This window comes from Gopherus evgoodei, chromosome 15 (assembly GCF_007399415.2).
Source record: "Gopherus evgoodei ecotype Sinaloan lineage chromosome 15, rGopEvg1_v1.p, whole genome shotgun sequence".
NCBI lineage: Eukaryota > Metazoa > Chordata > Testudines > Testudinidae > Gopherus > Gopherus evgoodei.
Genome location: NC_044336.1, coordinates 24275525 through 24347613, shown reverse-complemented (window position 1 = coordinate 24347613; position 72089 = coordinate 24275525). Strand labels below are relative to the sequence as shown.

Genomic DNA, 72089 nt, shown 5'->3' with positions numbered 1-72089 from the left:
CAAACATTTATTATTTAAGCTTCACAACAGTCGTGTGGGGTAAATAAATATTTTTATACCCATTTTACAAACAGGTTAAGTGACTTGCCCGAAATCAAACAGTGAACAAGTCAGTGGCCAAACCAGCAATAGAATTCAGGAAGGTTCCTGAGACCCAGACCTTTGTTCTAGCCAAGGGACAACACTCCTCTTCCCATTCCCATTCGGAACACAGTAACAGTCACTACAATATGATGGACAGGGTATTCAGTGGGCTTTCAGCTGCATTTGTCTCCTTCCATTGCAGCTTAAAAATGCCACCTATTGCACCATCTCCCTCTTGGTTTTCTGAACATACTGTGAAACTGAGCTTCCAAACTCTCTTCCTCTGTGCTACGTTTCCTGAGAACTATTGCCTTGCATGTGTGCAACAATCCAATTTGTTGTGCTGAGCTTGTGCAGTCTTGTATGGTTTCAAAGGAGTTTGCATGCTGTAAATACTAGTATTCGTTGATCATCTGACTGCCAGATTCTACAAAGGGGAGTAATAAAATGCAAAGTACATAACTCACATCTACATAGCATGGTCTGGATGCTTGCCCTTTTGCCTCTAAATTGCTTTTTGAATCCATGCCCTGACCAATACAAGTTATATTATTCTGATTATACAGCTTGAAAGAGTCCCCAGTGGCAGGCTGGATTCTGATCATTTCCTAATTTGCTGCAAAACAATCTCAGACAATACCAGGGGTTATTAGGTCTCATAAGCTCTGGGGATGACTTGAAAACCTTTTCTCTTCCCAGAGTCTGGGACAATTTGAGGGCATGTCACCAAATAAAGATAAAGAACCCATTGTTGCTCCACCTAATTTACATGTAAAATACATTTCTAGTTACTTTATCTTCATCTCAGAGCTACATCCTTCGGAAAAACAAATTTAATCTTTTGTTTATTCCATTTTCAGATGCAGGATAAATTCCCTAGGTTGTGCCTGTCAACATAGTTTATTGAGATGGACCTAAACCAAACCCCAGAACCAAAAGACCCTCATCTTCCACTCAAGCTGAGATGTGGATTCATCTGGAACCTCTCTGGACAATGAGGCGACCCAGAGTTCCAAACCCCAAACTCTCTCAAAGTTTGGATCTGGATCTGCCTCATTTCTAATTGTTTATAATAGGACTTACAGTAGAGTACACACTTCCAGCATAGAGTGAGATAAAATGCAGATATTATGACCTGGATGTTCTTCAACAAATCTTTTTCTTAAAAGCTTTTGCAACAGATTCCGTTCTGTCACCACTACGTTTTAAAAGCAGCAATCTAAAAACAGACACAAGAAAAAGAGAATCAGCCCATCGGGTCTGATATTCTGCATCTCATGGTGAGCAACCCCAGAAGCTTCATATTAAGACAGCCTTCCAGACCCAACAAAATATCATACACTTGCCAATAGTGCAATGGTATATACAGTGGAAAATTTCCTTCCTGGCCTCCCTGAAGGTGACCAACTTATGCCCTGAAGCATGAGATTTGTTCTCTTTGTTTTAGTGTGTACTGTATAATTACAACTACTGTATTTTTGGTCGTTAAATTATCCCGTCCTATATTAAATGTGGCTGTAGTTAAAGCTAGCTGGAAAAGGAGAGAAAAAACCCAAGAGATTTCAAAAATATTTCAAAAGTTAGAAAAATATTGACCAGTTTCAACAATCCACCAAAGAAATGGAGGGGGGAGTTGATTTGTCAAACATTTTCCCAACTTATTCTAATATTTAAAATTTTGAATATTGGGCTATCACCAGAATTTTGAGATTTGAGAAATGACAAGCTCAACCCAAAGCACTGGATATTATAACCTCCTGCGGTAGACAATGCCACAAATTGACTCTGACCTAAAACCATGATTTAATTTATTTTTTCCACATTTATTGGCCATTAGTTACATGGAGTGCATCTAATATGAGACAGCATAGAAAAGGAAGGACTAGCTGAGTTTAACTACACCACCAATATCAGAAATATCAAGATGAATATACCCCACCGCACGCACACACACCTCCATCTGTTGCACATGAAAGGCTTATTGGGCCTTCAGGAATTGTCCTAGCAATTATTATTACTGACAGTGAAGAAAAACGACATGACATGTTTTGTGGTTTAGGGAAATTTGCTTAAAACTCCTCCTGCTTTTAATTATTTTTTTTAAAAAATTTTGCATACCCCTCCATTTCTAGTTTAAGGATGGATCTAGAAACCGAACAACTGAAATTTGGCTTAGGGGAGTTCATTCTCCCATGTTTGGAACCCACTTGAATCCCAGATTTAGCAGAGAACGCTAAACCTTTCAGGGGCAGGTTCCATTTGGCTCTGGAAAACCTGAGTTTTTGGCTGTTCCATGTGTGTTTAGATGTAATCCTTCCTAGCCATCCTGAAGGAGGAATAGTCATTATTTAAACAGAGCCAGATCCTCAGCTGCTGGAAATCAGATGAGTTAGTGGAGCTCCACTGCTTCATATCAATTGGAGCTTTTCAATCAAGAATCTTTATTGATTGCATATCACAAGGTTTGAGTTAATCAAAAATAATTAAAACAAAAAATTAAAGGTGCTTTAAAATTAGAGTTGGGCAGGAACCGGTTTTCCAATCACATGAGAGTTTGGGGGATTTAGAAGCCTTTTCCCATCTCAATATGGGACGAGAAGTTAATCTAAAAAAAAAAAATTATGAACTGATCATATGAACAAACATTCAGATTGGGTCACTCAAAATGTTTCCTTTTGATTTCAACTTTTTGAATTTTAACCATATTTTAGTATAAACTAACTAAAATTTTTGAATGAATCATCATTTTGAACTGAAAAATGAACCTGTTCATTTAGAAAATGTCAAAACTGGGTGTTTCAATTTTGAAATATTTTTCTAAACATTTTTCCAATCTGGACATTCACCAAAACCAACCATTTCTCATGAAGTTTCACTTTTACCATATTGGCATTTTCTGAGGGAAAAGCATTTCATTTGACAATTCCTGACCAGCTCTCTTTAAAACACAATAGTTTAAACTGGGAGGAGGAGAAGGGAGAATGATTCAAATAGCAAAATAATCTACAACCCCCAAAATAGTTTTAGACATTTTTCAAAGTCTCAAAATCCCGCTGAACTCTCCCATACAGCAGAAGTGCCAGCTGTCACAGAGTTAAAATCTGGCCACTTTGAAGTCAACGGCAAAACTGTTGTTGTTTTCACTAGGGTCAGGATTTTACCTGTGATGTTTTCAGCCCAACTAGAAACAAAGAACCAGAAGTCCTGCAAACAGTTTCCTCATGATATTTCCATCTGGTGTGTACAGACTTTAGGTAGTTCAGATATGATCTGGCTAAAGCTCTGGGGCTGATGTAACTGGAATAGGTTCTTTGACTTGGAGATTGAGACATGCACATGGTGGGTGGGAGAAAGATATGATAATGCTGCACTGGAGATCCTAGAGGGTCTTCACTTGGGCATCCAGAATTACCCCAGTTAAAGAATTGGCCCCTGAACTGTGTGGTATTTTTCTGAATTGAATTGCTGCTCTGAACTATTTGAAGTTAATCCCTCATTACTCTAAATCTCCCATCAGCTTTTTTAATCCTGTCTCTGGGTTGGTCAGTTCCAGAACCTATCTTCTTTTAATAGGCAGGTTCTCTTTTTCTGGCCTCCTGTATCAAAAGGCAACGGTCAGGGGCACATAAGAACGGCCATACTGGATCAGACCAAAGGTCCATCTATCCCAGTATCCTGTCTTCCGACAGTGGCCCATGCCAGGTGCCCCAGAGGGAGTGAACAGAACAGGTAATCATCCAGTGATCCGTCCCCTATTGCCCATTCCCAGCTTCTGGCAAACAGAGGCTAGGGCCATCATCCTTACACATCCTGGCTAATAGCCCTTGATGGATCTATCATCCATGAATCTATCTAGTTCTTTTTTGAACCCTGTTATAGTCTTGGCCTTCACAACATCCGTTGGCAAGGAGTTCCACAGGTTGACTGTGCATTGTGTGAAAATATACTTCCTTTTATTTGTTTTAAACCTGCTGCCTATTAATTTTTTTTTGTGACCCCTAGTTTGTGTGTTAGGAGAAGAAGTAAATAACACTTCCTTATTTACTTTCTCCACATCTCAAAGATTTCATAGTAATTGCTTCTCTAAGCCACTTTGTGGAGGAAACGGACAAGTGAAACACCTGGTAAAATGGTCTTTTGTGGGATCAGAAAAAAGTTAGAGAGGGTAGTGAAAGCTAGTGGATAGAGCGCTGAACTGAGAGTAAGTGGAGCTGGATTCTAAACGTAGCTTTGCCACTGACATTGGACAGCCTTGTATGACCATGAAGTACAGCTCACTATCCCTGTTTCCCCATCTGTCCTGTCTACTTAGATTGCAAACTGTCTCACTCTGTATTTGTACTGTTCCTGACAAAATGGGTGCCCAATCTTGGTTGCAGCCTCTACTACGCACTGCCACACAACCAGTAATGACAGAAACAACTCCAGAGCACAAAATCTGAAACCAGAGCACTTCTCTGAACACCATTAAATCTTCTGAGCCCGGGAATCCATCACAGACGTATTTAGATTGTTAGCAATGTTGAGTAAAGTGCTCGGAAATTTAGGATTTTTTTTCTTAAATTAAACTTGAACCAAATATTTTTGTGAACTTGTCTCCTTTACAATAAATGTTCCCCCCCCCCAAAATTATAGAATAGTCTGTTTCTTTTCAAACTGCATCTTAGTCCCAGGAATCAGGAAGAGCAATGGGTTTTTAATGTGGAAACTTCACGCACAGGTTCTTTTGTCCTTTAAGCCAAATCCCATTTTATGTTTCTTAAAGATGAATTTATTGATGCTTTTTTGGCCCATTAGATTAGTTGCATAACCAGATATCAGATGGGATGTAACTGCCAGTTTGAAAATCTTTTACTTTGTAGCTCAGAGCAGTCAATGAAGCTTTCTCATTACCACATTGATTTACTTACCATATATCATGATTTACTACGGTGTTCAGTTTATGCTTGGGATTTTGTGTGCGTGTGTGTGTGCGGCTTTTTCGAAAAGTTGACAAATTTTATCTGCACTGATTTTTTGTTCTACCTTAAATCATGTATCCATCAAAAAAACAAAATTTTAAAGGAACAATCAATTAGAAGAAAAAAGAAGGAATCTTATTTTCTTCATGTCTGCTGCCCATATGGTTTGAACTGGTTTAAAAAGAAAACAATTCAGAAATCTCTCCCAAAAATTAAAGGGGGAAAAACAAAACAAAACTTGTCCATCTTGAATTTTTCCCACTTATAAAACTCTTTGTAACTTCTGAAAAGTCTGATTAACTTTGAGCTTTCAAAGTCTGGCTGGAAATCTCAAGAGATTTATAGTCCTAGTTATTTCTGTCACTTCCAAACTTCCAGTCCTGGCTAGAATTCATAACCTCAAAGGAACTCAGAGCAATAAAAAAAAAAAAAGTTAAACTTTGAATATTTTGGAAAAAACATCTGAATCAAACTTCTGATACCACTATAATTGATCAATGTGAATTAGCAAGTTTTGCAGCTTTATCATGTTAGAAGATATAGCATAGGAATATATACGGATATGTATTTGATTTTCTACAGAATTTCTATCATGATGATAGCACCAACCGGGCCCAGCCCCATTGTGCAAGGGGCTGCAAATATAAGAGTAACAGATGTTCCCTACCTGGAAGAGCTTACAGTCTAAATACCCTGACCACACTCTTGTGAATTTCCATTTTACGGATGGTAAATGGAGACCTGTGTTTAAATTGACTTAACCCATAATTGTGGCAGAGCCAAGAACAGAAAAGAGAGCTCTTAAGTCCTACACCAATGCCTTAACCACAAGACCACTCTTCTTCTCTTTACTCTGAGGGGAAATCATCTAGTTCAGGAGCCTGGGGTCCAATTTTCAAAGGTGACTAGACATGTAGATGGATGCCAAACTAGGCACCTAAAGCACCCAGATGCTTTTGAAAATCCCACTAGGGCAGTGTTTCCCAAACTTGGGATGTTGCTTGTGTAGGGAAAGCTCCTGGCGGGGTGGGCCGGGCCGGGCCGGTTTGTTTACCTGCCCTGTCCTCAGGTCCGGTTGATCTCGGCTCCCACTGGCCACTGGTTCACTGCTCCAGGCCAATGGGAGCTGCTTAAATTGTCGTGGGCTGAGGGACTTACTGTCCGCTGCTTCCAGCAGCTCCCATATGGGCCTACTTACATTTGAAAAGCTAGGCTCTTTTCCCTATGCAGAGATTACTGCGTCCTCTAGGTTGGGGCAGAAGTCTAGATCCCTTTCAGCAGTCCCACTGTTGTTACTCCCCCATCCTCCAGCCCAGGCCTACTAGAATTTCACCATTGGCAGACACTGATGCCAAAATCTTTTTGAGCAAAGGTGCTACAACTCCTCCTAGTACAATTTTAGCCTTTTCTCAACTGAGTGGCGCCATGGAGGGGCTCCCATTTGTCCAAATTACAAAGACATAAACATGATGCAGACCACACTGGGTCTGAATCTCAACCAGTGAAGCAAAATCCTGAAGTCCAATGAATTACTTCATGTTCACTAAACTTCCATTAAATATGATTAATATGCCTGCTCTTTAATTGTAGTCTGATACACCCCAAATCATGTGAATTACATTTTAGTGCTCACAAAAGTTGATGAGTTCTTGGGATACATATATATAACCCCAAAGCAAAATTATCTTTTTCCTTTTTGTTTTGGAAGCACAGATTAGAATTAGTTTACAAATAGAGCATATTTATTTATTGGCTTTGTTTTCTTGCAGCTAAAATTATTTTATTCTGAAAACATCTGGCTTCGCTCTTGAATTCAATATTGGACACAAATCTCTCAGAAGGAGATCACAAGATACCTGAATCCTGTCCCAGGCATAATCTCAGTCTGAAATCAGGTCTGACCACTACCTCATTGATCCATTTCTACCGCCAATAGAACAACCCATCAGCTGCGAGATGTCTCTAAACTGATTGAAATAGGACGTTTAGATTGTTTTTGCTACCTTGCTTCCTGGTAAACTATAGCAATGGCCTTTGGGGAAACAATGTTCTCTAATTCTTCCACCTTGCTACAGATGATCAATTAAAACCAGGAAAAGAACTGATAAAAGTGATTGTGATAGTGCTGAATGCTATAAAATCCTTGCATTGATTTTTGTTGTTTGGAGGCTCTTTGTTTGTTTTTATACTTTATATTGATTGTCATATCCTAATGACATTTATAAGGTAATTGCTTCCTCTATAAATACACTCAAAACCTAATACCTCTAAACTTTAATAGCACTAAATTAGTGCTATAAATGTATTTGATTATTGCAGAGACAAAGAAAGGCTTCACCAGAAATATGTCTGCTTTCCTGCATATATCTGAGACACAAATAAATTAGCATTTAGTTGATGTATCACCTCACGGGATTTTAGGATTGAGAACTCTCCAGAGGAAACCTGGCAGAAGGAAACTCCAAGAATTGGCCCTGCCCCCAAATCTCGCTGATCCCCCAAGATCCACCAGCGTCAAAGGGCCTGGGGCTGTATTATCTATTGCACAGATGGAGCTTGGAAGGGTATAATAAATGTCCTTCCATCCTGGCCCTGACCTTAGCTGTCTCTATCTCACCTCTCCTCTATAGACATTGGCCCCATCTTAGGCAGGCGGGTGGGACGGCAGTGATGAGAATGCCACTGACTCATCCTTCAGAATAAGTCTGGGTGAAAATGGAGGGAGCAACCAAAACCAAAAGGGTGATGATGAAAAAGGCCTCAAGAGGCAGCACTTACGAGTGTGTCCTGGAACACAATATGGTCTAGTTGTAGAATGCCACTGCTTCTGGTGAGCACCAAATAGCTCCAAGTCTGCTTGCAGGCATGTTCGGGATCCTACCAGCTAGCCACGTGTGACCATCAGTGGTTCAGTCTGCACTGGCCATTAGCAGCATGTGTCAGTAACAAGCTTCCCCACATAGCCATCGCTATCTTTTAAGGCACTCATTCAGCCCTCTCCGTTTCTAGCACAGTGCCTCAAAATAGGTCCTGTGGTTATAAACTACAGTCCCCGCTTCCCCATTATAAGGAAATATTGCTCTTAACAACGCCCTTTGCTTTCCCGCATAATTGTGCACATCAGTTCTAGTCTCTGGAGAGAAACCCTTGAATCACAAACTACTTCGAACTAGTGTGTTAAAAAGATACATTACGGCCCACATGTGTTTCTCATGTTAATATTCCTGAACTAGAAATCCACTCAATGTTTTGCCACTCCGAGCATTCGGTTTTCTTTCAAGGGAGAATGGTTCCCCCCTCCACCTCTTATAGATGGTGCAAATTCTGTCTGTCAACCGTGACAGGAACATAACTCTGCAGGAATAGAATTCAAACATCCTAAATTGGATTTTTTTGAAGGGTGACTAAGGACCTGAAGTTCCGTGACAGGTTCTGGTTCAGAAAGTAGATGCATTTGTTTTGTATCTGCCAAACCCCACAAGCACATTCTGAAACGCTTCCTGGATTTGCTGCTCAAGAGGATTCTGCCTAAGATTCAGCTGCATAAGCAGTGAATGAGGGACTAACAGGCATCCACATTAAGGGAAACAAGTTTCAGCCTAGGAATCAGTGGTGCTCACATGTAATTCCTATTATCAATTAATTAATGGCAATAGTGTTCCTACTATCACACCCATGCACAACAATTTGCTGGTGTTCCTTAATATGTACAGAATGTACGACCGAACAATTAACTGCTTTGCCCAGCCAATCAAATGTTATTGCATGTAGCAACAAAGAAATATGCAATTAGGGCACATTTAGTTTAAATGAACAACAAGATGAAGTACAACTTTTATGAGCAAGAACAAAAATCTCCACCTATAGTGAGATCTAGTTAAGTCTGCAAAATATGCAGTCTACCCAGACTGTTATTTAATGTAATTTATTCTTATTGAAACGAGATCTCAGGTTATAAAGCACTATATAGGTGCTGAGCTTTATGACCTGGGAGGGGCATAGTTTATTTTTGTTACTGTCACTCTCTTCTTTCCTCCATGCACACTGGAAGGAAGTCATGCACACTGTGTGAAAGTAATTAATGTTAGAAGGACATGTTAACTGGGTTTAGATGGATACTTACAGGCTGATCTTCATTACAGGTTAATGATATCAAGTATCAATTGTATCAAATGTTTTGTATTTGTATATGCCCCTCTATTTTAATTAGGGAGTGCAGAACATTCCACTGGTGTCCAGCTCCAGTTTCATGAAACGGAAGACCCTGAAAAAAAGCTACATGTGATCAGCACAGATTGGAAGAAAGAGACAACATCTCTAGAAGCATCATTGTCTTTCAATGCCCTAGATTGTCCTGAATAATAAAGAACTCATTGAGTGTGTAATGGGGTTCCAGCCACCACAACTGCATCTCCTCTTGGCCAGGCATGGTGTAGCAGCTTTCTTCCCATAAGCTACCTCCAGTCATTGGTCATTCCATCACTGCTGTGGTCTCTCTTACCATAATCCACAGCGCACTCTCCCATATAACCTTGACTCCACTGGTTACAGTACTTGCCAGTTCAGTTCCCCCTGCCCCAAGCTGATGAGAAGAAGGGATCTGAAGAGGAGTTTCCTGCCTCTCAGGTGAGTGCCCTAACCATTGGAAGATGTAGGTCTCAGCAAGAAGAGATGGGGAATTGAACCAGTGTCTGCTACATCCTGAGTGAGTACCCTATATAATGGGCTAAAAGTAATAAAAGGAGTCCCTGCCTCTGCCACACAAGACCATTTTGCGTGGAGTTAGGTATACGCTGAACACACCCACAGGTTTGGTGAGACAGGCAGGGCAGGGGCTATGCCGCAGGTGAAAGGAGGTGGGGGGGGCTGCAGCTGGCCATTGTAATCTACAGCAGCTTTGATGCAATGGTTATCTGTACAGGGGCTGGTGCAGAGCCAGCCTGTGAATCCAGCAATCTCAACTGGATCCTTGGCTGTGCCCAGGGGATAATGAACGCAGCAAAGAATCTAGGCAGGTACATAAATGTAGATGGGAAAGGTGCTACCTGTGTCTGGATGAGACTTTGCTCCTGGCAAGACACTAGTTGCAGTGAATCCATTACCCAGATCCACAGAGCCATCAGCCCACCTTAGCATTTAGCTGTGAAGTCCTCCGCAGGGGCTCTGCCATACATGTCAATTTGTCATGCTGCTAATCCTGAGCCGTCTGTAGGCAGAAAGGATTGACAAGCTGCGCTGTGCTGGATTCTATCTGAATCACATCGCAGATGTGTTGACTGTGTGCATGTAATTCCATGCTCTTTCCATATCTACGGTGGCATCAGCTGCAACTTGAATTCTAATGCTTGACTCCTATCTCAGGGAGAAAAGCCAAGTAAATAAATAAATAAAACATGCGGCTGACTGTGAAGTACACCTGAAGGTTACAGCTAATTTGTCTTATCTCTCAGGCCTGGTCCACACTACAGCATTAAATCAATTTAAACAGCGTTAAATCGATTTAACGCTGTACTCATCCACACTACAAGGCACTTTAAATCGATTTTAAGGGCTCTTAAAATAAATTTCTGTACTCCTCCCTAACGAGAGGAGTAACCCTAAAATCGATATTACTATATCGATTTAGGGTTAGTGTGGACGGAAATCGAAGTTATTGCTCTCATTCTTTTAATGAGCTACCCAGAGTGCACCTCTCCGGAAATCGATGGTAGTCTAGGACCATGGATGCACACCACCGAATTAATGTGCCCTAGTGTGGACTCATAAAATCGATTTTATAAAACCAGTTTTATAAAACCGGTTTTAATAATTTCAGTTTTATGCTGTAGTGTAGACGTGGCCACAGTGAAAGGATCTCCTGATTGCCTAGCCTGATGTGGTACATGAAATGGAATCTTTTTTTTTCCTTCCTTGGCCGGTGTTTGAGAATTTAAGTTAATTGGGGTTGTCTTTCCTTTCTTACTCTGCTCCTCATTCATTTTTATTCCTGTTTGTTTTGCTCCCTTGTTATGGGCCTCATTTAAAAATCAAGCCAGGATGCTCCTCTTTCATGCAGCCCAATACAAGATATATCCATTATGATCAGAGCTGAATAGCAACCACCTTTACCAATACAATGTGGTATAGTGACTAGGGAACCAGGGAACCTGGGGCCTATGCCTGCCTCTGTCACTGATCTGCTATGTGACCTTCAGTAAGTCATTTTACCCTTCAGTGCCTTTATTTCCCTTCCCAGTCTTTGGCTGCTTAGATCGTACATTCTCTACGTATTTGACCTGATCTTGGTTGGGACTCTAGATGCTGCAATGGTATGAATAATAATAATAAAACTCTTTCATTCTTTCATTTACAGTTGATCATCTATTTAATAAACTTTCAAGTGAAACATAAAACATAAAAGCAACATAAACATAAAACCAAGGCCCTGATCGTGAAAGACCACATGGCTCTTTTCTATAATAAAAGAATGCTTATCTCAGTGTTCTGCCCATATTCCAAACTCTAATTCGGCAGACCTAAAATGTCTCTAGTATAAGGGTGTTGTTGCTTCTGGTTTTTGTCCTGAAGTGTTGTGTGCTGTTAAACGTGTGCTACCCTCCTCAATCTACCACTGATGGCAAATGAAAGGAGCCCTAGCCCCAGATGACTGGGTTATCGTTATGATGTGACAGTCCTTCAAAGGAACTGATTGTGACGTCGCAAGCAGAGGATGAGATGTGAAGGTTTGGGGGGAAAGGAGCAGAGGCATCATCTGCTTTCATTGGATTCTCCTTTTGCTCTCACTTCCCCCCCAAAAGTAGTTAATATATTAATTAACTGAAGTGCTTTGAAAAGGAAACATAATGTAATTGCAAAGTGTTATTCTGATGAGGAGACGTTATTTTTTTTCCAGGGATAAGAATATATCTAACAGGCGCTTCTTTACATTAATGGAAATTCTTAAGGGCCACAGAACCAAGAAAAAGGACACAACTCACGAAAGCAGGGTTTGTTAGAATCACGCCCACTCATCCCAGGCTCTGTTCCTCCCAGCTGGACAACATTTCAGCCATGAACATCCATGGGGCGAAGATCATCAGTGGGGAACAATGACTGCCAGGGTGTTACTCAGAAATCCTTAGCACGCTGGCTTGCCCATCTTTGATTTGGGGTGGGGTTAGGACTGACATTAAGAGAAAATGGTTTCCCATTTATGTTTTCTGGGTACAACTGTGTTGAGTGAGAAGACGTTGCAGCCAGGATAAGTCTTGGAGACTGCTAACAGATTGCCACACATACAGGATTTATGGTTGTTAAACCTGTCTGTAAGCTCTTGAAAGCTGTTGATTAAAGTCAAGGGTATTTTTCTCATCTTACAGGCATCCTGTGTCTGTGGGATCTAACATACCAGAGAGGACTTATATTTGCCTGATCCTTAGATTCTGTGTCAAAGCAAGATACCGTAGGTGTATGACCTTTCTCAGGTTGCGCAAAAAACTAATTTAGCCCAAGAGGTTTATAAAGAGGGGATAAGATACTTGCAAGATGCACTGCAATTGACTTCCATAGAGATCATCTCTGAAGTCTTGAGGAGGAACCAGGCACAACATGAGTCCAGTGTTTAAAGTCTGCTATCATGGTTGTTTGTATGTTTGTTCCAGGAAGCGACTGAATGCATGCTAATGTGTATGCATTGCTGCTTCAGTGGAGATTTCAGCGATTGATTTTTCTTGCACCCAGCTGCATTTGGGATTTTCAGTAGCATTTGCAGGGCAGAGGGCAAAGCAATACTTAAATTTCCCAGGATTTTGGCAGTGAAGTGCAGCAGATGGAACCTTCCATCCAAGTGGGCTGGAGTCTCTAAAATAGCTAGGTTAAGATGCAAGCTGGGCAGTAAGAGCTGGCATTTTATTATGAGAGCATTAACAGGTTTCTAAAAGCCTAAAATTTCTTAGGTAGAAGTGCGTGCTGCTGATGCATTTGAGGATTTTCAGATAGCAGCACTAAGTTGTATTTTATTATAATGGCTACACTTGGGACTTTCTTGTGTCTCAGGTGTCTTTTTTTAAATAGACTCAAATGCAACATAAATTGAAAGAAAATGCACACGTGTATACACGCATGCACACACACACACACACACCTCTATGCATCTATCCAAGAAAACAAATGGAAGAGCTACAGTCCTGTGAGTTTCTAAGTGCTTAAAAGTTAGGCGTTGCAACACCTGAATGTGAAGCCAAGCCAGGTTGGATCCTGGATTCGGAGTTACCAAGCCATAATGAAATAGGAATAGCAGATAATAGTTTAAAATAGCCAAATAAATATAAGAGAAGCGGTATCATTGCTAAGTGGCTGTTTCATCCTGGAGATGGAGTCTGCAATGCAATGCCTCTCCTCTTTAGACACAGACACCCATTGGAGGAACATGTCACCACCAGTATCCCAGTATTTGGGGTAAGGAGATAAGTTTTCCCAGTTCAGTGGCAGCCTAAGCGATGGCCTACAAACAATGTGCTTCTTATTCCTGCACTCATCTTTGTTCAGAATACAGGTCAGGCATATTTCTTCTAACAAATGGCTTTTGGTGACCACAGCGAAATTGGATGCAGATTTAGCCAGCTATATACCTAATTTTTTCACTGTTCCATTTACCATGAAGGAAGGAAGTGGTAAGAAAGTGTGTCCAGCATATTCCTCTGTGCCCAGCCACACAGTCCCAATGGTTTTACAGCATTCTCTATCTTGAGCGGATTCTTGGCAGACAGCTGTGTGTCAAGCCACTGCTGGTGGCAGTCCCACTGCTAAGTGCTTTGATTACAGTCAAACCCTTCATCGTATGGTAGATTGCATATTGTTTGTGGATACTCTGGCCTCTTTGATGCAATGTCTGACTGCAAAATTGACCGGCACATTATTATAACTATATAATCCTCCTCAACAGTTAAACTCTCCATGGGGATGTGAATCCAGTGCTCTCTGGCTCTTCCATGTCATGCATGGCCAGACCTCAAAGTGACCTTAAGTAACAACTCTTTGTTTGTCTTCCTCCTTCACGTCCCTTTCCAACAACAACAATAATAATAATTTTGGGACTGATTCCTGACTCCATTTCACTAGTTCCATGCCAGTATAAATCTGGTGCAGTGGAGGGGAGGACCAGATCCTCTGCTTATTAATAGTGCCCCACTGAAGTGGCCATATGTGCTCAGAATGGGTTTTCAGTACATCTGGGTCTACATCTATTTTATTTTTAATCAGAGAGCCAGATTTTTAAAAGAAAGCAAATTCCATGCCCCGGAATCGCTCCATCACCCACTGACTAGCACCTTGCCAATTTGTTTCATTGTATTTTGAAGCCATTCACACATCATGTGTTTGAAAGTTGGATGCTCCCAGGTCACTGAGGGGCTGTTGAAAATCCCACCCTCCACCATTATCTGCTTATTGCATTCTCTGAAAAACAGGTGAGAGAACTCGTAGAATGGGGAATGTGCATAGAGATGTTGGAGAATAAAGGAGCAGAATGTGAGAAGGAGAATTTCCAGTGAAAAGATAAACAGTGTCTTTAACATACAGAGAGTTCCCACAGCTCAAACTAGCTTTAACTCCACGACATTCAGCTAAGCCTACTGCTAATCTAATGTGCCATGATAGGATTCTCCAAGGGGGTGATCAGGTACGCTCTAGAATGAGGCTCCAGGAAAATAGATCCCTTTCCACTAAGGGCTGAATTATATGATGAATGCATAGCTCCATGTTGCAGGTGGAGTGGAAGTATGCCTTCCCCATTCCCCAGGAACAGTTTTACAAGGGATTGTCTCCTGGACCTGGAGGAGATAGCAGTATGCCAAAACATTTGCAGGTGACACACAAATTGGTGGAATGGTAAGTACTGGTGAGGACAGGGCAGTTAGACTGAGCAATCTGGATCAGTTGGGAAGCTGGGCCCATTCAAACAAAATGCATTTTAATATGCAAAATCATACAGCAAAATGCAAAATCATAAGCTAGGAACAAGGGTTCTTCATAGCTTGATGCCTTGAAATCAAGACTGCCTTTCTGGAAGTTATGTTTTAGCCAAATACAAGTTTTGGACTCAATACAGGAGTATCTGGGTGAAATGCAATGTCCTGTGCTATACAGGAGATCAGACTAAATAATTGAATGGTCCCTTCTGGCTCTAAACTCTGTGAATTTGTGACTCTATGAAAACTTTCTGATTCCTATGGACCTTTAAACCCGTAAATCCCAGGCACCACTTTATCGGCAGCCAGCCTGTAAAGAATGCAGGGTAAGCATAGTGTGATCATGAGAATACATTTCAGTGAAGAGACATGCTTCTGCGCTGTACACAAGCGCTAGTCCTGGTCTGCTGGGAGAACTGCAGATAAGAGAGTGAAGCTTTGTGTTTCATTCAGCTCTTCCTGTCCAATTCAGTGCCTTATTCTTCACTTCCCCATAGGAATAAACATGAAAGAAGTTGGGTTATAAGCAGAGATGGGGAAGTGGCAAAAGTCAGATCAAGAAAATACAGATTTTGACCCCTTGCCCACCTCCCATCATATTACTCCTCAATATTTCAGAAGACTTGTGGTCTGGGCCTGACTCACAGCTGGTACACCAACATAACACTAGTGACATCAGTGGAACGAGAATGGAGACAATGAAAGATGCATTCAGCTCATGGGCTGCTGGTCGTTAGCCAAGATCACTAGCTTTGTTGCTTCAACAATAGAAGAGGAAGCAAAATAAAACGACTTTGCTATGATTTCAAGAGATAAATACTACATAAAACCATAAGAACAGCCATACTGGGTCAGATCAATGGTCCATCTAGCTCAGTATCTCATCTATTGACAATGGCCAGTGCCAGATACTTCTCAGGGAATGAATAGAACAGGGCATTTATTGAGTGATCCACCTCCTGTGGTCCAGTCCCAGCTTCTGGCAATCAGGGGTTTAGGGACACCTAGAGCACTGGGTTGCTTCCCTGACCATCTTGGCTAATAGTCCCTGATGGAACTATCCTCCATGACTTTATCTAATTCTTTTTTGAACCCAGGTATACTTTTGGACTTCAGACATCCCCTGGCAATGAGTTCCACAGGTTGACTATAAGTTGCATGAAGAACTACTTCCTTATATATTTTTTAAACCTGCTGCCTATTAATATCATTAAGTGACCCTTGTTTTTTTTTTTTACGTGAAGGGGTAAATAACTCTTCCTTATTCACTTTCTCCACACCACGTACTATTGATTAATGCAGGCAGCCTGGCAGGGGAAAAAGAACACACAGATCTGCAATCTTCAAATTTCAGGGCAGGTTTACAAGGGTAAAATGGAGAGTGCTCAGGCTCTGCTACCTTATCTGGTATGTGGATTTAATTTTTAATATTTTTTTATTGATCCTATTGACAAGTGTTGCTCTGCATGCATTCTCAGTGCAAATTAAAAATGGGCAAGATCTGACTAGTCATCGAGTCCCCCCTCCTCACCCTCCTTACTCTGGCAGAATGTGAGATAGTCCCTCCAGTTGATTATTTGCAATAGTTTTGAGTGGAGAGGTGGATGTCAGCTGTCACACTTACTGGATTAACTGCCCCTGGCCCCTCCTGGACTCCGTCTCAGGTTTCAGGCCTCCCCATCACCTGTCTCAGAGTGGAATCATGTGATTCACCCAATCTCAGACCAAACCCAGGCAGCAGTCCCCTGTGATCAACCATGATTACCTCAGCAGGCCTGACTTGTCTTCAATGCCTCCAATTCTGTTCCCTCTAGGAGCAATGACACTGGTATCCAGCAGCCAGACAGCCTTCTTCAAGCAAAAGCATTTAAGAGAAAACAGATCTTAAAAACAATAAGCCGGTCTATACACACATCTCTCTATCTAGAGCTTACCACCCCTCAGTGTTAGTTTGGGAGGTCCAATTTCTTTAGTGTTCTCTGCAGAGCGTCTCTTTGTGTCACTCTGTCTCCCTGGACAGCCCCTGCTGACATCCCCTCCTTTCCTTAGCTGTTTAGTCTCCTTAGAACCTAGTGTTGGCAACAGAGCAGTGTCACTTCAGCCGGGGGCCTGCATGTAAGCCATTGTCTTGTAATTGCCTCCCCAGTGTTTGCTGGGAGGTTGCTTACCTATAAGTATTGAGTCGCTTCTCTTCTTGTTTTTCCCACAGTTCCCTATTAAGTTAGATCAACACAGTCATGCAGGAAGGACTTACAGGCCAATATACAATAACTTCACTTCATTGACCAGGTCACATATAATGTTCATAAAATTATTACCCCTCAATATTCTTAGATTATGTCTACACTCTGAGCTACGCGGCTGATTCCCAGCTCACGCGGACATACATGTGCTTTCTCCCATCTGAACCGGAATGCTAAAAACAGTAGTGCAGCTGCAGTGCCCTGGGCAGCATCACTAGCTATCCCAAGTAGAAACCCGGCTGAGTCTCATGGGTACGTACTCCGGGCTGCTGGCAGGTGCTTCTACTGTCCGCATTAGCATGGCTCCACTACTCTTTTTAGCACAAGCCAGCTTGTAGTGTAGATGTAGCCTTGGTTATTACATATCTCCTCCACGGCTTTTGCAAAAGCCACAAAACTGGGATTTAGATATTGTGCTTCTCCCCCCGGCCTGCCCCTGTGTTTGGAAGTATTTGAAATTGAGGTTTTAGTTTGGATCCATCTGGATTCCAGAAATTCAGAGCAAAACTCAGCTTGAACTCTAGAGTTTGGTTTGGTGTCACATAGAAACCCTGCAGTAGCACCAGTTTTACATGTTTTCCATTCAATCCCTATAAATCAGTCCATGTTCTGTTGAAACTCAGCCCAGTTTTGCCATGCAGCTCATAAACCATGGCTGTGAATGAGGCTGTGAATCCAAGTTTCATCACAAAAGAGTCACACAGTTCTAGCCAGGACTCCTACTTGCAATGTCTGGCTCTGCTACTGACTTGCTGCATGTTCCTGTCAAGTTGCTTAATCTCACTTTGTCTCAAATTAGTCATCATTCATGTGGCTATAAAAAAATCTTGCTTAACTCTCTGGGGTGTTTTGAAATCTAATTTATGTTTATAAAGCTTGGCATTCTCAAGTCAAAGGTGCCATATAGCTGCAAAGGACAGAATCATTCATATTCTTTGCACCAATCTGAGCCATCCTTTCCTCCTTGTATTATTTTAGCGTCTGTCCTGGGAAAATGTGGATTGGGTGATAATGCAGCATGCACCACATACCCAATGCTTGGGGAGAGTCATGGCAAAAATAAAAGCTGAGAGAAGGAAGAATTTAGGAAGCACTAAATACCACACAAGCCATGGGCCAAACTCCGGTGCAGCTCCATGAGCTCTGATGATGTTATACCACCAGAGATAATACTCAACATCTCCTCTAATTGTCAGCAGGTAATCTGTCAGCAGTTACAGTTAATAAGCGATGGGGTTTTTTTTCTATTCACAGCACTCCAATGAGTATGATTACACATTCCCCAAAGGAATATACTGAAATAACACAACACTTCAGCGATGAGGGTAATTAACCATTGGAGCTATTTACCAAGGTTTGTGGTGGATAATCACTGGCAATTTTTAAATCAAGACTGAATGTTTGCTCTACAAGATCTGTTCTAATTCAAACAGGAATTAATTCAGGGAATTCCTACGGCCTGCGTTATACAGGTCAGACTAGATGGTCTCTGTGGACTCTTTGGGGCTCATGATCTGTGAATCTATGAATAAAGAACTCATCCCAGCTGACCCTACAAAGAAAGTTTTGGCTCTCTTGACAATCATTGGTCAGCAAGTGTGCACTTATCAGAGCCCTTGCAGAATTCCCTGCTGATGTTCATCTTTGTCTTGCATTGGTTACCCACAAGAATTTCCACACAGATGAACGTACAGTATTATACCTGGTATATGATGCTGTTTTTTCCACAGCTCTGTTCCACAGACACATGACACTGTGTATGTATGCCAGTATTGTAAAGCCTTAAATTCATCCAGCTACTCTGGATCTAGGGATCGGTAATTACCCATTGTCTGGGGAGCAAATTCAAAATTTACTCTAAATCTGTGGAGCTGTAATTACACTATAGACTGACTAACTGATTAATACCAGGTTTGTTTGGGTTCTCTTTCATTCAGAAGGTGTAATGTAATCCTCACTGCCACTGAATGTTTGGCTATGTCAGGAAGCGGCTGTGATGATTTTGGGGCTGGACATCAGTCAGTTGCGGTAACTTCAGGTAGTGCAAGAGAGACTAGGCCAAATTCTCTGCTGGAGTAAATTAGCGGAGCTCTATTGACTACAGTGAAGCTGAGACAGTTTATACTAGAAGAGAATTTGGCCAATTTTCTTTAGGCAAAATTGAGTACAGGAGAGAGAGTTTCAAACAGCCGTCACTCTTGCAACCACAATGCCCAGATTCACTTCCTTTTCTCCAACTAATCTCTCATATTAAGTATGGAGTGTATCATAGAAGAGAGAAGGCTCCAGCACAAAGTGTATTGTTTCCCTCCACAGACTGAGGGATTTTTGCAGATTTGGGGTGACTTTCTTTTCTGATGGTAGGTCCCAGATTCCATGGTAGGGACCAAATTTTTGGACTAACCCACAGCAAAGCCCAACAACTACGGGTGTTACTCTGCAGCCTCAACCCTGTCTAAAAAAGAAATGCAGCAGAGGTGGAAGGATAAGCAGGCTTACAACCAGCACTAGTGCAAGAAACTTTCCGAGGAGAGAAAATAATTTATCCTGATTTAACTGAATGCCACAGCACTTAAGCAAAATAGATGCAATTTTTAGCGATGGTAGCTGAAGCCTAGCTAAAATTCTGATCTTGGAGTCTACCAGTCAAATCTCACATTGGGTAAGATTTCTGCATGCTTTCTTTCAAAATATCAAGAGTTAATTCAGCAAATCAGCTGACTGCACTGCTGTTACACTGGCAGAAGATCCACCTTGAGAAGTGATGAGAGAGACAGTTCTAGGTATTCTGTTTGAGCATATGTACACAATTTCCTTGGCAAAACCATTAGATCCCTATTTTAATTTTCTTTTGTGTAAATTCAACCACGATAATAATTTGCAAAATGTGCAAGGATAACAAAATACACAAGAGGGAAGAACTTCACTGTAAAATGAACTGTGGACAATAGAACAGTAGAGGATGCTGGCAAGGAGAAGAAAGGAGAGTGTAATGAATAGAAAGTCCTATATTTGACTAGGATACAAACAGAATAACAGGAAGACATAACCAAGCAGCTAAATCAAATACACTACATTAATTTTCATTTCATCTCTTCAGATTATCTGATGACTACCTTGTTTATGGAACAAAGAAAATTCATTGCTTCAGGGAAGTTGTGGAATTGAGATTGACAATTTAGAGGAGCAGATAATCTCTTGTTTAAGTAATAGTCCATAACGTGAGAACCACTGTTGGAGGAAGAATATTGGCGTAAGTATTAGTGCAATGAGTGAGAAAACAATTATATTTTTTGGGCTGGTTGATGTGTGGGTGGATGAGTAATTGCTTTGTTTGTTGGTTTTTGTTTTGGTTTGTTTATTTTGTTTGAAAGAAGATGAGGAAATTGTGACTTGATATGCACCACTCATCAGATTTCTCTAACCAGCCATGACAACTGCATTGAAAGGAAAACTTTAGCTGATCATCCCTGCAATTAAATTCAAAGGTGTTGAAGGCAGGACATTGCCAGTAGTGAAAGACTTTGCCTCTGAAATTGATTCCCTTATGTAATATCTTAGAGCCCAAATCTGGACATATTCATAACAAGATGCATGATACATTCATATCATGCCTTGAACAAATGTCTGCAGATTCTAGAATCCCCTATGAGATAGATTTTCCTAGTTTTAGCTAGTTCAGTGCAACAGGGTCTCTCAGATTATACATTCCAGATTTGGGGCAATATTGTTTCATATGGTTCTGAAAATTTGTAATATACACCAAGTTGGATGCTCTATCTAGTGCTTGTAACAATAATTGTAATTAATTTAATTGCCCAATATATCGAGCCTGCACATAGAATATAATTGCAATCGATAGAGTCCTGAATTAATTTGCTATGGTAAATATATCTAATGTGAAATAGTTGTTATGCCTGGAAATGAATTCTGAGCATTTTCCAGACAATTTGCAAAGGCCTGTTTCATACCAGTTGTCACTCTAACTCTAAACTTGAGATAAACCTTGCTCACTGGCATCAGTTCATGATAGAATGGTTAGACTTATCCTTATTAGAACTTTTCCTGGAAAAACCTACAGTAGAAATGGCGGTGGAGGTAGAATAAGATTGCTAAATTCCTGTCCAGTTGAGATACAGTCAAGATTTTCAAAGCAAGCTCAAGTGTTTTGATACATTTTCCATACATTTTAATAAAAATATGTGCCTAAAGAGTCTCTAGACAGTTCTGGAAAGCTCAACGTTCATCTGCAATCTGTCATAACTCAGCTCCAGTCCTTCCTGTGCTGATCATGCCTACTAGAACACAAGCCAAGCGAGCACTGATGAATTATGTTCTTTTCACTAATCAGATAGAGCAATTTGAACAAGACTGTTTACAGTGCAAACCCAACCACCAATGCATAAAGAAGCAGTTATAATATTAGACTGAATGTGGCTTACAGATTTTTACTGTAAATTTTATGGCATATTTTGATTTTTATTTACAGTAGCTTTATCTTCAGTGGGGCATAACACCCACAGAAAGCAAGAAGATGGGAAGATGCACCAGTGGTGCAAGTGAATATCAAATTTCATAGTAAATGTCTGTGGTTTTCCTATGATCACTTATTACAAATTGAATTTGTTCCTTCTCTCTCTCTTTTTTAGTGTTTGGTGTGTTTTTTTAGATTTCAGCAGTGATGCACCCCAAACGTGCAAAATTTCTCCAAGACTTTCTCATGGTTTCTTCAGCTTTACTGGGCTCATACATCATGAGAAAGGTAAGCCATTCATACATCTTAATACTGGAATAAAATTGCACTACTGCCAGACCAAATTATATACAAATCTACAGGCTTCACTACAGGATTCCAGCATCGTTTATATCCCCTAATATCTGATTTTTAAGGACAGTTTTTCAAGGGTCTCACTTATTGGAATAATCAAGATGGCTTCGAGTTGTTTTTTTCTGCTTGATGGAATGCACTGCCAGATGGTGCTGGAACTAGGGGTGCTGGGGGTACTACTGCACCCTCTGGCTTGAAATGGGGTTTACAGTTTGGTTCGATGGCTCTCAGCACCCCCTCTATACAAATTGTTCCAGCACCCCTGGGTCCAGGTTCTTTTTTTCAGCCTCTCTCCTTACAACATTCTAGTCTCACTTCCCAGGCCAGCAAAAACTGGAAGGTGTTGCAGAGACATCCTTTTCCTCTGTCATTACTGTCACTGGCTGTATTTGAGCCAGAGTTGCAGTGTCAAACAGCTCTATGTCTCATTCTTACTGTCCTAAACATTATCCAGTTTTCCAGATGTATGCTTCTTTATATGATACACAAATAGTCAAAAAGAAACAAAAGCATGCATGAATAAATAAATACATTGTGTCACTAACAAAATTTATCATGGGTCCATGTACATATGGAAAGTATGATCTTAGCGTAAGAACATAATCACCTTCATGACATGTATTCATATTGGTCTTTACCTGTGGCCCAAAGCAAAGGAAACCAAAGGAAAGATTCTGATGGAAAAAAAGAGGTTTGGATAGGACCCATTGTGCTTGATATATATTCATATTTTGCTGATGAAAAGAGCATCAGTGCCTTAAATATATATATATATATATATATATATTACTGATGAAAAAAACATATGTGCCTTAGTTTATATATATATGTATGTATATATATATATATAGTATATATAGTTTATATATATTTTGCTGATATATATATATGTATTTAAGGCACTGATGCTCTTTTCATCAGTGAAAGAAAGAAAGAAAGAAAGAAAGAAAGAAAGAAAGAAAGAAAGAAAGAAAGAAAGAAAGAAAGAAAGAAAGAACGAACCCTGTTCACATTACATGTTGGTGGTGGGATTAGGAAAACATTTTCTATTTCTAATTTTGGAAAGGAAATAAGTAATTGTTGTCTTAAAAAATGAACGTCATGGGGTTCCAAACTCCATTAGCTTCTGATAAATATCTTGCAACTTCTGACAGAGGTTGCTGGAAATCTATTTTACTAGCAGTGCCATGTTGGCCAAAAAATAGTTAATCTGAGCTTTGGCCTTTCCGTGGTGTGGGCTGGAGAGATCTATAGTCAGACACAAATCATCTGTTTGTTGGTTTGTTTCAAATTTTTTTTTCAATGACTTTGAGCCAGTCGGTTTGAACTTTACAACAGCTATCCCAGCTATGCAAAGAAGTGGTTAAAACTAAAAATGGGCCTGGATTAGAATGGCGTTTCTGCCCACTACTGAACATTGTGGAGCACATTTGCAATCTTGAGCTACACCTGGGTCTTATAGCTGTGGCTTAGACCTAATTGTCCCTAATACACAAGAAGGCTTGGGTGTACAGTATGTGCTGAGCTGTATGCATGTAAATTGAGGCAGAACAGTGCTATCTGATTCTTTGGCTTTCTGGTATGTTTGTCTCAGCTTCTGAAGTTTCAGCACTGTTTTGAGTTCCTGTTGTGGCCTCTGTCCATCATAGCCTTGGAGATTTTTTTCAAATGTTTTGGCATTTCATCTTCTGTAATGGAGCTCTGATAGAACAGATTCATCTCCCCATGCAGAGATCAGCTTCAGTATCTCCCATACGGTCCATGCTGGAGCTCTTTTTTGATTCTGGGACTTCATGGTCACCTGTACTGATCAGCGCTCCACGCTGGGCAAACAGGAAATGAAATTCAAAAGTTTGCAGGGCTTTTCCTATCTACCTGGCCAGTGCATCCGAGTTTGGATTGCTGTCCAGAGCAGTCACAATGGTGCACTGTGGGATAGCTCCCGGAGGCCAATACCGTTGAATTGCGGCCACACTAACCCTAATTCGAAATGGCAGTACCGATTTCAGCGCTACTCCCCTCATCGGGGTGAAGTATAGATATCAATATTAAGAGTCCTTTATATCGAAATAAATGGCTTTGTTGTGTGGACGGGTGCAGAGTTAATTCGGTTTAACACTGCTAAATTCAAGATAAGCTCGTAGTGTAGACCAGACCTAAGTAATTTAGGAACCTATGTCTCATTTTCAAAGGTGACTTTAGGGTCTAAAATAGGTTCAGTGAGACCTATGCAGTTTTTGGCTATAGGAATAAGAGGACTTTATTCTTCAACTTCTCGGTTGAGAAGTAGGGAAAAGTTCCAGCCCACCTCACTCTCAGAAATCCAGCCTTGAGGTCTAAAGATGTGGCTGGGAACAGCTAATGAACTTATCTGGAAGCACCATATTACTACCCATTCCAGCACTCTTAAGGCTGGTCTACACTACCACGGTAAATTGATCTAACTTACACAACTTCAGTTACGTGAATAAAGTAACTGAAGTTGATGTAGTTAGATCCACTTACCATGGTGGCTACACTGCACTGTGTTGATGGGAAAGCGTCTCCCGTCAACTTCCCTTACGTGTCTAGGAGAGGTGGAGTACTCTCCCATCGATTTAGCATGTCTTCACCAGCCCTGCTAAATCGACCAGCAGTGCCGATGTACCAGTAAATGTAGACATGCCAAATATAGACATGCCCTGAGTCATTCACCTCAGTCACAATGTGTCCTTCTACATGCAGCTTGGGACAAATCCTTGCCTTACTCTCTGCAGTATGCACTAGCGTCGAAGATCCCAGACACAGCAGAACAACAAGCAGGTGAATTCTAAGGGCAGGGATGGAGTTAACTAGAGTTAATTATGCATCATAAGAAGATAATTTGATAACAGAATTGAAAATATTCCCATCTGTCTCCCTTCTATTGGATTGCTCAGATAATGTCTACTGTTCATAAAGTACTATGCAATCTGAGATTACACAGTAATTAGAGGGACAATGCTTCAGGACTCTCTAGCGTAGGCTTCATGAGGTCATGTATGAACTGTCTTCGTGGGGAAAAAAAAGCAAGACCCAAGGTATTAATGTGGTTGGATTTCTTATCCGGATTTCATTCTGTTCAGTGTGTTCTGGTATGTCATTACAGGATGTGCAAGTGCTAGCACAGCAGATAGGCCTTTTGCTCCAAAGTCCCTATGAAAGATGACTGCAGAAAATATTGACAATTGTCACTGGTTCTTGAGAAACAGCGGATAAGGAGGACAATGTGACCCCTTTTATTGCACTATAAAATAAGGATTAATGTGCAGTCAGAGGCCTAAAACTTTTCCTTGGTGGATATGCTCTTTTGTTGTTCCCAGAGGAGTGAAGTCCTGTAAATGCAAGCTTCAGCATGGACTAGCCTTGCAAGTAATTACCCAGGGTTCCAGACAGGTTTGTACAGCCCACACTGAAGAATGCACTGCCATCACTTCAACTCTTCTGGGACCTGAGCAAGCTAGACAGAAGCTAGCTTGAATACATCGACTCAACCTGCAATCATACCCTGTGATAGCAGTCTAGACACATCCATAGTTGACATCACAACTGGGTGTGAGCTGAATCAACATACCAAGCACTTGTTCTACTCCTGAAAGCCCACCCTAACTGTGAAGCCCTCATACTCAGAGGCCTTATCTATACTAGGCTTCTATTGCCCCAAATTTCCCACCACTGCTACTCCAAATCCTGCTCCAACAATAGTAGCAAGGGTAAGTACACTCATTTAGATACAGGCCAATGACTGCTGGCATTTTTAGACCTGTGTCATTTAGCCTCTCTCTGCCTAGCAAAGTCAAGTGGCTGCCTAGAGCCCAGTTTATACAAGAGCTTCCATTGATGGAGCAAGTAATTCAATTCCTTTGAACCTCAGTTACCTGTCTGTAAAATGGAGATAAGAATCTTTCCTTTGCCTACCTTGTTTATTTTGGCTGTAAGCAATTCAAGGCGGGAACTGTCTCCTATTATGTGTTTGTACTATGTGTGCTGTGACAAAGTTCCTCCTCTACCTTGGTGGGTCCTGCGCTTATTGGCAGATTTGCTCACCTCAGTGATCTTCTCCTCTGGTGGAACCCACAGTCTGGGTCAACTCCTCCTGTTTCTGATCAGGAGTTGGGAGGTTTGGGGGGAACGTGGGCCCGCCCTCTACTCCGGGTTCCAGCCCAGGGCCCTGTGGATTGCAGCTGTCCATAGTGCCTCCTGTAACAGCTGCATGACAGCTACAACTCCCTGGGCTACTTCCCCATAGCCTCCTCCCAACACCTTCTTTATCCTCACCACAGGACCTTCCTCCTGGTGTCTGATAACACTTGTACTCCTTAGTCCTCCAGCAGCACACCCTCTCACTCTCAGCTCCTTGTGTCTCTTGCTCCCAGTTCCTCACACGCACTTCCTCTCCTTTGGCTCCTCCCCATCTGACTGGAGTGAGCTCCTTTTTAAACCCAGGTGCCCTGATTAGCCTGATTGGCTGCAGGTGTTCTAATCAGCCTGTCTGCCTTAATTGGTTCTAGCAAGTTCCTGACTACTCTAGTGCAGACCCTGCTCTGGTCACTCAGGGAACAGAAAACTACTCACCCAGTGACCAGTATATTTGCCCTCTACCAGACTCCTGCACCCCACTGGCCTGGGTCTGTCACAGTACAGTTATGTGTCCAGTTACTAACACAACAGACCCCTGATCTCAGTTGTGTCTTCTAGGCACTAATGTAATTCAAAAACTACAACTAATAAATGTGTCTGGCCTAACAGTTCCTACTTCTTAAACATACCCCTCTGTTAATGTAAATCTATTAATTACTCAAAGATATGTTCAGGTGGATGAACTGGACAAACAGCTGAAGTTCTGACCTGAATCACCACCTTGTTTTAAGCCATTGGGATATGAAGGGATATGTGTTCTACAGGAATTAATATATTTTATAGATACGTGTTTGCTAGAAAAACCTGAGTGGTGAAAAATCTTTCCTTCAGAATGTAGGGACTACATTTTAGTTTTACTGCTGACTATAGTCATCGCAGTTTGCAAAGCAATTTTCATGCAGGTTTACGGACGTTTTGCCTGGAAATGCACATTGTTCTCCTAGTGCTTAAGCAGCTTTAGATAAGAAACTATGGTTTCAGAAAGATTAAGAGTATACGAAAGCTCTCAGGGCTAAGAGGAAGTCAAGGGAGTCATCAGGCATTTGGGAAGCAATGTAGCCACAAGGGAAGGCTGGAGAGTCATCAGAATAGTTCTAGGGGTTCAGAAGAGAGAGTGATTTGGGGGATTACTGTACTTTCAGATGGTAATCATGAAGCCAGGATAAGTGATGACAAACTTTCAGCTGAAGAGTTTAATGGCTTGAGGTTGCTGTCCGGAAATAAATCTGGGATTATGTTCCTATTGTTATTATATTACAGTAGGTTTGAATTGAGAATAGATGTTGTACAAACACATAGCGAGAAGCCGTCCCTATCTTTAAAAGCTTACAAGCAAACTAGGCAAGCCAGACAAAGGATGAGAGGGAAAAGAGAAGCATAAAGAGATGATGTGACTTACCCATGGTCAGACAGCAGAGCTGGCTTTCAAACCTGTCTGACATCCTAGCGCTTTCTACCAGAGTTCTTTCTTCTCCCACATCCCTTATTTTCTGGATAGAACGTAATGCTCCAATGAGTCAGCAGTAATGAACCTAAAATCCCCACTCACAGGATGGTGTAACAGGAAAACCCTGCCCTTGTTACAATGTGGTCAGATGAGGAATATTTCACAAACATTTCTGGGCTGTAAAATGGCCTGGAAGAAAATTGTGATAATCATAATTTTTGTTCATCACAGAGACACTACAGCCAAAAACACCCAGGTCGAGGCATTATTATTTGAGTGCTAACATCTGGGGAGGGGAGGGGGCATTAGAGTGATTTTCATTTTTAAGGTGCAAAAGTAACATTATAGCCATAGTTTATTTAGAAGATGTTTTTGCTTGTTTACTATTTTATTCTTTGCTTTCAAGTTATTTTAAATCTCTCTGCTTTGATTACCACAATTGTACGATGTTTTACCACCACCAATCCCTTTCCTTACTTAATTTTTTAAGGGAAAAAATATTTCCTTAGGAATCTTTTTTTTTTAATTTTAATAACAAGTATTGTTATTATGATCTGATTTGATGTAGAGATGCATAGATAGTAGAAAACTAGTCAGTGGAAACTCCTGTGTTGAATGACATGGAAAAATCCCTCAGGCTTTCAGTCAGCTAAAAGTAGAAGAAGGTCAAATGCAGTCAGGGCTATAATCCTGTCAATGGATCTTAAATCCAGTATTTAATATCGATCTTCACCTTCATAAATAGTGTATCGATACCAGTGACATAAGTATTGACATCAGCATGATGAAATATAGCCGGTAAATATAAAGATGACTGGTGCAGTCAAACTTCATCCCAGCAAACCACTGGAATGAAACCGAGTGACAGAAATGGACCTTTTGTAAATTGTATTAATTGTTATTAATGATGAACTGCAGGATGGAGATCTACATGTAAGCTGGAAGATTCTTCCTTGCTCTTCATCTCTCTGGCAAACTTTCCTTACATTATGCACTTAAGGAGCAGTGGACATATTTTATTTTGTTACAGGGAGGTATTGTCAATATTAACCATATTTTTCAGTAGTTATGATAGGGCAGTTCTGGCCTCATTTAGTGTATCTCCCTCCCATCCCCCTCACCCGGACTGCACAATATTGGTTTCTCAAAGCTTTTTTCACCATGTGGCCCCCATGATATCTGGCGCACAACCTTCCCCCTCATGCATGATTGCATAGCAGCCCTGTGGCACTTCAACCAATTGCCAACCTGAAAAAAAAATTAGGAAAGTACTGAATGTGTTTCGAGATGTATTTTAATACAGATTAACCACTAGAGATGAGGAAGAAAACCAGTAGCACATGACCAGATAGCTGCCTGCTAACAATCAGGAATGTTCCATGGGCCACCAATAAGCCGGGGTGACATTTCGAGAACCTCTGCCATATGGTCTGAAGTGAGGAGCCATCCCTATCAATGGGGAAAAGAAACACTATAGAAGGGGTTTTGTGATGGTCTTCTTGAAGGTATTTTCTCAGAATGTTCCACAGAGGGTACTGATTTGGCAGAGTTTCATTGTGAAGGGCCCATGCTTCCAAGTGTTTCATGCCCCCATACACTATTGTAATCTAATACTATACAAACACGCATACACATCTATGCACAGAAAGAGAGCTGGCCGAGAATTTTTTGATGAAATAATTATTCAGCAAAAAATCGAGATTTGCTGAAACTGGAATTTTTTTGTGAGAATGTATCATTTTTGACAATATTTTTGTTGGGAAGTTTTCTCCGGTCCAAGATTGAATTTCTGGCCAAAACCAGAGTTTGAGAGAAAAAAAACCACCACAGAGTAGTCAGTAGTCAATACCCTGGTGGTTGGGCATTCACCTGGCTCTCCCACATTCCAGGTGAGAGACATGCCGAAGGACTAGTGGTGATTCAGGTTTTACACAGAAAGTTTTGAAAGGTCTTGGTTTCCTTCCAAAGCAGAATGGGAATTCTGTTATTTAAATTTCCATAGGACAAGAAAACTACTCCTGCCCAGCTATGTACATATAAATTGAAATCAAGGAACAACTCCATTAAATCACATAAATACCACTGGAAAACATTGCAAAACCTGTCGTAAAAGTTTGCAAATGTCCCCGGTAACACTTAGGGAAACAACCATGAATTGGCAAAATTTCACATCCCAATTATTTTCAATAAATTTGTTGTTGAGGGGAAGGGGTTCAGTCTTGCCCTGAAATTTTTACAAAACTGTTTTTTAAAGAGCTCAGTTAATTGTTACCGCGTTCAGGATGTTCACTGAAAATCTGTGCCTGCAAAATGATTCCGTAAGAGCCAACAAAATTATAATGACACAGCTCTTCACGGCACTGACTTACACTGGCTGATGATCTGACACACAAGCAGGGGATATCTCTTTTTATGCTATGACATATGGTCATCCATTATAGCCTGCTCAGAAATAGGCCCTTTATTATAGACTATTGGGCAGCAAAGGAGAGAATTGTGCCTTAGAGTGAAGATAGTTCAAAGCACTGCCCTGTTACTTTGACCCTTTTATTGATCAGAAACTCTCCTTGTTTTAATTACATTATCAGTCTCCAGACTAGACAGCTCCTAAACTCATTTATGTCCTAATCTATTTGCTGGTGCACTTTGTGATGATTTACAATACAACCAACGGATTCTTCAAGCAACAGATGAGAATTGTTCAGAGAAACTTGTAGTGTGTGTGCAATTATGTGTTCCTTTGAAACAAAATCAAAGTTCATTTCTAAGACTACAAAAGTCTCTTCTTTCTTCCCCAGCACAAAGAATAAACAACTTGCTCTTTTAAGTCTGGACAAGCAAAAGCTTCAGGCATAGAATTAAGGGAATTTAAATTATTATAGACAATACATAGTACATGTCTAAAAAAATGTCTGTTTAAAAGTGGAGGCTTGAATGTTACGCAGCATACAACAGAAGAATGTCTTTTTGTTCTGTATTTGTACAACATCCAGCACAATGGGATTCTGGTCCATGACTGGGACTTCTAGGCACTATAATCATACAAATTAATAATAATAACAATAAATGACAGAATTGTCCAGGTACAAATATCTCATCTTGACAGGACTTGTTTTTGTTAACCCAGGTACTAAAATAATGGTAACGATAGAATATTCCCTTGCACTTTCAAATATTGCCTTTCATCCGAGTATCTCAAAATGCCTTACAATCCGTGGATAATTAAGGGTCAGAACACCTCATAAACTAATGATATACCTTGCCAGCAAATATTAATTTTTACTGGGGTAACACTACATCAGGAAACCTTGTGACTGGGTGCACAGAAGAGGGGCTTTTCTCACTTAATCATCTTTGGGCTCCATAAACATTGATGGAAAATCTGCATGTGGATAGCTTAGGGATGACTGGAACAATGTCAGCACAAGTGGAGGGGACTGGAGGGAGGAAGAAGTCATTAATTCATGTATCAATACAAGCCACTGAAGGAAAATGATCCTTGGTAACTGGCCTCTGAATATGAAACACTGGTTTAGTAGCCTTTAAATAGAGCATATAATGCTCTTTTCCTCATCCAGTACAGCATAAGCATTCTTAAGAATGTAGCCCTCTGTTAGCATGCTCTATAAATGCATTTTATTGTGAGGTAAGATTTAGAGACACGTTTAGAAGAAGACGCTGCAATACACTTGACTTGGGCTGGGTCTTGAACAATACCGTGGGAGCTCCAGCTAACACAGAGTACAGCAGCCCGGTCCTTACGCAGGTAGAAGTGTTATGATCACACAACACCAGTTCGTGCTACGGAGTGGGCCACCTATTTGCTTTTGAGTGCAACTCAAGAAGCTGGTTGGGAATTTTCTGACAAAATGTGGTTTGGATGGATAATAGTAATTCATCAAAACCAAAATGTTTTGCGGAAATGTTTCGGTTTCGACAAACATGCTGAAATACAGGAGTCAGGGGAGCCCAGGAATTCTCATGTGATAAAGCAGCTTGTTGCTCTGTTGTGCCAAAAAATATCAAACCAGAACACTTCGATTTTTCCAAAACAAAAATTATCAAAATTTCTCGTCCTTTTTTTAACCGTAACATTTTTGTCAAACTTTTGGAATTTCTCATGGAACAAATATTCCAAGTTTCAGGCAGCTCTACTGGATACACATGCTAGAAAGTCCTATACTGTGTGTGAGTCAGGCCCTGAAATATTGCCTTTCCCTCCATTCCCTAATGGAGTTATGACCCACTAGATCTCTTCTTGCTGTGTAATCCTGGGGGTTAAATTCTCTACACTTAATGGGAAGGCATTCTCCACGGAGAGGCTATATCTCTGGAACTCCAGCAGACCAAGTTTAGCAGTCTTCATGGTCTGTCATAAGAGTTTTCATCTTCATTTCCTCAAGGTATTCAAAGATAGTCAGAGGCCACCTGCCTGCCCTTTACGCCTTTGAAAATTTTCCCCTTAGGCCTCTAACTACTCTAAGGTTATGTCTACACTGTTTGTGCTAGTGACCTACCAACACATGTGCAGACATGGCTTTGAAGTTGCAGTTTTGGGCTCCAGTTTGGGGCTGGAGCTTTTTCCTCTACTTCAGGACCTCTTTTTCCTTTTCTCTTCCCAGTTTCTCTGCCTTCTTCCTGTTCCTCCTCTCAGTCTTTTTTCCATATTATTTTTTTGCAGTGGGTACTTGTTGAGAATCTGCCTTTCCCCTTTGGTCACTTTTCACTGTCCTCTGCCCTCAGGACAAAACCACATGACATCTCCCCATGTAGTAACACTGTTCAGATGCTATGATCTAACTGAATTCATGTCAAGAATCACAAATATGTATTTGTTCTTTTTTTGTGTGATTCTGCTCCATGAAGTTAAATCTTTTATTTGTCACTTTTAATATATGCTATAAATAAATTTGCATACTGATATTAAAAGAAACTTTTTCTACCCAAATACAATATTACAGTTCTCTAAATTGAAAATACATTTAAATGGCACATCAACCAGCCTTAACTGATTCATCCAATGAATTACATAAAATACTCTTAAACTGAACTGCAGTTAAAGTTATTTTAGAGATCTGTTCTATCACCAGCAAAATAGAATTTTTCTATCTCAAAAGTCTCTTTTAATAAGACACCAAAGCATTGTGTTGACATATAAGATTGCTTTATAATGAATCAAGTGCCTTACTAGAGCTAATTAATATATATCTCAACATATACACATACATGCATACTATTGGGGCAGTATAACAAGGGAACTGACTCAAGGGTAAAGTGAAACATTGAGGATAAGGGCCAAGATTTTCAAAAGGTAATATTGAGTATTTCTGTTTGTTGGTACATAGCTTGAGAAACCTTAAAGGGCCTGGCTTTTCAGAAGGTAGATGCTCAGCACTTTCTTCTCATTCAGACCGCTTAAAAATGGCTCATCATGGCCAGACAAAGTCACTAGTCCCTTTGGAAAATGTTGGCCACATATCGTTTCCAAAATAAGACTTTACAATTTCCGTTAATGTTTTGTGCCCAAGATTTTCCACAGCAAGTGCCCAAAGTTAGGATCCTAAGTCACCATTTAGGAACCTAAATAAATGGCCTGATTTTCAAACTCATTGAGTAAAAATGGTTTAAAAATATTTTGTTTTTAATATAAGGGACAAAAATGTCATCACATAATTACAATAAAATGTGTCCTTTTTTCAGCAAGCTTGTTGACTTGGGATATATGAGGTGCTCATTGCTTTAGAAGCAGGCCAATGATTTGGGCACTTTATTGAGGTCTGAGGAGCTGAAATTTAAGCTCAGCTTTTCAAAAATATTGGTCTGAGAGGATAATGACAGCTCTAAAGTCTGTTTTCCTAGTATCTAAAGAATTTAATTAGATGACATTATAGTCTAATTTGACAGTACCTGTGCAATTTAATTAAAGTACATCACATTGCTCTTTATGTGAGTGTTCACCCTTGGAAAATCAGGGTCCTTAAAGAAGCTTCAATTTGGACAGCAAAACATGGAGACATCCAAAATTCCCCTCACTACTTTTGAAAATGCAAGCGTTTATTTTAAGTAATGAAAAGAGTGAAGTATAACACAGGATTTTTTTTCCCATTAGAAATATTTGTCTCCACTAATAGGCTCATGAAAGAAAAGAAAGAATAATTTGGAGATTATAATGATTCTGCTGTTTCATAAAATTTATATGTTAAGAAAGAAATAAAATCACAGAGCCATAAAATCACTCAGACATCTAAATTAAGTTAAAAGAGATAAAATACAAACTCCTGCAGCACTGCAAATTGGGTATCTGCCTACTGATATGATCATCATGTTGAATCACACTACAGATGTATTAAATAAATAAAACAAAGGCTCGATTCTGATCTTACACTGGCTTTACAAACTCCATTAACATGGTGTGTGTAAAACTGACTAACATCAGGCCCTAAATGCTTGAAATAAATGAATAAATAAATGCTCTTCAAAGACAAATCTGCTTCTGCAATTTAGAAGAAGGGATTCAGTTCTGAATACCTCACTGAGGCAAATTTCCCTCTGAAGCTGGGATTGGTGCCAATAGATATTGTTATGAAAGTTTTCACCTCCACTTTATGGTTCAAATGGCGTTCCAAGTCTCTGTTCCAGTCACGAGCAACCAGAGTGTAGAAGCACTGTCTGATCTTATACGTTACACAGAGGGGACACTGTAGAGCTGTTATGCCAGCTCCATGTCACCTGGACATAAGGGGCTGATTCTCCCCTCTTTTATAGAGCACCTCCTAACTCTACTGACATCATTGAAGTTTAGGACACCCAGCACCTGGCATGATTGAATCCTTAATTTGTCGGATCCTGTGTATTTATATGTATTTATACTATCTGGTTCTGTGGAGTTTATTTATTTTATCCATACTTTGCGTTCATAGATTTGTTACAGTTGTGGGGCTTTTAAAATTCTAAATTCCCTCCTCCCTTAGTGTAAATCAGGCAGAGCCGTAGCAACAAAGAACGTGGCCCCCTCCGAACATATGTCCAGGGGCCCTTACAATGCAGAAAAGATAAAAAACTAAACAACTAAATTAATAACATTTATCCGCCGACCGCCATTATGAACGCAAATACACATTCTTTGAATGGGTCCAACTAAAATTCGAAACTGACCGACAGACAACTGATGTAGCCAATAGCATTATGATGTATCATAATGACTTCACGGTTTTGTCGGTAAAACCGACATGGATTGTGCAATAGCGTCAATAAATGTCACTTACCTAGTTATACCTTACATTTTTTTTTGCCACTTTTAAGGGCCCCCTTCTTTGCGGGGCCCCCTCTGGTCGGAGGGTACTGAGGGCGCTCGCTACACCTCTGAAATCAGGAGCAGATGCAGTTACTATGGTGTAAAAGTGGTATAAGTGAAAGAAGAATTATGCCCAACATCCTATGTTTCCTCTTTCGAATGAAATAGGTCTTGGCCCCCCAGGAAACAGACAGTCCGTGTCCCCAAAAGCTCTTGTTCTAATACTTTCTATTTGTTCAGCACCTAACATGATGGGGTACTGGTTCATGACTATGGCTCATAGACACTACTGTAATGCAAATAATAAAATAATAATGATCATGAGGAGGTACAATTAGCATGCAGGGAAGTCTATACACAAATAGTACATCTAGAAAAGCATTCAATATTAATAGATTTTTTTACTGTCAATTGATTTCAAACACCTTCTCTGTTGTACTCCATTCTGGTCTCCTGATTCAACTGGCAGTTAGTATCTGTTCAAACAAAAATCATTTTGATTTTTCCTTTCAGGAAAATATCAGGTAATGGGTGTTGATCTCTGTTATTTGGGAGAAATGTAAAGCTCATGGATTGACTAATTATAAAACTATGTTAGGAACAAATTCCAAGAAAATATTGCATTTCTGAAAACTCACTCACAGAAGACGGGCCCAGTCCTTCAAGCATTCACATCAAATTGCCGTTTATTAGGTTATAGCTCAGAGCCGATTATTGACCCAGGGAAGAACCTATTGATAACACAATTACTATACCAACTAGATGGGTAATAAGTTGTTGTTTGAAAAAAGTTAGATCCTCAGCATTAGTGGCATGGAGAAATATAAAGTATGGGAGATCTTTTCAATAGAAAAAATGGCAGAGAGCCATATGTTATGATCAAGTTGATAGTCTTATATAAGGTTACCAATTTGTTTGGAATTTGAACAAAAATTAAATAAACAGTTAATGATATGGGGTTGATCAAGAACCATTGGGTCTTTTAAAGGTAACAATTCAGGTTATAATTAAGTTTTGCTAATGCTTGTATGGAAAGTTCATGTATCCTAATAATGATAAAAAATGACATTGAAATGAATGGGAGCAGTAGACAGCATAGAACTGGATAAAGGCAGAATAAGATCTACACATCATGTAAGTCCCACTGAAGCCCTCAAAATCGATATAAGTTGAGTGTAGGTTTGTTGGAGCTATTGGAACACTTGAGCACTTCTAGCTATGAAGAAAAGCTACTTTGGGTCTGAACAGACATAACACACTGATATTTGTTTTACCACTAGGAACAAGATCCTCAGCTGGCATGACACTCTGCTGAAGTCAGTGGATCCACACTGATTTACATCACCCCAGGATCTGGCTCCAAATTTTAATTGGAAATGAACCTTAGCCACACAGCCCCCTGGGGAATACAGCACAACAGCAAAATAACTCAATAAGAAAAGAAAAAACAGATCCCCTCCCCAACAACACAATTAAACCCTATGAAGTATCATACGGCTGAAAATGTGTCAGGCAAATCCAATGTATTAGCTGGAAAATATGATTAAAATTATATCCATAAGCCTCTTAAGAAAACAGATATTCTCTGTATGGAAGTTGTGTTGTTCAAGAGCTTCCCTGCATCTTTTTGCTGGAGTTTGCCATTTTCTTTCACAAACAACTTTAATAGTGTGTAATCATGATCAGAGCTAGGCTAGTGCTGCAGTATTCCCTCGTTCCCTGGGCTACCCGCTTGTAATCTAAATGAGTGACAATTTCAACATTTTATTTAAGCTTGTGCTCCAATCCATTTGGCAAAGCTTTTCTTTAGAGATTAAAGGGACTGATTTTGCAGCTGCTCAGGGTACAGAACTGCCTCTGAAGTCCACAGGAGTTCCATGCATGGAGCAGCTACAGAAACAGGCCAAAATCAGGTAAATTTACATACGTATTAATCAAATACATCCCAACTACTGCCAAAAAAACCTGTACTCCTCAGGAAAAGAGAGACAATACAATTTAACTGAAAAGAATTAAAAACAAAGATGCCACAACAAATTTGCACTCCAAAGTGTTGATGCCTTTCTCTTGAGTTTCCCCAGTATAAAACACATTCTCTTTGACGTGACATATTTATTACAGGTCAAGTCAGGACGTTTTTGGTGGGGGAGTGTCTCTAAAGTGTTGCTGATGAACAGAAAGTTTTCTGCTGTTCCCCAAAGGAAAAAGCTAAAGGTAACATTGTAGCTGCCCAAAACTGTGCTAGAGGCAATGAAGACTATGCCATTTTAATATATTTGTCTTCTTCTACTTGCACATCAAACCTCCATCTAGTCACTCACTTTAAAAAGGAAAAACATGCTCTCCACAACACTGCAGTTTCCTGAGGGCACTTAACACTAGACATCTCAAAAACCACTTATATAGAGTACTTATATAGCGCTTTCATCTCCAAAGAGCTTTATAAGCAGTAACTAATTAAGCCCAATTGCCTATTAAACCGAAGATGTGAATGAGTTTTTTGAAAAAAGCAGAATTCTTGCCCAGGTCAAGTCCGTTTCAGCTCTTCTGCACAGAGGGCAGAATCCCACAGGCAATCTGGTCCTTCACAACAGCAGTTCGGCTAAGACAGCTATTATGATTTCGCTTGGTGCCAAGTCAAACGATTGGCGGTGGTATTTGTTTAGCCTCTGAAGCCTGTTGATCATAAGGGAAGGAAGCATTGCAAGGAGAGTAATACTGTGGTCCATGTGCCAAGAGGCCAGCGCTCACAGCTCAGCTTCCGCCTCAGCCTGAGAAAGGTATGGGCAAACGTTCCCAATACGTTACAGTGGAGGATAAATAGTACTCAGGGGGGACAGGAGCAAGACTGTCCAAACAAAGGCCCTCTCTCAACTCCAGTTAGTCAGCTTGAAGTGCTAGGAGGTGAAGGGACAGACCTGTCGCTGAAACCACAGCATGGAAGCTGGTGTTCAGAGGTGGCAGCTGAGCTCAATGACAAGCTACCCCTGTACCAATATATCAGAGGGGCCCCACACTTATCTTGGAAAATATAAATGATGTCTTTCCTTTCTTGAGCTGAAAGGCATCTTGGGAGACACCCACAAGCAAAGGCTACCCAGACATGCAGACAATCACAGTTGCATCAGAGCACACACAAGGGAGCCAAATTTAAAATACACTTGTAAAGCACCAGTAGCTCTGTTCCTATGACTAACGTATCCCAAAGGTGCCATAACATATGCCAATGCTGTATGCATTTTAACCACTGAATTCTGGAGCACTAGAATAAGTACAGTGAGAGGAGAAGGTGGGGGAGAGAACCCAGAGGATATTTTTCCACAATTTATCATGCTACTTTTATGCTGCATGTTATCCTTTCCTTAGAGTCCAGAGATGAAAAGCTGCACAATTCCAAAATGAATTAAGCCTGCCAAGAAAAAGAGAAGCAGCTTTCTCTGCTCCCTGTGATATAAATTATGTCTGTATGTTACCATTTTTGAAATTTGTAGCTGCTGAACCTCAAGGAAAGAACTTGAAATTCTCAAGGCTGTATCTAAGTCTCCCACTTTGGATAGGGACAAATGTGTGTCCAGTTAGACAAGTGCATGGATGATGATCCCCTAAAGCATAGTTTTAGGATTATTCCACCATTCAGGATGAATAATAAATAATGTCCTATCCTTGCTAAGGAAAATCCCCTGACTGACTGTTGTGATTGTGGAGGTAATAGGTAGCAGGTCCATAATAGAGGTCCCCTCACAGTACAGAAACACTCCTACGAAGTAGAAGATTTGTGCCTATACAAGATCCAGACTAACACGGCTACCCTCTGATACTATACAAAGTACAGTGAACCATATCTGATGGCACCAATGAAACCTTGTCACCAGGAAGGTGTCACTGATAGAGAAATCATGATATCTTATGAAGCTGGATGGTAATGTTTTGATGAACTCTTCGTTCACCAAAAAAATACCAATTTGTCAAAACTAAAATCATTTGCAAAACATGGTCAGTTTTTATAAGTCTCCACTGCAAAAAATTTTGAATTTTTTTTTATTGAAATTATCTAAAAGTTTCATTTTGACATTTTCAAATCAGCAAGTGCTGGTTTTTTAAGCTAAATGACCTTTCATTTAGAAATTTTAGTAAATTAAGACTAATAAAGGGTTTAAAAAGAGAAAAGAACAAAATCAAAACATTCTGAAATTATTGAAATGAAATGTTTTGATTGACTTGAATTGAAAATCCTCAGAATGTCCATGGGATGGGAAAACTGTTTCTTATCCGGCTATAATATGTTACCAGTTTACAGAGCAAAACATGGACTCCCTTGGTGAGATTTCTAATCGTCCTGAATTGGGTTGAATTTTTATGATATGCACAACCACAGCCATAAGTACACACAGAGGAGACAAAGTGTGTCTGGGAAATTAGACTTACCAGGGTCTCCTATCAGGAGGAGAGCTAGACTGTAGATAAGATAGACAGGTATGCAGAACTTTTTTTTGTTTTAACAATTCTTTTCCTTTTATGTTATGTTTTCTTTCTACTCTTAAGATTAAACAATATTTTGGTTTGAAAAGGCTGTCTGGTCACTGTACTTACCAATAGTCGTAGCTCCCAAAGGAAAGAACTGCAGGTACCAAATCCAGTAGGATCTGTTAGATAAGCTTAGTTAGTGCACAGGACCCAGTCTAAGTGTGGGAAAATCACAAGATTTCATCCCAAGAGCAGTAAAAGCATGGGACCTGTGAAGGTGCACTCAGAGGGTATGTATACACGGTTCGAGCTCAGGCTCAAGCCTACCCCCTTCTGTGTACACTAACCCAGGGCTTCAACCCAGGACCCCACAGGGATGGAGGTTCTGAGCCTGAGTTAAGCCAAGACCCAGGGTTCAAGCTCTATTGCTTTGCAGTGTAGATGCAGCCCCACTGGACTTGCGCTCTGGGAGTCCGCCCAATATATCACACAATTCCAACGATCAACTTTCTTTGTCCTCTGGACAGTCAAGTTTTCCCACATTGCACCACAAACAAAAGACTAGAGTGGCCACATCTGGAAGGGCACTAGGAAGTGTGGGATATGAGTGGTTGGAGTCAGGCCTGCATAATGCAGTACAGATACTGGAGCTTTAGGTTGGGACCTAGTGTTCAACAATTCCTAACCTGGAGTTACAAATAAGACCTAAGTTAACAAACCCAGGGTCTGCTAACTCTAATTCTATTAACGGTGGGCTTACATTGCAGTGTAGACATAACCAGAGAGATCAAAGAAGGGTTCAGATATGCAGCTACTCCAATAACCATGACAACCATGCAATCATTTCAACTTTGAACTGGAGTGCATTTAAAGGTCATAAACTAATGGAGAAAGATTTTGTATCATGACCAGTTACCTCCCCAATTCTGCCTAGCAGCTGTATATCAAAATAGCCCTAAACTAAAATGCCATGGAAATTCTCTCCTAGGTTAAACAGTTAAGAATTTTAAAGTCCAACCAAAGGGCCATGAATCCCCATGAATGCTTGAGATCTGAACCCATGTCAGGATTGTGGAATTATTTATTTATGTATTTATCTTTTACTGGGCAGGGTGAGGGGAAATAGATCTCAGATTTGCGGTGAACTGCTTCTGAAAACAGAAGCGAAATGGCTCCATCCTGGGACAGATAAGGGTGGAATTTTCAAACTCCCACTGTCTTCATTTCCTTAGACTCCTTTGTAAATTTGAGCCTCTGTGTACAAGCTCTAAATCAGTAGTTCTCAAACTTTTGTACTGGTGATCCCTTTCACACAGCAAACCTCTGAATACGACTCTCCTTATACATTAAGAACACTTGTTTATATATTTAATACCATTATAAAAGCTGGAGGCAAAGCAGGGTTTAGGGTGGAGGCTGACAGCTCGTGACCCCCAGAGGGTCCTGACCCTCAGTTTTGAGAACCCCTGCTCTAAAGGCATAGCTCAGCATGCCTGGCAGAACTAAGCAATCCTTGAAAAGAGATATCAGCCAGAAGTGTTTTTAGGTGTGTTGTACCTTTGGTGCACAATCTTAATGCAATACCAGATTTGCTTGTGGGCCAGGTATAAAAGAACCAGGAAGTGTTCCCTTCTCCAGCTGTTGCTATAGCAATTGTCCCTAATATATGCAGCAATGTACAGGTAATCTGTCTGTGGGTGGAGCACTTGATCAGCATGTAGGTTTCTTAGCCTCTCCAGCATGTCCTTTTGCCTAATCTATGCAAATAGGGATTTTACTTTGAACTGTGTTACATACATTTCATCTGTTCCATAATTTCAGTCATATTTGTCTGGCCTTCCCATTTGGAATTCTTTACTGGGATGATTAATGGGGGAGGATCCACCGATTTATCTGTGAAAATAAAGAGATGCATCTGTCCGTTTCCATTTTTTTAGAGCACAGCAGTACCTTAAATAAAAGTGCTGTAGCCAAAGCATTTTTGCCTAAGGTATAAATAGAGACAATACTAACTACTTGTTCTGCCTTCCCTGTAAAGGTACAGTCACTACAGGTATCAACATGAAAAAATGATTTACTGGCCCTGTCTCTTTACTTCTCTTTGGATTTTTGTGTGTGTGCTACTACCCAAAACATACAAAGGAATCATAAATGTATTCTGCTGCAAAGACTTGAAGGTATGAATTATATCTGGCTATCGGTTGAACTTCACCCCTGCCACAGGACTAAGACCTGAACATCACTTGAGAGAATGGCTAATGCCCACAAAATAAGGCTTAAACACTGCATTGGCCATGGGAGATTTTAATCCATGTACATAAAGGTCCCATGTCACTAACCTGTAGCCTTCAAACCCAGCCTTTGCTGGTACCAGCCTATTGTATAACAATTAAATAAAAGCCTGGATTAGGCCTAATAATGATTTAGGTTGAAGAGAGATATTTCAGTTTAAGGTTAGTCTCAGAGGCAAGTAAAAACTGCACATTTTTATAGCTGTTTAATCATGAAAACACAGCTTGTTAGATAGCTATCTCTAAGCATCCTGGTTTAGTTTTTTTCTTTATTTTCTTTTGACTAACTATTTAAAACTTGATAGCAATGTTCGTGGTGCTTCCTGGTTTCCATGGTAACCATAAAAGGCGTGCACTTCACTAAACTGTGCTGCCAGGGACTCTTTACCAAGAACCTCACCCCACCCCTCCCAGAGCATTATGAAACACCAGAATAACCGTGCAGCACCACACTTGACATATTATGCAAAATATTTAATGAACCAATTTGTGTATTCAGATATGATTGGCACATAACCATATGTTTCACCTTAAATAAATTGCATGTTGGTGAAGGCCTGTTTGGCATCCCTGAAGAATAAAGCCCTCTGGTTTTCTCCAGGGCAACAGTAGAATGAGCTTCATGCACACTCTGTCCAAACAGCATGGCTTGACTTATTTAGGGCGACCAGAGAGAAGATCGGGACAGGAGATGAAGGGTAATAGGAGTCTATATAAGAAAAAGCCCCAAATATCAGGACTGTCCCTATTAAATTGGGATATCTGGTCACCCTAGACTTATTTGAAGTATGCTTCTTTATTCCATTTAAAATACAGGCCATTGTATTCACCACTGCCTTCCATCTTGGCCGATCTCTTGCTGCAGTCTTAGCTTCTCCCCAGGTCCTTTTGATGACTTTCAGTTCTGCTTCTGTTGTGCATTTCCAAATTGTCCTTAGTCTACCTCATCGCCTCTTGCTCTGGGGATTCCAGTCCAGCACCTGTCCTGTTATGTCGTTCAGTTCTTTCCTCCATTTGTGTCCTAGCCACCTCCATTTTCATTCCATAATTAGCTGTCCTATCACTTTCTGTTTTGGCCTCTACCAAAGTTCTTTTTCTGGCTGTCTGAGGTTAAGGATTTGTCTAAGGCTGCTGTTTATTTAAGCTTGGAGTTTAGACAGTAGGATGCCCTAGCAGCATGCTTTGCCCCTAATCTGGGAGAGGGCAAGGGGCAATTCCCTCTAGAAGTAACAGAGACAGGGTAACAAGAGGCTTGGGGCAAGTGGGGGTTGTTTAGGATATGAGTTGGCAGCTTCTGCTTTTCCCCGTCCCTCATTAGTTTCTCCTATTCCTATCTGTTTCCAGTCCTGCTCGTTCTCAACTCCCTCTTCAGTCCCATGTCAGGGGATTTGGAGAGATAGCGCAAGCCCTTCCCCACAACAGATTCAATACTGTATGTAACATTTCTATAGCATGCTTCAGCCCAAGGGATCCCATACTGCACATAGAGGAATCACATCCCCACAATGATGTAGACACTTCTCCACACCTTTGGGGAAGGAGGAGGAGGATCATTGCCCAGCCAGAGCAAACCAAACCCCTGCAATTCATAGAGAGGCCTGTATGCATGACAGCAGTTCCTCAGAGAGACATTACCTCTGCTAGGACTGCTCCTTGCCCTGTTGGTTCCCTTTGATGCACCAGTCTGTGCAGTGGTGGGGCGGTACAGGGTGTGGAAAAAGTGAATGGAGAGCGATATTTACCCTTTCAAACAATACAAAAAACAATGAAATTAATAGGCAGCAGGTTTAATACAAACCAGGGGAAGTACCTTTTCACACAATGCACAAATAACCTGTGGAACTCATTGCCATGGGATGTTGTGATGGCCAAAAGCATAACTGGGTTCAAAGAAGAGCTAGATAAGTTCAGGCCAGATAGGTCTATCAATGTCTATTAGCCAAGATGGTCAGGGGAGGAACCCCATCCTCAAGGCAACCCTAAACCTCTGACAAGCCAGGAGTGGAAAGCTCCATAATTGCCCTATTCTTTACACCCTCCTGAAGCTCCAGTGTGGATTATTGTAGAGGACAGGATAGTGGGCAAATTGAACCATGGTTTGACCCAGAACAGCAGCTCTTATGGTCTTACATTCTTATGTCAGAGCTGGGATTACAGATCATGACTTTCTTCTGCACAGGCCTACATTGAAACCAGAAGATCACACCTCTTTGCCTAAGGGCCTGATTCTCCAGTTCTTTCTCAGCCCAGAATCATGCTGAAGCCAAACCAACTTTGTTTTGCCTGAGTCATTCAGAATCAGGCTTTAAGTGTCTCTCCAGAAAGAAAGCAGAAGGAACATGAAATGAGCAATAAAATGCCCACCAGCCCAGTAACTATTTCATAATTCACTGCATCTAACTTGTATGAGTCTTTGTGAGACTCTTTAAAAAGCTTATTGCTTTACCGCTGTCCTTCCTCATTGACTGTATTTCAGGCCACAAGCTTAGGGAACTTATTTTTTAAAGAATAAAATAAAACTTATGAGCTGCTTAAATAGGTGGGTTTTCCCCAGGCTGCCCAGCCCTACAAAATACATTTGCTTGCCAGGCGATATGTTGGATTTGTACCTTTGGTAAGACTATAAACTGCATTGCTGGAATGAAGCCTGTACTTAGGGAAACCCTTGAAAGAATTGCCATCTCCGTCAGGGCTTGTATTTTTTTATATACTATTGAGCTTTCTGTAATATTCATTTTCTTTACTTTTGTGTTCTCCTCTCCCTCATCCCGCCTCCCTACCCATGCGCACACACCCCAACATCTGCAAATAACTCTCCAAATTTCAAGATAAAGTGTTATTACCAGACCACTGCAGAAAAGGAAAAAGCCAAAGGAAGGCATTAAAATGTGCCTAGTCGTAAGCTAAAGTGCAAATGGGAGGAATTGCAAATTCTCACTCCTCAAGAACTTGCATTAAGGTGAACATGCTGGATTTTAGGTAACAGCGAGAGTTCACAAAAGAAAATCTACCCTGCATGCAAGATAAATGTAGAGATTTAGGAATGGATTTGGGCTCCTGTTGGAGAATTGCCGAATGCACTGAAACGTTTGCCCATGGTCTTTGTTCACAGTTCTGGCCTATGTTACATGTCTCTTTTCTGACTGTCATGCTGAAGTGATATGAATAGTTCACATAATATCCCTGGTGTTTCCCTGGCACAATTATATCCATTACAACATTCTTTCCTATAGATATGCCATCATCTGTGATCTACCCTAGTGAATCTCCCATCTCTCATAAGGTGTAGTTCCCCCAGCATTCTCAATACATAAAGGGGCACTTCCCTAAGTATTTTATAGGAGATTCCTCCTGCTCCTTCACCCCAAGCCAAATTCTGATTTCAACTGCCTTCTGTAAATCAAGAGTAACTCTACTGATTTTACTTATCTCCTGATTTCAGTTGAGTTGCTTTGGATTTGTACCCATGTGGGTGAGGAAAATTTGGTCTTCTGGCTGTAAATATTTTCTTGATTAGTAAGCACGGAAAGATTCTTACTCTTGTTTTTGGGGTGTCTTCTTCAGTTAGAATGCCCGACTTTCATATTCTGTAGCACTGGCAGTTTTGTCTAGACCCACATTGCTAGGTTTTTGAACTAAACACTGGTCTAAATTCAGCATAAGTGCAATTAACTGGAAAAGTCTGAAATGCTTCCAAATGCCATGGAACCTAGCCGTCACTGGAGACAGATCTTCAGCAAGTCAGGTAATTTTGATTCTTCTGAGCAAGAAATTCTCCAGCTACAGAGGTTAAATAAGCAATAGCATCTTAGCGATTGTAGAAAACCCCTTATGCACTGATGGCCAGATTCAGAGGTGAATTGAAGACTTGAGAGTTAGTTAGTGTAACTCAACAGTTGTTCCTCCCCTCTACTTCTCAAAAATATGTTATGACCCTCCCCTTCTCAAAACATATATGTTATTTCAATTTAAGACTTCAATTCACTGTGGGTTTATATTGCAGTGCAGATCCTCCTTGTAGATATGTTTCACTGTTGTAAGACCAGGCGCTCCCTGATGTGAGTTAAACTAATATATTACCAGGATAAGTGTCCCCACTGTAGTGCATCTACAATATGATTTGTGCTGTTCTAGCAACATCAATGTATTATTGCTAATAATTATTTATTACTGGCATTGCAATAGCACCTAGTAACCTCAGGCATGGACCAAGGCCCCATTGCGCTAGGTGCTGTACAAAACCAAGAAGACCATCCTTGCCCCAAAGAGCATACTGTCTAAATAGATACACAAGTGCAAATTCATTATTCTAGACAAGCCCTTTTAAAATGCTCTGACCCACTTGCTAGTATGAAACTGACCCCCAACACTGACACCCTTAAAATTTTCAGGTCATGACTCTGACCCTCCACAATCATTAGGCTGGCTGAAAAATGCTAAGTTTTTTTTTTAAATAAGTTTAAATTCTTTTTAGTGTTTTTTCTGTCTTTTGAGCCTTTAGGTTACAGTCACGTCACATGTTCAGGCTTTACTCCGCAACCATGAAGTCTATATATTTTTTTAAATAAAAGCTGAGATCCTCACATCATTCCATTACTCTAGGAGCTCATGATTGAAATGAAAAAAGGCATTGTGAGACACTCACTATGATCATGAGAGTTTGGAATACTGGTGCTGTTACTTCCACATTTCATCTCTGAATGTGGCCTACAGAGTCTAACTTTACCAATGGAAGGCTGCACCGGTATAATGCATACAGAGGGACCAGAAGAGGGCAGCACAGTAAGAGAAGCAAATAACAGGAAGGCAGGCTACAGTGTCACTTAAAATAAGCCTCTCCATACTTTGAGCCAAATTCTCAAATACTTTGAGCCAAATTCTCAGCTTATGTATATCAGAATTTCTCCATTATCTGGCCCTTTTGCATTCACTTTCTGCTGACCTTCTCTGCATCAATAACACTGATTAGAGAAATCAGTAAGTTCTAGTTCTAAAACAGTTTAATTTTGGGTAAGGCAGTCTGACGGCAAGGAGGTCCCTTATGCGTTAGCTCTGAATTTGGCCCTGTTTAAAAACAAAACTCTGGATATGCATAAGTTTCAATGCAGCACATAAACTACCTTTCTAAGAAACAGATTTTGAAAAGGGAAGCTGAATTTACAACAGGGGTCCTTACAGAGGAAAAGGTTCTGAGTTGAAGCATCGTACTAGAGATTCATTTATATACTATTAAGGACCTCAGTGCCAAACTCAATTTGAAACTCTTCATACCGTGCTTGGATATTACAATATATTTAAATCTTGATTACTTTGGCCTAATCTTCTTGAGCCGAATAGGAGTTCTGCAGTGCTTATGATGACAATATTGGATAGTTTGTAAAATCTTCCACTTTTTCCAGCTCCTTGTATATGGAGGCACAAAACTTGAAATCTGTTTGTCTTTGTCAGTCATAGCATTATAGCAAAACTAGAGGGTATCACTATAGTGGTATGGATTAGACATCCACTTGTTCCATTGAATTTAAGTTTTCAAATCAGTGGGGGGGTGCACACCTCTCAACCCTAAATGATCAAATGCAGGACAAAGACCAGATCAGATCTTGTACCTTGCTTTACAAAAAGGGGCACATATTTTGGTCTTCATATCATGGACAGGAGAACTGATGCATGGAGAGCTGAAGCTACTTATCCAAGGTCACATAGGGAGTTGAGTGGCAAAGCCCAGAATAGAAGTCAGATTGAAGGACACAGACACAAAAAATGGTGCAAGAAGTGCATTTGGGTTTCAGCCTATTGATTTGAGGCATAGATTCTGTTCCCAGATACTCAAGCAGAACTCCAGCTAACATCCAGAGGCATTACATAGGAGTATCCTGAGGACAGAATTTGGCCTATTGTGATGTCAGTTTCATGATGCAGAATGATCTAAGATGTTTAAGATCATTAAACCAAGTCTATTTGGAATAGAGGTAAATGTGGAACATCCCTTTGGGATGGTACATGGGCATTTGGCATTATGGCTCCCATTTTATTTTCAAATCCATGCCCAAACCTCACCAGAGGTCAGTTTATGCCCTGGGTGCCCATTTTCCCACCTTGTCTTTTCTTGGTGAATACATGCACACTTTTTTTGAGGCCCCTTATAATCTGTTCTCTTACCATCATTTTGATTAATGTGATCTCTATTTTGTGTACAAACACTTTGTACTTAAGAGAAGGATAGTCACATGCAATGCTTAATTTGTGCTGGAGTTTCATAGACTATTAGGGTTGGAAGGGACCTCAGGAGCTCATCTAGTCCAACCCCCTTCTCAGAGCAGGACCAATCCCCAAATGGCCCTCTCAAGGATTGGGCTCACAATGCTGGGTTTAGCAAGGCAATACTCAACCACTGAGCTAACCCTCCCGCCCACCAGGGCTGAGCCCTGGCACCTCTAGAGTTGGCAATTCAGAGCCCCAGCACCTCTGGGCTTGATGCATCAGTTATGAAAGTAAAAAAAAAAAAAAAAACCAGCTTGAGTCGCAGCACCTAATTGCTTAAGGCCCGGCACCTCTTTCACTACAATTAAGCACTGGTCACGTAGTTAAGGTTCTGGAGTAGGACTCTGAAGGCCTGAGTTTAATTCTCAGTTCTACCACAATCTTCCTGTGTGACTTTGAGAAAGTCACTTAATCACTCTGGGAAGATCCTCATCTGGTGTAAATCGCCATAGGAAACAATGAGGCTCTGTGCCTCAGTCCCTAATCTGCAAAATAAGAATATCACCTGTCCTCCTACCCTTTGTCTACTAATATTACAAGCTTTTGAGGGAAGGGACCGTCTCTTAGCATGTGTTACTGTGGGAGGCACTTCACAGGGTCCCCTATTTTGGCTGCAGGCACCAGTGCAATACAGTTAAAGGGTGATGTTCTGACCCACTCGCCACACGCAGAAGATACAGACAGAAGATCATTGGGGTTTTTTTATTATTATTATTTAGAAATAATAAAATAAGACATAATATATAAAAATCTGTACAATCCATGATTTGTGCAGTACATTAGGAAGACTTTGATACAAAAAGGCTGCAAACAGGAAAATAGTAATGGACAATTGTCAAATGTCTCGATTGTTCACCTTACAACAGCTGCAGACCAAGAGTCATTGCAAAATAAATGTCTGGTTGGTGGTGGGATGGCAAATCTGCAGCACCCTTCTGCCTTAAATGGTCAAGAGCAGCCATAGTTTAAAGACATTACAGTACTTCTCGGCTTTACCTTGTAATCCAATATGGAAAAAAAAAGGACCTAGGAGACCAGATAAAAACATACAAACCCTTTGTCTTTGCCAAAAGAGAACAAGTGCTAAGTTAACACCACAGAAATTTATCATGATTGGGAGAATGTATCATTAAACACAATTAAAATGTAGTGATTTCCACCCTTGCTACTTATCCAAAAAACAAGTTGCACCAAAGAGACAGAGGAGAGAAACAACATAGCCCAACCGGTCTCACAAATGCCTTTTGTCATTTTAGGCGGTATTATGTTTCAGACATTAAGTCTTATTCAAGTATTTTCAGGGAAGGGCAGAAATAACTAAATCCTCCCCGACTCCCCAAGCAAAATACATAAAACCACCTGTGCCAGTGAGCCAACTTCATCCTTGGGGTCAGTCCATAGCCTAAGGACCAGATCCAAAACTTGGAAAGCCAATGGAAAGACTCCCATTTGCTTCAACAGGCATTTGGATCAGGCCATAAATGAGGGATTCCTTTGGCCTAGTATCACTAAGTATGAACGCTGTCAGTCACTACGCATGCCTTTAAAAAAATTAAAAAAAAGAAGAATTAACCAACCCTATAATAGTCTGACCTGTATTGAGCTTACCAAGGCATGTTCAGAAATGTATTTAAACCATTTGAGATATGAACAAGGGGTGGGGAGGGTACCATGAAATATACATTGCAGGTCAGGTCTCTTTCCTAGCAGCTTTCACAAGTCAGAGGCTGAGTGCAAATCTGCAATGCTAGATTCAGTCAGTAGAGACAAAGGGTTATTTAAAAAATAAAATAAATCCAGCAGAGAGTGCAATGAATTACCTAAGTATCCACTCTCAACAAGACTAGCAATCTGAAAGCTTGTAACTTTTTAAAAAATGCCAGTAACTAGAAAATATTTTCAAATTAAAAAGTCCATGCTTAAATAAATAACAGAAGTTCATAGCATTAGGAACCCTACAAGGCTTGTAAGTATTTGCTAAAACCATGCTAACCAGTAGCATCTAGGTACTAGCTAGCAGAAATTGCTGAACTGAATTTATACTTCCTATGGATTTATTTAATTTTTCATTTTTCTTCTTCTCCTTTACAGACTTCTATTTACATTTGGCTTTAAATATGAAAATACTTGATAAACTTTATAAAATGTACATTTTAAAAACATTTCTGAAAAACTGACTCGAAAAAAACTGTGCACCAGAAATTTCAGATTTTTTCCTTTTTTTGTTTGTTTCTTTAAGAAAAAATAAAGAAAACAAACTGAAGTTTTTTATTTTCCCTTATCTCCTGTCCCTTGCTCTGATTTTTCAAGTCTCCTCAGTGGGGCACTGTGTATTTTGGAGTGATCTAATTAGGGGAAAAGGTTCCCTTTTCTCCAGCTCATTTCCCCATTTCCTCCCTTCCCCCATTGCATCTTCATTTGTTTTACATTTCACTGAATACTCTTTGGTTTAGTTGTTTTCCTTTACAAGAATATCACAATAGCAGCACAAGTAGCGTTCAGTTGCATTCACTGGCTATGACCCAGGACTGCGTTCAAGTTGCCTTGTGGGTTTAATTACCTCCCCGCCCCAAACAGTTTTAGAACTTGCATTTAAATAACATCTGCCCTCTTTAGAATATCCAGAGCTACCTTTACAATGTAAAATTTCCACAGTTATAGAACCCACCTACTCAGGTTATTGTAAATACCATCTTATCAGAAACCACCACGTCATTGCAGGCATTTCCTTCAGGCAGGGCTACAAGGGGCCAGAGGCCTTCACAGATGTCCATTTACAGAAGACATTAGACCTAGAACAAGCTGTTTTTTAATGGCATACAGCGATCCGATACTGTAAAAGAGTTGACTAGAATCTATTGTCACCACCACCATTATTACCTATTCCTTGAGGAAGATTCACAGGCAAGGAACCTTCAAGTACAGCTAAGTTATATGCTTGATCTCAGAGGCACAGAAAACATTAAAGCATTCTTGGCAAGGGGGCCAAAATACCATTAGAGCCATGGCTTTACAAAAGGTCACAAGGCTTGATGACATATTTCATCCTCCATAGATAGCTCAGTCGATGTTTACAGGTAAAAAGGAGGTGGGAGAGGGAACTCTTTTACAGTATTATCTGCAAATAATCCTTTTTCAAATGATCCAGAGCACACTATTACACCTGGTCTGACACCCGTGCCCTGCCAAAGTGAAGCATTTTCCCAAAACATTCACATCCCTATGCTCTTTCAGATTGCTCTGTTACAACTTCCCTCTCTCCCCACCCCCCAACTCCCCAGGGATTGACTGTTGCTCGGCTCACCTACGCCTAAATGCCTGCTCCAGCCGACTTAGCCTAGCGCAGATCAGCAGCTTTGCATGGTTCTAGCCTAGTTTAACTGGAAATGAAATGACCGCCTGCAGCATGTCTGATGGCTCAGTTCTCAGAACGCCGGGTCAGCTCTAAAAGGGCCCTCTAAGTTGTAGAAGCAGTTTTGGAATGTGTGTAGAATAACACTTGACCTTCTGCTGTAGCCTCGCTGGTGTTTTGCTAACAGGAAAGAACAGATGTTTGCCCCCCCCCGCCTTTTCCTTCTTATAAAAAGAAAGAAAGGGAGCTCGTTTTCCCACAGAGGGGAGAAAAATGTCTTGCTTACTTAGATCCGAGTCTTACACTCTATTTTCTGAATAAGGTGCGAAATGAGGCCCTTTTTTAAAAAAAAAAAAAAGAAGTCTGAGGTTCAAATTTTGTTTGTTTAAAGCAGCCTGTTTCATTGAAATAAACTCCACTGTGCAAAACTGTGCATTTTCTTTGGTATCCATTTAGGTAGATTTAACTTAATTTTTAGATAGAGAATTAAACTCAGCCCCCTCCCTTCCCTCCCCTGAAAAAATTTTTTTGCTGGAGGCTACCAATTGGCCTTATGTTACATAATGCCCCTTATGTAACTGAAAAGAGAGAAAAATTGATTCTAGCTATCAAACTACTGACCTCAAAAGAAGTTCAGACTATACGGCCGCACTGGCCTCTTTGAAGTATGATTGTGAGCTTTTCAACCCACAAAATTCAATGTTGACATTTTTTTTTAAATTACACAAAAGAAAAAACTACACTGCCACAAAATAATTACAATTTGTGTCCATGTAGTTAGCAGCAGCTTTCTTAAAACAACAACAATAATAATAAAATAATAATAATAATAATAATAAGGCAGATTCTTGCCTTTGTTATGCCATTAAAAACATTCTTGTTCCCTAGAGAGAAGCATTCTGGAAAAAGTTGGAAAAAAAAAACCCAACCAAAGCTCGCCTGCAAGTTCAAGTTTTGTAAAAAAATATATACATAATTTATTCTACAATATATATGTGCCTTCTGGTCACACTTAGACATTGTTTAGTGCTTCGTGATTAGAGTTCATTTTCAGCAATCTCTCCTCTAAAGACAGCCCTAAAACTGGCTTAGTTTCCTCAGGACCGCTTGTCTTCATGCCTTTCTTCAACAGTACCATCGTCTGAAAACTGCTTCGGGTCAACTCTCAGCTCATTGTGCCTTTGACCGACGTACTTTTCCTTTAAACCAAACGATAACAGAGAAAAAGTCAGTCAGTCATATTTCCGATTCCCGCCTTAACGGCCTAGGTTCTAGTGGCACCCCAGCTTGGTTATGATGGTCCATGTCTGGGAGGGTGTCTGTGCTCATGCTTTCAGGCACCCCATTGTCACTCTCGTCCTCTTCTTTGCTGGTGAGGGCCACTTCATTCTCGTAGCAAAAGGAATTTGCGTTAGAGAGAATGTATTTCTTTTCTGCTAAGTCTCTGGCACTACAGAGGGGTGTGTTGGGCACTTCGTACGTTTTGTGGAACCTAGAGTAGTCCACTTTGTAGTAGTTTTTCTCTTCGAAGAGCACAGGCTCATAACGGTGGCCCCAGAGGATTTCATTTGCCAGATATGAACTACGGCACTGGGTAGTCATGGCGGTAGCTTCCACCATGCCCTCTAATATTACCACAATTTCAAAGTCTGCATTGTCCATGTCTTGCTTACTGTAATCATACAAGGGACTTTGTTCATCTATTTCATGGACTATTGTAATTGGGGAGACCAGGAATATGCGGTCTATCCCACTATCAAACCCAACGTTGATGTCTATTTGGTCCAAGGGGATGTATTCTCCTTCGGAGGTGACCCTGGATTTAAGAAGCTGGGCTCTCACGTGTGCCTCTACCAGATGGCTTTTCCGTAGGTTTCCAACACGCCACATTAAGCACAGCTTCCCATCCCTCAGGCCCACAACAGCATTGTGGCTAAAGACTAGAGTTTCATTTCTTTTTTTTGGTTTAGCCATCTTTGCCATGACAGCCCCAATGATGAAGGCATCAATGATGCAGCCTACGATAGACTGGAAAACCACCATGAAGACTGCAATGGGGCACTCGTCCGTGACATACCTAAAACCATACCCAATTGTTGTCTGAGTTTCGATGGAGAAGAGGAAGGCTGCAGTGAAGCTGTTCACATTGGAGACACAAGATTTGTAGTTTGCTGACGCCTCCAGATCCCCATGCAACAGAGCAATCAGCCAAAACACACAGCCAAAAAAAAGCCAGGAAAGGATGAAAGCTAGGCAGAAGATAACTAGCATCCACCTCCAGCGAATATCCACGCAGGTGGTAAAGATGTCTGCCAGGTAACGTTGTCCTTTCTCTCCCACATTAACGAACTGGACATTGCAGTGTCCATCTTTCTTGACAAAGCGGCTTCTGCACTGCTGCCTAGTGTGTACCTTGCTCTTCCCGTTCCCATAGCCATTGGCAACTGCCATGGTTGCCAACTTCATGCCATCTTCTTCTGAGGAAACGATGCTATAGCGGTTGGTTCGCACGCTGCCCATCACTACTGTTGTGGAGTGAGGTGCTTCTGCTTTAAAAAACAGTCTGAGTTTCTGCAAAACCCTTTGGAGAAACAGTTTTGAAAGTTCTAGAGGAACACACACACAGAAAAAAATAAGAAGGCTAGGTTGGAGTTTCCAACAACCCTTGGCTCTATCAAGGAGAGTCTTCTGACATGCCGCGTTAGCTTAGCAATCGAACATCCGTCATGGAGAGCACATGGTCTGCAAGAGAAAGACAAACTGCACATTAGAACTCAAAGGGACAGAACAATGAATCAAAGCTATATAAAGACCCCAGCCTCCAAATCCACACGGTTCGTTTTTCAATCTATTCATTTCTATTCATGGAATTGTCCTGGGGCACAGAGATTCTCTGTTTATGGTTATGCATTGACAAAAATTGACATCAGTAATGCAAAGAAGTCATCACTCTTTCTGCAGCAAGCACTAAAGTGAACACGTCTTACAGGTCTTAAAGAAATATTCACTTAACAGCAGAAAATACATGTATCTATCTAGTACATACCCCTGCACCTTTGGTTTACTTCGGAACAGTGAATTAGCTTTAACACATGCATGTCTGTTCAAGTCTCAAGTTGATTTACAATGACATAGAAGCCTGTGTCTCAGGGTCGATTCCAGCCAAGATACAGGTGTGCGTTAATTAGAGGAACAAGTGCATTATGAGGATTATGCGTTCTTTGAGCCAAATTTAGCTCTAGTGATACTCCCCTAACTTCCATTAAATTACACTCGTGCAGAATTTAGCCCTTTACTAGTCCATTAAAGCAAAAGTTGTGCATTCTTTGCCAGCTATAGGAATAAAGCCATACAGACTAAGTTGGCAACTATTTAAACCAAAGCCACAGCAATTTGATGGGATCCATACAATCATTAAATTCACAGTAGGAAATCAACACACAAATCAAATGAGGCCCCATCCCGTTCCTGCTGAAGTTCTTCGTAAATGGCTTTAACAGAAATAGGATTGGCCTAACATCTCTGTGATGCCTTTGATGGTAGCTACAAGGTAATTTCCTCTCTGGAGATAAAGGGGATTCTGCCTTCAAAAGGAAAATGGCCCCGAGTTTCCCTTGTGTCCTGAATGTCAATGGTTAGGACTTAGCATAGTGGATACAAGATTAGTTTGCTGAGACTGGAGGGCACCAAACTCATTTCATAGAGGTCTGGCTTATACCCAGTGTTTGCTTTTAACAAGTGCATCATCCATTAAGTTACCTACTATATTGCAGGAAATTTAACTGAAATACTGCAGAGGAGGCAAAATGCATGAATTGTAATAATCACCCCTGCACACACACAACCAAAGGAAAAAAGAAAGTCTTAACTGATTTTAAAATAATGTCTGTTGTGGGTTTGCCACAGCAGGAGATCTAAGTACCAATCACATTAGTGGAACAGTACACTAAGATGTCTTTTGTCAACTGATATAAACAAAATTAAGCAAACTCATTTCTAAGACTTCTGCATGTGAAATAGTTTGCACGCACTCTAGCTGTTCTTCCTGACCTGGGTAGAGCAAGATTAAAAAGTAATACTGTGGATAGGAACTACCCCTGGTCCAATAACAGGGTTAAAACTCTAGACAGATTTGGAATTTCTAGAGTTCAACATATGATCTCTTAATTCCTCCGTCCCCTACACCTCACAGCTGCATCACAAGGACACAGGTAAGCAGATGTATGTAAGAAAATAGCAGGTGACAGGCAAAAAGATTAAGTGATATTTATAGACATGCATAAGACATTTCTTCCCGAAGAGCTACTTCATGGTTTGCTTTAAACACACACACATACACACATTTTAAATTACTCTACAAGAAATGTGGCCCAACACATATTTCCTGAGATTAGTCATCTGTGACTCCTGCAGTGCATGATACATTTTGGCAGCTTTCAACTTTCAAAATACCCAGTTTGAATGTAGCTTTCACATTAATGTATAAAGATGATATGATGCTGTTAAGCTTACACCTGTCTGAATATTTTGTTTGCATCGTATAAAGTTCCCTTTGTATGTTTGTTTTTTTTTAATGTGGGGAAAGGGTGATAAGAACGGAGTGCCTCATTCCTGCCAATATATAGCTCTCTAAAGCGAAGGAATGCGTCTAACATTCAGTTTGAGATATTTTCTGTTGGCTTGAAAATGCATCTAAAACCAAATACAAGTGGAAAAGCCAAATTATTATTTATATGTTCCATGAAAAAGAATAGCTCATTGCAAAATCATTACACTGGTTTGCAGATTAATCACTTTTATAAACCACATCCTAAAAGCATGATCATGTTGAACTTCCATGTTCTAAGCAGGTTTTGCTCCAAGTTGATGGAAATACGTAGCCTTAGAACTAATTTAGTCATTTTTCTGCCTTGTCTCTTGGATTTCAAAGAGGAAGGGGTCTGGGGAGGGGACAGCTGTGAAATCTGAGGGACCTGAATGTGCAACTTTATACCAAAAAAAAAAATAAATAAAGGTTTTTTTTGACCCCAAGAAATTTGTTTGAATGCCACAAATCACGGAAACCACAATAGCAGAATCCTACAAATAGCTTACCATATTTAGAACCCTGAAAATAGCCATAGGCACCTACCGTTGTCATATTTCCATTGCTAATGATAGCATTTGTTCCACCTACTGTACATCTGCACAGTATTATTAGTTAATGGTTGTGCCACTGCACATGTTATGCCTTTGGAAGCAAAAACTGCAGCTACTTTGGCGTAAATATTCCTGAAACATTGAAATGCAGCCTTGGGGTATCTCTTTCCTGTGTTGATAGACTTTCTGGATGTTTAGACAACAAAACTCTGGCACACCCCATGTTACAGTGCTGGTCATAGAATAGCTGTCTATGGTCTTTTAACAGCACAAACTGCCTCTCATCCTTGTGTGTGCTTTGAGTAGCTAGGATACCGGGCGGGGAGGGGGGTTTGCAATACTTCGGCAGGCAGACTCACAGCTGGTGAAACACAATGGGCCTGATCCTGCCCCCAGTCAAGTAGATGGCAAAAATTCCCATTGACTTCAAGGATCAGGACCTTGTGTATGGGTGGGGGGGGAGGATCAACAGGTCCACCAGTGAGGGGATCTGAATTTTGTGCATCCTAAACTCTTCCCATTGGCTGCAGTGAGAGTTTGGGGACTGCAAGGAATACAGGGTCAAGCCTGACACAAAAAGCATGTATAAAGCTAAAAATGCACAGACCTGGGCTAAAAATCTAATATGATGCCTTACTTTAAGAATCCACCTGCTGCACGGTTGTAATACAAGTTTAATTTTTCCAAACGTTCTCAAGTTATCATTGAGTACAAAGAGCAGACCAAATCTACAGCCCTCACGGGGGGTGGGGAGGGAATTGCATAATGACGTGTAGTCAGGCATAAACTAAATCATCTTATTTTATTCACCCCATTATCTCTCCACAGAAAAACAACACCGTTTTCACCACAGAGAAGTACTAAAACCAGTTGCTGGCATGTGTACAGATTCACTACAGTGAGGGAGATCAGAATTTCAAATGTTGCAAGGGGAGGCTTGGAAAGGGGGAACAGAAGGGGACTTCACTATTAATGAAGCTTTTCTGGAAAAATACCGATTCAACAACAAAATCTCTAAGAGCTCACAAGGAAAAATAATTACATCTGATGGCTGTAATTTGCACTGAGTGAGTGGAAGAGAAATGTGCAGGAGGGTTTCAGACTGCTCAGAGATAGAGATGTTACAAGAGTTGGGAGAGAGATTGCTAATGAGCGATCTGGGCAGTTATTCCCAAGCTGACGCCACATTACCCTGCGTTGTGTGTGCAGCGCACATGTTGCTAAGTGAGCACAACTGCTACTTTCCTCCCTCTTCAGTAAACAGACACTGCCAAGATATACAGCAAAACCAAAAACCCATGCTCTCTTATTTTATTGGACACAGATCTTCAGGTGTCAAGGCTCAGTGACCTTTCCCTAGTCCCATATATTATTTAAAAGTTGTTAGCCCAGCCTCTTCCTCATTTTCCTACTTGCTTTGGCTAGGGGATTTGAGGCATATTATGTATTTAATGCTAAGCTAGCTTGGATCATGACAGATTTTCATGAAGACATTTGAGAAAAGAAAAGTAGGTGATGTAGGAAAAAGTGTATGGAGAAAAAGGGGAAAGATAAGTGGCACCGTCATCTGAGATCCTGCTCCTTTGCCGATCTCAGGATATTTCTAGATGATGACAAAGTAACTACAAATGAAATATTCATCACCAGGGGGTGTAGTTGATGTGCTGGCCAGCAGGATGGAAAAACAAACAAGTGTAAAGGTAAGGCAGAGAACACAGAAAAGAATACATAACTAGATATAGCCTGATGAGTAGAGATGTGGAGGGAACACATCTTTTTAACACCCAGAATAGACTTCAAGCATGCTCTGCAACTACTATCTACAGACAGTCTCCAAAGTGCATGTGAAGCACTTGCCTGGTTAAAATGGAAAAGCTTGTACAATACAGCCACAAATAAGTCTGCCATTTCCTATATGTATTTTTTCTTAACTGTCATGAATCAAGTTAAAATGATGCAATCTCTCCACCGTCACTCAAACCACAATGGCTCTTTTTCTTACTTCTTTTTGCCAGACCCATTAAGAAAGAATTCCACAAGTTGCTTTGATGCATCTTTCATAGAGTACAGTCGATGTGCAGTGTTATGAATAAATGCCAATGTGTTGTGCAAGAGGTGATAAATTTTATTAATTTTTTAAAAAATTAATGTTCTAAACTCTGTAATTCTGTGTGCTTTGACCTTTTCCCTCTGTTCTTGAATCCCTGAAATAATAAGCAAAAAGAAAAGGATGCACCCTACAGAGGAAAGGAGAGTTTTCATGCTAACTGCCAGCCCTCCCCCAAAATACAACATACTTCAGTGGCAGCTGGTGACTCGAGAAAATAAAATGAGCACAAGCAGATGCTCAAGTGTTCCAAGCATACCTAGCTAATTATATGTGCTAGTGAGATTAATTAAACGGTATGGTGTATGAGAAATGGTAAAGCTCTCCCTTCATGTGACTATGCAGAAAAGTGCAATCAATAAACCTGATAGTAAAGCACACACGTATAGACTGATCCCCTCCCCGCCCCCCGTACTCCTTAGGCACAGACATTGGAGGGTGGCATTGCAGAGGTGACTGTGTAGCACACTTCACTACAGAAAGATGTAGGTTAAAAGAAAGTGCTCCTTACCTGGTAATGGATTTAAGCTGGGGATGGATATACATAAAAGAGGGTAAGATCCAGTGGCTAGGGGGAATCAGCAAACCAATCCCAAGCGCCCTACCCCGCTGCTCCGTTTGCAACTCAAACCCTCCATCAGCCACTGCCTCTTTCTTGAGGGCGGCCATGTGATTTTTAATACCGGCTCGGCAGTCCCCGCCCTCCAGGGCTGCCCCAGACCAATGGGAGGCGGGAGGCCGGCCCAGCCGTGCCTGGGTCTCCGCTGGAGCGCTCGTCTCTGCCCAGAGCGAGGGGTTGCTGGAGCCGGGCGCCGAGCGCGGAGCGTGCCCTGCCCCGGCCGGCTGGCGAGCCGCGGGGACCGGCTCGCCTCTTGCCCCGGGGAGGGTGGCACCTGGCGGGGAGCAGCGGCTGGGACTCGCCGCGCCAGGCTGGGGCGCGGTTCACCTGCGCGGCGCTCCTCGCCCAGCCGCGGGGCGGCCCCGATCCGGCCCCGGGGGGCGAGCGGGGCGCAGAGGGAGGACGCACCTTGCAAGGGAAGCTGGAGGTGGAGACAGATTGTAAGGGGGGGAGGATGTGCCGGTTCTTGGGGAGGAAGAGACTTTTTCAGGGGCTGGATCAGGGCCGCCCAGAGGATTCAGGGGACCTGGGGTCTTCGGCGGCGGGGGTTCCTTGCTCTCCGGACCCGCTGCCGAAGACCTGGAGAGGAAGAAGCTCTAGGGGCCCCGAAACACTCCCGGGGCTCCTGCGGGGCCTGGGGCAAATTGCCCTACTTGCCCCCCCCCCCGCGGCTCTGGGCTGGAGAGACTAAAGAAAGAGGGAGGGTAGAGAAAGTGAGGGAGGGGGTTGAAGTGGGGGTCAGAGAAGGGTTGGGGGGGATAGGGCGAGTGGAGGCAGCCTGGAGAGAAGAGGGATCTGATGGGGAATGGGTTACGAAGGGAGGGAGAGGGGCAAATCACAGGGATGTGTTGGTGCAAAGTCAGGGGTAATCATTCCCTCTGCATGCAGTAGCTAGGGTGACCAGCAAGTAAGAAAAATCGGGACAGGGAGTGGGGGGGTAATAGGAACCTATATAAGAAAAAGACCCAAAAATCGGGACTGTCCCTATAAAATCAGGACATCTGGTCACCCTAGCAGAAGCCAGGCTCTGTATGTACAGCTGGGCTGTGAGTTGGCCTTGAGAGGGGTCATCATCTCAGGGCTTGAATTTCTATCCAGTGCAAATGAGAACATGCTGTCCAGGGTATGTCTACACTGCACAGTAAGCTCAGGTTCCAACTCAGGTTTGAGCCCAAGCGCACCTTCCGTCCACCTACAAATTGGGCTGGTGCGGGTCAGTGAGCATTCAGGACGTGGGATCCTGCTATGGGGGTGGGTCAGAGCCCAAGTCCTACTGTGACTTGGATGTGAGCCCTGTCATTTTGCAACGTGAACACAGATCAAGCCATAGACTCGAGACAAAAGGTATATGTGGTGCAGTATGGGCATGTTAGCACAACTGGGATACTTAGGTCTAGCAATTGTAAAGCAGGGTTTACAATGCAGCGTGGACTCTCAAGTCGAGGCTTGGAAACACTGAATCCAAAAGTCTGGGTCCCAGGGACCTGGGTTTATCATAGTGTAGAAATATGCTGTGCTTCCAGCCTGGCTGGCTGTAAAACCCTCCCCAGATTAATTGCTAGGCTGAAGGGCACTGGCTTTCATGCTCTTCGACCGAACCCAAGAGTATCATTATTATTTGTATTGCTCCAGTCATAGCCTGGGACCTCATTGTACTAAGTTATAGCAACACAAACCAGAAAAGACTTTCCATGGTAGAGATAGCATGTGCACATAGCAGTATGAGTAAAGATGTTAGTAAATTGTACTCTCCAGATAGGGAGAGATTTCAGTCTAGTGTCTTGTATCTCTTCTTTATGTGGAGCTAGATAGGAATGGAGAACACCTGTTAACCATATTCCCTGTGTCCATAAATAAAGAAATCACTTGTTCCATACATAACGGAGTGAGATGTTAGAGAGACAAGGTGGGTGAGGCAATCTGGTTTATTGGACCAACATCTGTTGGTGAGAGAGACGTGTTTTTGAGCCATATAGAGCTCTTCTTCAGGTCTAGGATATTACCTCACCTACCTTGTCTCTCTAATATCCTGGGGCCAACACAGCTACATTACATACAACTATGTTAGATATAACATATCAAAGCAACTTTTCTACGTTTATGGGAACCCACAGGATTCATCTTCCGTTAAGAGCAATCCTGAGAAGAGGAAATTAATTTCCGTTTAATTTTTCTGGGAAATCTGCCAAACTTTATTGGGAAATCTGCAGGACGCTTTGGTCTGGTCAATCTAATCTCACTCTCTTCAATACCCCTGTCGCTCTTAAAAACATAACCACACTTAGATACAACTCCCACATAGTACTGAAAAAAGTCTTTTATTTCCATCTACTGTAACAAAGTCCAATATTTATTTATGTTGATAGGTACCCTTTCTTAGTATTTCTAACCAGACACTCTAATCACCAATGGTATAACCTTAAAAAGACATCACAAATACTACCCCAAATGCCACAATGCAATTCAATATAACATCGCAAAATGAGGTTTGCAAATAAAGGCTATTTTGTACCAAAGTGGGGAGCAAGGGGTGTTTCCCCATCACCATAATAACTAGGCCTCATTTATTTGTTTTACATACCATACATGGCAGAGGGACCAAGGTGCTGTCCCACTATTTAAAAATATGCAAATATCAAAAAATATTCCAAAATATTCAGCCGTTCCTAAAGCTCCTCTGGTCTAAAATACCCAATAAAGAAAATGATGAAGAAGTGTACAGCCAAAAAAAAAAACAATAGGAATCAAATAAAAGGCTTTGTAATCATGATCCAAAGTTTGCTGAACTCTGGCTGTGATGGACAGTCAGGGGGTGTTGGTTTCAGAGGCAGGTGCCCTCAGAAAGCTGAGTTCTTGGCACTAACAGCTGAAACGCATCAGAGAGCCTCCTATGTTGTGATGGAAAAATATGGAAGAAAGCAGCCTGTTAAATGAAGGGGGTCACATAGACCACACAGGGCTTTAGAGGCTTTAGAGATTATCACTAGAACCTTGAATTGCACCTAGGACTGAAATGGTAGCCATTGCAACATATGGTGAACAGGTGCTGTGAGCGCTAAGGGGCAAACAGATCCTTTGTCCAGCAACTGGGCCATCTGCTGGTCTGGTATGGGCAGAGTGGAGCTCTCCACACAAGGTAGCATGGAGAACTATGAAGGGTCTGCCATCCAATTGCTAGAGTAGGTCTCCAGCATATGTACCTGCCCCCAACCTCCATGGAAGGGTGCATGCTCCATTCCTGCTCCCACTCACTAGGGCTGTAGCCATGATGTCAGCCTGTTTTAAGCAGCTATTTGGAAATGTTTTACAAAAACCATCTCTCTTAGAGTCCAGGCTTTGCACAAGTCTCAGTTCATAGTGGAATGTTGTGATCATAGAATGAAATCGGGGTTATAATGGTAACGTTGATAAAGCAGTAAGCCTAGAGACTCCAACTTGTCCTATGTTTATGTATGTGAGTGCACTTTAAAAACTGCCACTAACCACTTCTACTGTTATCTGTGGTATCTGAAGTGTTCCCTGTTCTCAGAATGGAGAAGTACCACAAATATTAGAACAACCAGTAAAACAGTCAAATGCAGAGAATGGAAGTTTTTAAAAATCCCCACCCTATGTGTTACTGTGTTTAGTTTATACAAGCTACACATTACATAGGGGTGAGAGGGAGAGACAGAACATAAGAATGGCCACAGTGGATCAGATCAATGGTCCATCTAGCCCAGTATCCTGTCTTCCAACAGTGACTGGTGCCAGATGCTTTAGGAGGAAAAAACAAAACAGGACAATTTATCAAATAATCCATCCCTTGTCATCTAGTCCCTGCTTCTGGCAGTCAGAGGCTTAGGGACACCCAGACCATGGGGTTGTGTCACTGACTATCTAGTCATTGATGGACCGGTCCTCCATGACCTTATCTAATTCTTTTTTTAACCCAGTTATACTTTTGGCCTTCACAACTGTCACGGGCAATGAGTTCCACAGGTTGACTGTGAGTCATGTAAAGAAGTACTTCCTTTTGTTTGTTTTAAACCTGCAGTCTCTTAATTTCATTTGGAGATCCGTGGTTCTTGTTTTATGTGAAGGAGTGAAAAACACTTCCTAATTCACTCTCTCTACACCAGTCATAATTTTATAGACCTCTCTCATATCCCCCTCTTAGTTATCTCTCTTCTAAGATGAACAGTCCCAGTCTTCTTAATCTCTCTTCATAAGGAAGCTGTTCCATACCTCTGATCATTTTTGTAGCCCTTCTCTGTACTTTTCCCAATTCTTTTTTTTTTTTTTTGAGATGGGGTGACCAGAACTCCACGTAGTATTCGAGGTTGTGGGCATATCATAGATTTATATAAAGGCATTATGATATTTTCTGTCTTATTCGTGATCCCTTTCCTAAGGGTTCCTAACGTTCCGTTTGCTTTTTTGACGGCTCCTGCACATTGAGCAGAAGTTTTCAGAGAACTATCCACAGTGACTCCAAAGTCTCTTTCTTGCTAATTTTGGCCCCATCCTTTTGTATGTATAGTTGGGATTATTTTTCCATTGTGCATTTCTTTGCATTTATCAACTTTGAATTCATCTGCCATTTTCTTGCTCAGGCACCCAGTTTAATGAGATCCCTTTGTAACTCTTCACAGTCAGCTTTGGACTTAACTATCTTGAGTAATTTGGTATCGTCTGCAGACTTTGCCACCTCACTGATTTCCCCTTTTCTAGATAATTTATGAATAAGTGTATATGTCATGCAGATGTATATCTTATGAATCACTTGGGTCACTTTCTGTCGGATACTTCTTTAATAAGAAAATAAGGCCAGGTCCACACTACAGCATTAAATCGATTTAAACAGCGTTAAATCAATTTAACGCTGTACCCGTCCACACTACAAGGCACTTAAAATCGATTTTAAGGGGTCTTAAAATCGATTTCTGTACTCCAGCTAAACGAAAGGAGTAACCCTAAAATCGATATTACTAAATCGATTTAGGGTTAGTGTGGACGGAAATCGAAGTTATTGGTCCCATTCTTTTACTGAGCTACCCAGAGTGCACCGCTCCGGAAATCGATGGTAGCCTGGGACCATGGACACACACCACTGAAGTAATGTGCCCTAGTGTGGACGCGTAAAATCGATTTTTTAAAATCTGTTTTATAAAATCGATTTTATTAATTTCGATTTTACTCTGTAGTGTGGACGTGGCCTAAGAAGTGGTTGCTCCATTAATTAGATACACGTTTCCTTTGCATGGTAAATCTAGTACAAATCAAATTCTCTAGTAAGAATAATTGATTTTAGTCATTTATGATGATTTTGAAATAACTGATTATCAGTGATTAGTGAAAAACACTACCCAAGCTTCTGCACCTATATTAGCATTTGGGGGGAGAGAGACTTATTAGTTCTCCAAAGTCCCCGTTTCTTTTTATTATGAAAATAAGCATAACAGTCAAAACAGATAAACCTGCAAACTGGGAATGGTAACATGATGATCTGTGTTGATGACAATATGTTTCAAGTGGGTGTAATTAACTGCAACTGAATGAAACACTGGTGGAACATTGTTTAGAAGACCATACTGTGAGTTCTACAATGCATTGCACAATGTACCCAATACATTACAGAATAAGTTTGACCCTGCAAACTCTTACATAAAGACTCCTCACTTATGCAAACAGACGCAGTGAACTCTGGGATGACTGGCATGAATAAGTATTACTCACGGGGAGCAAAGCTTTGCAGGATCAGGCCATGTAGTGTTATATATTGAACAAGGTATTAGAGAAAAGCAGAAAATGACATTCTACTGCTGCTAGATTTTTTGCAGTGCTCTTAAGGTAGTGGCCACTATGCTCAGAAAACCCTTCCTAACAATGATACATCAATTTCAAACAGGTTGTTTGATTCTGCTATTTTTAAGAAATTCATCTCTGGCCTGTGTGAGTGGCAGAAAGACAAATGCTTCCTAAACAACCTACATACCAGGAAGTTGAAGTTACATGAAATGTTTCTAAAAAACCCTTTCCTGTTGCAAATCTCTTCTCGAAAGACGGGATGAAGAGGGTTAGATGCAGTTGAAAAATTAACCCTTGAGAGCAAGCAAGGCTTGTTTCCTTTCTAGCCATGAATGGTTCTCTGACATGGTGTTATCTCTTTCTCTCTCGCATTGGTTGTCCACAGCACACATCTGCACACTATCTCCATTGTACTTAATTGTACTCCTTTTTTCCATTCCAGAGTTAATTTTGCTTTTAAAGTATGTTTTATAAATATAAGCTATAAATAGTTGCCACTATAAATATCTCCTACTTTGCTTTTCCCCTTTCCTAGCCCTTATGGGGTCTGGACCCCAGGGACTGCACAGTGGGAGACAATAGAATAGTTTGAGTGGGGAGAATAGTCAGTTCTTTCTGCATATTATCTGCTCTCGAAGAAAATTTTCTTTCTTTCTTTCTTTCTTCAGCATAGCATCTGAGAACTGCTTTCTCCCTTGCAATGGGGAATCTCCCAAAGGCCCTATCTGCACGAGCAATTCTACCAAATTCCAGAGGAGGCAGTGGGGAGCCAAGGCCTAACACACCATCATCAGTCACATGAGCAGTGCATCCGAGTTTGTGCATGCACTGAGAGAGGAGCAGCGAGCACAAGGGTCTTACTCCTTCTAGAGATAAAATTTCAGTCATACACATGAAACCACACTGGGATAAAGAAAGGGTACTCTTCGTCCCTATGCAAGTAAGCCATTCCCCAGCCGTGCTCTCACCTTCCTCCCTCCAATGCTCCTCCCTACCCATTCCACATTGCATTGGAGATATGAGTAAATTGCTTTCTGTGTCTGAGTGGTGGAATGTCCTAATTCTATAGCATCTCCATTATATTGAATTGGCCAAAATACATTTTAGTTCCCATTTTTTTTTATTTCCAGCTGAAAATATCTTGACTCTAACATTACATTTACAATGGAATCCTGGTCTTTTATCCACTTGGTACAATCGGTTCACTGGGTTCATGCAAGACCAGAAGTAATGCTTTGCATGCAGGGAAATGGAGATGCAAGCAAAACGCAATATATAAACTGATATAAGTTAGCCTTTCTCCTCTAGCTGTTAGGTCAGCTAGAAAAAAATCCATCAGATAAAGGTGTTTATCTCATTTACAATAAAATCTTGAGGTGGAGATGTTCTTATATGTTAACAGGTCTGATGCCTAGGTTCTGTAAGAAAAATAAGCCATATTTGCAATAGAAGGTGCAATATATAAATCAATGATGCATTCTGTAAATAGAGGCAATTAAACATATTGAGTTTTAATGAAGGACCTAAAAGAGCGAACAAATATGTTACATATTTTGCAAACAGGTAGGACGTGCACCTGTACAGCCAGTGACACAGTGATAATGAGTTTAAAACCTGATTGTTCATAAGAGGGGGAAGAAATATGACATAGGAAATGTAGTAGTTTTACATTTCTGACACTAGGGAGTGTTCTCTGTCTTTCCTATTCACTATTCTGATTTGTGGGGCTGCAAAGATTGCTGAAGACTGCAGTGTCATATTTCATAATATTGGATGGAAAAATCCCACCAAGCACCATCTTTATTTCATAGTTTTAAAAATGAATGCATTTTCTGCTCCCTACACACCAAACCTGGGCACAACAGATGATGAATGCAACAAGCAAGGTGAAGAAAGGGTGAAATGATGAGTCAAAACTAACAGTCCAACAGTGAAGGCAAGAGATACCCCCAACGACAGAAACAGTGCTTAATACAAAGAGAAACTTCCTTTCCACAACATATTGAATATGTACATCTACCTAATTGGGATCATTCTCTTGCATGCCTTGTGCACCTAACATTTTAGGCCCTGACCTTGCAAGAAATAAGCATGGAGCACCCTCAACTCTCAGCAGATGCTCACCACTTCACTGGCTCAAGCCCACAGAAATTGTGCTGCTCAGTGTGCAGCTTGCATTTTTACAGTACTACAGACTGCATCATCCCTGGGAATAAGTGACCATGCCTGCACCTGTTCATTACACTCTGTGGTGATTCTACCTTAATGCCATCTTGACAACCTTCAGACTTTAGAATCATGGATCATCATTTGGGTTGGAACTTAAGTGGACCTCTTGGATCATCTAGTTTATCCCCCGGTGTCATGACAGGATTGGCTAATTTTTTTGATCCAGTTTTGAAGGATATACTCTTAAATATCTGTCATAGATGCCTGGGTTCTTATTTGAGTTCCCAAATGCAGAACTGAGCTCCCTAATTCGGTTGAGTCCTCAGTTACAATGTAGGACTCTTAATTCACCATAGTCTCAGCTCCAATAGTAGCAATGGTGAAGGTTGTTGTACAGATAGGATCCAGGTGTTTTTCATTTTATTTTTATTTTTTACCACTATGTTGTCCAACACTACTGTGAGCACGACTAGGTGATATGGAGATAAACCCCAGAATCCTCTTCACACTAAAACTTGTACTCTTGCTGCAAAGGATAGAATAGACACAGTGATGGAATTTGCAAGTTTGAGGTCCCTGTGTAAAGAGATGTCTCTACTGATTATACAAAGGATCCCTAGTCTCGTTTATACTAAGATTACTGGTCTGGAAACGTGAAGGGACTTTAGTGTATGCAAAAACCAGGCCTTGAATGTTAATAGTTAATAAGAATAATACTTTTCTATATGACTGAAAGGCAGTTAATTATATATATGTATATATCAAGAGAAAGGGAGTTAATGGTTAATATAATGTGCCAGAGTAGTGAGAACATACCCATGGAGGTGATATAGGACAACTTGAAAATTCCTAGAATTAAAAGGGTTAAGAGCCATCAGTTTACACATGACCCACTTTCATTCTCTTCCATAGGACCTCAGTTGTTAGTGATACTGGCTTAATAGTTTTCATAAAATAACGACAGGTTCATGCTGCATCAAACAGGACAGAGTAAGAGACATATTTGCATTTTCCGTGTTTGCAGGCTTTTTCTCATGTAAATGTTGAACACTGACAGAAGGGTCATCAAGTGAATAGAAATTCATGTGCCGGCTGGTGACCTGTTTACTGAGGAATCCTGCTAGCTAGTTACCTCAAAACGGCACTGTGGTGGCTCAGTGAGCTGTAGAACTGGCATGTGGAACGTACTGGACTTGAGGAACAGTGATTAGATTCCTGCATTTTTGTCAGGATTGAGAACTTCAGCAACTGTGTAGTAGACTATCTCATCTTGATTAAGCAGAGAAGTGGTTGACCTTTATAAACAATTGTCTAGTCTGTAAGTGTGGGAAGAAGTTTCTCTCCCTGGACTATATTACTTACCAAAGGCTCTAACATTGTTCCTGATAGAAAAGATCTGAAGCACCTGTACTCACCCTGCTTTCTGTCATTGTGTGTGTGTGTTATTGTGGACAGGCAGGCAACCTAAGTTCAAATGGGAAAGGGGGTGGCTGGGGTGAGAATTAAGAGCAAACTGGGTGGGAACTATCTAGCATGCTCTAGTTTAAGGCATGCTAGATATATTTCCCATGTATGTGAAATATATTTAGCATGCTCAAGTTTAAAGCAAATTTACTGGGCCTCTTGCATCCTTGTACCATTCGTACTGCATTCTTCTCAGCTTCATTTAGATGCCTCATCTTGGGCTCACTAGCCTGTGACATTTGGCAGTCCTCAACAGAAAGATGATGTGAAATCCAGATTTCACTGAAGTTAATGGCAAAATACTCACTGATTTCAGTAGGACCAGGACCATTGTGAGTCCAGAAGTGAAAAGAAGCACATTGAAAATCCCATAAGACGTTGCAGTTCTGCTTATAGACAATCTTTTTTTATCTGTCCTTGTATCTACTGTAGTACTTACAACTTAGCACATCTAGCATAATGTAGAATGGTGACTGAGTAACATTGTTCTGTGTGGGGGAAAAAAACCAACAATTCCCCCGTATACCAAATCCCACCTGAAATTTTAGAAAATAACCGACCATTCTTACTTGTGATCCCTGATTTTTAAGTCACCCAATCCTCTGCAGAATGATATTGATGCCTGTCAGAACTGTGCTGGAAAACCCAATGCTTTAAACAGAATAAGAGGTGGGTTACCCACAGTTGCATCCTGAATAAATTAGGTCAAATCTTCCTCGGTGCCTTATATCCAATCTGTACCAGAATAACACTATACTAAGAAATTGTTTGTAGGTGATGGTCATAAAGCAAATTAAAATATCCAGTACTGAGTTGTTTTTTTCCTAGAAAGCAAAGCAGCCTACTATGAATAAAAGTCATTAGGATTCTGAATCTTGCCTTGTACCTATAAAGGAATTTCTTTCTTTATACTCCCACACCCTCAGGTGCATAGGGCATACACCAGTTTCCACCATTTATTTTGGTCTTGTGTGGATCTTTTCAGGCTTCTGACTGCCATATTGATGGATTGAGCTTCTTTCTCTATTGTTCTGTGTAATGTTTCTATAGGTCACCATCAATGTCTCTTCCCAGGTGGTGTCCATATTATTACTTGACGTGAAAGTCATGTTAGTAGCATCCTTGAAGCGTATCCTAAATATGTCCATTACCATCTTCTTACCATGTTTAATGCTTTCGCTTGGTTTGCTCTACTTAGAACTTTTCATGTTGCAAGAAACTCTTGCCAGTGGACTCTGAAGATTTATTTTGGAATGAGTTGATGTTCTCATCAATTTCTGATGTCGATTTCCACGACTCTGCTCCGTAAAGGAGGACAGACATGGTGCCTGAGTTAAAAATTCATTATTTTTGTATCAGTGCAAAGCATGCTACTTTTCCAATTTGTTTCAAGTTTATGAAAGTCGTTTGCCACTCTTGATATTGCAGAAAATAATCTACAGCTTCATGGACCCTGCACCTTTCAGCATCAAAGGCAAAATTCCCTACTGACGTCAGTGACATGATCAGGACAGTGCTTAATTTGTGCCAGAGCAGAGCCCCAGCACCTCTAGGCTTGGCAGTTCTGAGCCCCAGCACCTCTGGGCTTGCTGCATCAATTATGAAAGGGGGAAAAAATTCCTTGAGCCCCGGCACCTCTTTCATTACAATTTAAGCACTGGATAAGGATCAAAATCCAAAATTATTTGGCAGTTTTCTAAGCCAAACAGGTCAGGAGCTGTGTTTTTATTTCACAGGATTTAAAGGAGTGTATGTTCAAACAGGCCATACTGAGATGGGCACGGGACAAGACCAGTGAACAAGAAAGCCAAATTGTTTTACCATGGCTGATTTTTTAGATGCTGTACAGTTTGATCAAACTAAGCTCCTGAGCAGTGGAGAGGGGCCAAGTGGATGAAATAAACCAGCCCCCTTCTTGAATTTCCCTCAAAATTCAAACCAAACCAATGGATCAAAGTGGGTCAGTGAATTTCTTGACACCGTTTATGATTATCCAGAGCAAAATATATGGATGGAGACACAACGATCATCAGTAAATAATATGTCACCTTTTCCTTTCGTCCGCTCTCGTATTTCTGTGTTGCTTAGCTTCCTTTCTGGGGCCATTTAGGGCCTGGGGGCAGATCCTGCTTGCTCTTTATGTGGGCACAGCGTGGGGACACACCCTTATTCTTCCTGTAGACTCAAGCAGAGCTGCAGCTCTGGTACTCAGAGGAGCACTGACCCTACTCCACTAAAATTGCCCCTCATGAAAAGCTAAAATAACAGGATCTCTCTCCTTAGCAAAGGGAATGCCTTTCCTGGGGCCACTGCACTCTACTCTGGCTGTTCCAAGCAGGTGCAATCCAGCCTTTACTTTATAAGCTCCCTAATACTTTAAAAAGTTGGTTTTAATCTGCTAATATTATTCGAGCCAATATCCAAATCCTATTAAGCAACATCATTGGCAAGGTCAGAGAGAAAAAGATTATGCCACTTTCTTATCAAGTGTGTGCACACGCGCACACACACACACCAATCAAAAAAGAAATTCTCAAAAAATTACGCTGCTTCTAGCCCACAGCTGGTTGTGGCAGCATGATGCAACTCAGTGTACTGCTTTCTGCACAGGTCCTGCACAGAACACAGTCCTAAAAGTGGCATGTCTCATTGGCAGAGAGCTGGTGTTTGTGCTTTCCAGCTGTGAGTGCGTGCTTCAGAGAGAAGAATCTTAGTGGGCAAATTTCCTCTCTTTCGCTGCTTGTGGAGTAGATGTGAACAGGTCATGATTTCCCCCCTTTACTTTCCATTAACAATAATCCCATGAAAAACTTCTGCAAATAATTCTCAGTCTGTAATTCATTCATGAGTGAAGATCTTTGCAAGTATTCAAGAGCTGTGTTAATTTGAAAAAAAAACGGGTCATATTCCAACTTTCTGTTCCTTTACTGGGGCCTTGTTTCAGGAAACCATCCTTATTAAGCACTGTCCTGAATTGGGATGGACTTATGCACATGCTTAAGGGTTTCCCTCTACTGGGGCCTGGAAGAGTGAATATGCAGAACTCTGAAATGCACGCTATTCAGATTTAACAAATATTGTAGGACAAAGGGTCTCAACTAGGGGTACACAGACCCCTGGGGGGTTGCAGAGGTCTTCCTGGAAGTGCATCAACTCATCTAGATATTTGCCCAGTTTTACAACAGACTACATAAAAAGCACTGACAAAGTCAGTACAAATGAAAATTTCATGCAGGTAATGACTTGTTTATACTGCTCTGTATACTATACGCTGAAATGTAAGTACAATATTTATATTCCAATGGATTTATTTTATAATTATATGGTACAAAGGAGAAAGTCAGCAATTTTTCAGGAACAGTGGCTGTGACACTTCTGTATTTTTGTCTGATTTTATAAGTAAGTAGTTTTTAAGTGAGGTGAAACTTGGGGGTCCGCAAGACAAATCAGACTCCTGAAAGGGGGACAGTC

At 41.0% G+C, this 72089-nt stretch overlaps 1 protein-coding gene across 4 annotated transcripts; it reads right to left on the bottom strand.

Annotated features, from left to right (window-relative positions):
- Positions 1-27655: 27655 nt before the first annotated feature.
- Positions 27656-59201, bottom strand: KCNJ2 (potassium inwardly rectifying channel subfamily J member 2). 4 transcript variants are annotated; one of them, XR_003996654.1, is made up of 5 exons: positions 59088-59201; positions 51283-54072; positions 43353-43460; positions 41224-41319; positions 39567-39605 (listed from the first exon to the last, which is right to left on the bottom strand). XR_003996654.1 is itself a non-coding variant. In XM_030534729.1 (2 exons), exon 2 carries the CDS (start codon positions 53848-53850, stop codon positions 52567-52569), a length of 1284 nt encoding a protein of 427 aa, XP_030390589.1. In that variant the 5' UTR covers positions 53851-54072; positions 59088-59201; the 3' UTR covers positions 50181-52566. The 4 variants fall into 4 exon arrangements, 1 of the variants encoding a protein (XP_030390589.1); XR_003996653.1 differs by lacking the exon at positions 43353-43460; XR_003996655.1 differs by lacking the exons at positions 39567-39605; positions 41224-41319; positions 43353-43460 and adding an exon at positions 27656-27711.
- Between the last annotated feature and the right edge of the window lie 12888 nt (positions 59202-72089).

Excerpts from the sequence above, each read along its gene's own strand:
- KCNJ2 (XM_030534729.1), bottom strand. The coding sequence starts at position 53,850 with ATGGGCAGCGTGCGAACCAACCGCTATAGCATCGTTTCCTCAGAAGAA.